The following is a 58,859-nucleotide window of genomic DNA, read 5'->3' on the forward strand; positions in this document are numbered from 1 at the left end:
CTCTCAAATAGGAGACGAAATTGTTGGATGTGCATTCCTGCATAACTTGAGATATCAGGCGAAGGGACAAGACTCTAATTAGACGGAAACAGGATATTACTCCAGCTAAGTGTCTTATTTTGTTAGATTCTGACCAGTTTCTTCATAAATTTTAGACAGGAGTTAGATATGATACAACCTAATCTCCAGTCAAATTGGTGAGTGATTTTAAGATATTTTCCTTCTGTTATGTATATGTGTATATATACAATCATTTATTATTTTTAATATACAGTCCACAAACTTATATATTTACCAGAATTCTTGTTGATGCATATTTCATTTGTAATTAATAGGTCTAGAGCAATTTGTGGATATGACAGTGGTAGGTATCGAAGGGGGACATTTTTGTGACCTAGGTGTCCCAAATTCCTACTTGTCTATGTAACTGATAAATAATAATTATCTTTGTTATCATTTACTGTTATGTACATAATGAGTTACATTCAGATAAATGCAATTTTCCACAATGAGAATTAATTCCTCAGTTTTCCTATTTAAACAGACATATTCTATTTTTACATTTAGAATTTTCTATAAATAAGATGAAACAGCGGAGGTGTCTCATAGTACATGTAAACATTGCCAGAGTTGTGAATACTTTATTTTCCAAGCTGTGTCTTGCTAGCCAGGAGCTTTGTTAAATCTCAGTGTATGTAGCATTATATAACAATATATATAATACATAACACTACAGCTGTACAAGGAAAATTATAGATTTAATAATGGATTTCTACATAAATAGCAAGTATTAAGGGGTCGTGTTACTGGGGCCTCAATATAGTTCACGGAAACACTGGCAGTGTTGACACTGCCAGTGTTTTGGGTGACTGTTTCTACAGTGCTTCTCCAGCTGTCAAAATCTTTACCACTAGATGAAGATTTTGACAGACGTCGATTCCAATTAACAGTTGCCTGTGTATTCGACTAAAGAAGCCTACTGTGTAGGCGAAACGTTTCGGATTACAGATACCTAACTGCTATATATGTATACCATATTCACAACAGTTCATTCTGCCAAGGGAACGTAGTCCAGCAGAACGTAAGAACAGATGAACACTGTAGCAAGCTAACTGGCTCACACTAAGCATGTCTTTTTAACCCAGTTTTTACATCTACCCCGGCTGCTGCTTTCGACAACAGCCTGGCAGTACACTGTGCACTCATTCCAGCCCTCTCAGGGCAGTGGTCATCTGGGAACCTTCACTTTGCGTGTCGTAGAAGAGGAGTCTGGCTCGCCTGCCGGATAAAGCCTTGGGGAGGCTGGTCTGCCGGATGACCGCGCCCTGGTAGGCATACCACGAGTTCCTCTTCCTACAGTAGGCGCTAAAGCTGCCGTCCTGGTCACCACACGCAGCGTACAGCCTATAGGTGGAAATTCTGACGCGCGAGACGGGAAAAAGAAAAGTTAGAGACACACACACGCATATACAGTGTGTATATATATATATATATATATATATATATATATATATATATATATATATATATATATACATTCACTTCATTTAAACATTAAAATCTCCCATAAAAATCTTCAACTATGACATAAACTTCAACAAACACTAGATTACTGCACCTCAGTCTGTATTCTCTTAGTATTTAATGCCTAACTTTTAACCATTCGACTGATTCACAATCACCGTAAACACTCGACTGATTCAGTCATCCTAAATATATGACTGACTTGTTCTTCCTTAAAAAATCACACTTAGCCTAAACATTGGTAAATACATCAGTAAGCATTGAGTAGACTCACTCCTGGCCAGTATTCTTCATGAAGGGAGTCAGGTTGATGCTAGATGGAAAGGTCACTTCCTCCTGCGTAGTATCTGATCTCTTTCTGGTAGGCCTAGAGGGGAGAAGAAAGGTTACGAAAGGTATCGAGGTTAAGAATGGTGGTGGTGAGGTTGTGTATCGCGGTATTGATGCTAGGAATGGTGGTAGGGAGGTTAGGGATGGTGGTAGTGGAATAGCCAGCATAGGTAAGCCAGTGGTTGCTTAATCCTTAATAACAATCACAGGTGCAGTGGCTTATCGGTGTTGGAATTTCCATCCCATTTTGAAAACAATGGATTAAGACAGTGCTCTTGATGAAGTGTGAGGTGGTGTTTTATTCGTCAGGAAAGAGGACAAGAGTCGCCCGGACACCGTTCTTGTGAGATGACGGTTTATCATCCACTGGTCTACATCAGCTAGGTTCTAAACCCCATTTAAAACACAAAACATTAATTTTGTTTAGGATGACGTGAGGTCAAGAAGAATGAAAACTTCAGCATTGTATCTGAACAATTTATCTAGGTTAGGTAAGGTTCGTCAGGAAACAGGACAAGTGTTTCCTGACGCGGGTCTTAGTCATATGATGACCCGCCACTGAATGGTGGCGGGTCATAATGTCATAATGGTTATAATTATAACTATCAGATTCATAAAATGATATAACCATTGTAATTCATCAATAATCCACAATGAGGAGCTGAGTCTCGACCCCCCCCCCAAGAAAAAAAAACCCCAGCTCGATGAGCAGTTGAGAAAGAGAGGAAGTTTTCGAAAGGCGTTTCGGTCCTTCTGGGATCTAAACGTCTGGTAAATGCTACCCTGGAGAGTGTGAGTTCCTCGTCATGTGATGTCAGCTTACCATGAGAGCTTCACAACGAGGACCTGCGGGAGTTTGATAATGACACGAAAACGGGAACACTGGTGTTGCTTCCCACACTTCCAACACTCCCACAACACCATATGGGGACGGTACTGACGCTCCAGCAGCTCCTGTAGCAGGAAACAACAATTAATTATCTTAGACTAAGGGACGGTACTGACGCTCCATCATCTCCTGTAGCAGGGAACAATAATTCATGTTGGACTAAGGGACGGTACTGACGCCCCAGCAACAGGAAACAACAAACCATCCCATTGAACTATGGAACGGGTGGGGGTTTGTACCCATGGCGGTTGAATCCTAAAACTCACATTCTAGTTCGTTAACCACTTCGTGGTTTATTTATAATTGTGTTATTACGATTTCGTGAATCATTCTATTAGGTTAAAAAAAAAAAAAAACTAACCAACCTCTGTCAAGTCGAGTTGATGATTTTGACTCTAAATTACATGTAAAGTGTCAAGTGTTATAATCGTCTTTATTCAACTGAAGAATACACAAATAACCCACAAATAGGAGAGACTTTTGATAGTGTTTCAGTCCAACTTGGACCATTAATTATTCACGTGACTAGTTTATGGTCCAAGTCGGAGCGAAACGTCGTCATAAGTCTCTCCTGTGTGTCGGTTATTTGTGTATTGTTCCAGTGACAGTATTGTGGCTTTTTATTCTTTCTCGACTGAAGAAGCCTGCTGGGCAGGCGAAGCGTTTCGACAGTCAGGATAGCTAAATGTTGCGTATGTGTGTTGCCCATGAAACTGAATAACTTGAAGCTTTGACGGAGCGGAACATGATGGGATAAAGCTCAACAAGGGGTGAAATGTCGCTCCAGTGGAAAGCTTGCCCTGCAACTTCCCCCTCAGGGCCAAAATCTAATAAAAAAAACTATTATCTGTGTCAGTGACTCGATGGAATTTCATGAAGCATTGCTAATTTTTCATCCCGTTTCAGTTCGTGCATTTCTGAACGACCTAAGCCACACATTCCTAACTTTACACATATTATAGTTACTTTAAGTTGTTAATTAATAGCAAATAACATTTACTAGTTTATTATTATTATTCTTATTATTGCTATTATTACATTATTATTTGTAGATGAATGGTTCAGAGAACCGACATGTTGATAAATTAGACACATATGCAACTCTTGGGTATCTTTATTGAGGAAACGTTTCGCCACACAGTGGCTTCATCAGTATTAAGATCTTAATACTTAGGAATTCTTCGCTTGCCTAATTCTTGGGCACGACCTACTTCCACATTGAACAAATGTGACACGACCTATGACTGCTGCACCTCTCCTGCCATACGGTTTATAAGCTGCTTCTCCGCTGATATGCCGTATTCTATTCAAGATTGATGGACTGAACACATCGACTCAAGGTTGAGGGACTGATTACCTCATTCTCCTCCTGTTCTTCAAGTTTCTCCTACGTATGGACTGATGAAGCCACTGTGTGGCGAAACGTTTCCTCAATAAAGATACCCAAGAGTTGCATATGTGTCTAATTTATCTACATTATTATTATTATTATTGCGTGTGATAATTAGAGATTTGTGAAGTTCTATACTTTGAACCGAAGAGAAGCCTAGCTCCAATTACTCGGATCACGAGCTCGTCAGAGCCCTGAAGAATTTTAACCTGGAGGAGAATGTGTTAAGACCCACCTGAAGGTGCGAGTCTCCTGCAGGAGGGTTTGGCGAGACGCTGACGGCGCTGAAGGTGTCGGAGCTGGTGCTGAGGATGGTGTTGGTGGCCAGGCAAGTGACGAAGGAGCGATGAATGCCCTGGAAGACCTCGGAGATGACGGTAGAGTCATCAGCCTCCTCATCTTCTGAACTGCTGTTGTTGGATGACTGTTTCTGCAGGAGGAGCACCTAAGTGTATACAGGTTGGTTTATGTTTTAAACTGTTGTAACGTGATTAAGGTTAAGGCTAATTGTTTTTTAAAGACTGTTGAAAAGGTTATTAAGGCTTCATGCCACGTGGTTAAAGTTGGTTAATTGAGTTTTTAAAGCCTATTTACTACACGAGGGTCGTAAAAGTTGCATTTCACTATTGTCACAACCATCCACAACACACACACAAGATGTATACAGTCTTGGTGAATAGCTTAGGTAGTGTATATGTCTCGCGATTATCAGATGTAGGATCGAGACTTCGGCACTCGTCTGCAGAAATCTGTATATTATTATTCTTATTCTGGGGAACTGCTAAACCTGGCCGGGTCATACAGTGCCTGGGAGAACGAGAGGTAGTAAAGCTCGATAAGACGAATTTTTTTGGTTGTATGCCTGAAGTCTTGCACTGGTCTCAGCCCACTACATAGTTAACTTGCATCGTAAGAGACCAACATAAAAGTACAATAAACAGCGACAACTACAACCCCACATGGTACCAATGACTTCACATGGCACCTACGACTCCTCATGGAGCTGAAGATGGCCTCTGTCCTAGAAGGAAACAGGTATCTTTATTTCTTTTCCTTGTGCACGTGGATAGCTTGTACCACGGTCCCACGATGTGTGTTGTGTAAGGTTGTGACGTAATTGTTGCTATTTCAACGACCAAACTTCCTGAAGGCACGACAAGCCGACCTGCGCAGCCCCTATAACCTTCTGAATGATCTATAGCAGCTACGGATCTAGTTTCATCTCGAGAACTCCTTCTTCTGTTCTGGCAGTGTTACTGATATCTGTTGGTACTTGGCTGAGGAGCCTTGGAGAACAGATGCTGGCGTTTCAACCTATAAATGATCTAGGCGAGTAGAAATATAATGCGTGTCTGTCTCGCTTCACCAGACGGAGAATCAAGCCTCCATCATGCCTTGCGCTGAGTGGGTTTAGAGTTTAACATGAATTATATTATTATTCAACTTACAAACAGAAGACGTACTGCAGGTCTCATCTATTCTTGTGTTATTAAAATTAATCCAGTGACGATGTTCCTCATTCCTATTTGAGAGACTCCCGCAGAAGTGGGGAACATCCCACAGGAGTGAGGAACCGCCTGTCTAATTACCTGAAGAAGATCCAGGTGCAGAAGCTGCAGTAGGTCCTCCAACATTCCTTGGGCGTCCTCTTGACTCACATTGTCGAAGGAGGCGTTGTAGGACTCGAGCGTCGCCTGAAGGAGTATAAAGGAATGAAAGGGATATACTTCTGAAAATGAGAGAAATATTTCTCTCTCGGTGTATATGCATTGAAAGATCTCTTCGGTGTCTATATAATGAGAAATAGTCGTTTCTCGGAGTACATATATATACATGTACTGTGATATGCAGTCTAGTTTCTTGGATTATTAGGCTTAAAGCACGAGAGTCGGGCTGCATGTCACCTGTTCACCAGTCATGGACACTTTAATCTCTAAAATAGAGATTAAGGCAAACTTTCAGCGAATGTACACCCCCACTCCCCAAGTTTATATATACACTGCTACTCTCAGAGCACCATACTCGACAAATATCCACAAATCCCTTGCAGTACGCACCATTATAGTGACATGCAAGATTATATTAGATTCGTCAGGAAACAGGTTTATCAGGAAACGGAACAAGTGTTTCCTGACGAGGGTCTTAGTCATATGATGACACGCCGCTGCAACATTTAGTCATCTGACCGAGGCCTTCCGCTGAAGATGAGAAAGGCACAATATAGTGACTGAAACAATATACAAATAACCCAAACATAGGAAAGAGAAGCTTACCATGACGTTTCGGTCCCACTTCGATCCACCCCTTTAAAACTCAAGGTTATAATCGTTATAATCAGTAGCGTACCTACCTTTTTCCGGTCCCTGAAGCTTGAACTGTTATGGCAGCCCCTTCAGAACCCCTTCTTATACAGTAGACCCCAAATTTATAAGCAATATGGAATAAAGTCGCTTCTGCGGCCCTTCCGGAATTATGGGCTTTGTTTAAGTTTTATTATTTTCGTAGAAGATCCGCCCCTGGTTATAATTAACACCTCCATACACAATACGCACCATCATACTGAGGACAGCAGGTTGAACTTTCCTGCCGGAGTTGAGAGTCTCTATCACCCTGACGAAGTCTTCAGTGAGCCTGGCTGCCTCGTCACTCTGCTCCTGCCTGAGGGAGATAGTAAAATTTCTTTATTTTTTATCGTTGTTTTATTGGTATCTTTACTGAACATTATCAGTTTTAATGCCATTATTATTATTATTAGTTACCCAACGTTTGCCTTAAGGGGCACTTAAGTACCCTTGTCTTCTAAAAACGTTCATTTTCCACTATAATCTAACTTGTCCATAATTACTCTAGCATTTGTTTTATCTGTTTCGTAAGGTGAAGTCCAGGATCTTTCTTTAATTCAATTGTGTTGTAGGTCAGAGCAAAGTTCAGACCTCTACAACAAAGTTCAGACCTCTACAACACAATTATCATCAAAGATTTGTTAAGTTATACCATGAGTTAAGGAAAGATCCTGGACTTCATCTTACGAAACAGGCAAAACAAATGTGATAGTAATTATGGACAAGGTAGATTATAGGGGAAAAAAATGAACATATTAGAAAACCGGGGAACTTACGTGCCTTTTAACTTAGTTTCAAGAGTTATGAGGGAGTGAGGTGGGTCATGGTGGCTGGTTAATGAGAACTCACCTGTGTAAGGAATGGGAGAAGAACTGCCTGATTGGTCTAGTATGGTAGAGGCAGTTCACCATGGCTGTTACCATACTCACACACTGAGGAAAAGTTGGCTGATTAACAGTCTCAAAACCTATCGACTAACCTATATATATATATATATATATATATATATATATATATATATATATATATATATATATATATATATATATATATATATATATATAATTTTTTTTTTCAACAAGTCGGCCGTCTCCCACCGAGGCAGGGTGACCCCAAAAAAGAAAGAAAATCCCCAAAAAGAAAATACTTTCAGCATTCAACACTTTCACCACACTCACACATTATCACTGTTTTTGCAGAGGTGCTCAGAATACAAAAGTTTAGAAGCATATACATATAAAGATACACAACATATCCCTCGGGTGAGATATAAGCGACTATTGGCAGAAAGGTGGGCTAGTGCAGAGATGAGTAGTGGGGGGGAGGGGGTTGAAGAGGGTTGGAATAGTTTAAAAAATGCAGCATTAGAATGTGGGGCAGAAGTTTGTGGTTATAGGAGGGTGGGGGCAGGAGGAAAGAGGAGTAATTGGTGGAATGATGAAGTAAAGGGTGTGATAAAAGAGAAAAAGGTAGCTTATGAGAGGTTTTTACAAAGCAGAAGTGTTATAAGAAGAGCAGAGTATATGGAGAGTAAAAGAAAGGTGAAGAGAGTGGTGAGAGAGTGCAAAAGGAGAGCAGATGAGAGAGTGGGAGAGGCACTGTCAAGAAATTTTAATGAAAATAAGAAAAAAATTTGAAGTGAGTTAAACAAGTTAAGAAAGCCTAGGGAAAGTATAAATTAATCAGTTAAAAACAGAGTAGGGGAGTTAGCAGATGGTGAGATGGAGGTATTAGGTAGATGGCGAGAGTATTTTGAGGAACTTTTAAATGTTGAGGAAGAAGGAGAGGTGGTAATTTCATGCACTGGTCAGGGAGGTATACCATCTTTTAGGAGTGAAGAAGAGCAGAATGTAAGTGTGGGGGAGGTACGTGAGGCATTACGTAGAATGAAAGGGGGTAAAGCAGCTGGAACTGATGGGATCATGACAGAAATGTTAAAAGCAGGGGGGGGGATATAGTGTTGGAGTGGTTGGTACTTTTGTTTAATAAATGTATGAAAGAGGGGAAGGTACCTAGGGATTGGCGGATAGCATGTATAGTCCCTTTATATAAAGGGAAAGGGGACAAAAGAGATTGTAAAAATTATAGAGGAATAAGTTTACTGAGTATACCAGGAAAAGTGTATGGTAGGGTTATAATTGAAAGAATTAGAGGTAAGACAGAATGTAGGATTGCGGATGAGCAAGGGGGCTTCAGAGTGGGTAGGGGATGTGTAGATCAAGTGTTTACATTGAAGCATATATGTGAACAGTATTTAGATAAAGGTAGGGAAGTTTTTATTGCATTTATGGATTTAGAAAAGGCATATGATAGAGTGGATAGAGGAACAATGTGGCAGATGTTGCAAGTATATGGAATAGGTGGTAAGTTACTAAATGCTGTTAAGAGTTTTTATGAGGATATTGAGGCTCAGGTTAGGGTGTGTAGAAGAGAGGGAGAATACTTCCCGGTAAAAGTAGGTCTTAGACAGGGATGTGTAATGTCACCATGGTTGTTTAATATATTTATAGATGGGGTTGTAAAGGAAGTAAATGCTAGGGTGTTCGGGAGAGGGGTGGGATTAAATTATGGGGAATCAAATTCAAAATGGGAATTGACACAGTTACTTTTTGCTGATGATACTGTACTTATGGGAGATTCTAAAGAAAAATTGCGAAGGTTAGTGGATGAGTTTGGGAATGTGTGTAAAGGTAGAAAGTTGAAAGTGAACATAGAAAAGAGTAAGGTGATGAGGGTATCAAATGATTTAGATAAAGAAAAATTGGATATCAAATTGGGGTGGAAGAGTATGGAAGAAGTGAATGTTTTCAGATACTTGGGAGTTGACGTGTCGGCGGAAAGATTTATGAAGGATGAGGTTAATCATAGAATTGATGAGGGAAAAAGGTGAGTGGTGCGTTGAGGTATATGTGGAGTAAAAAAACATTATCTATGGAGGCAAAGAAGGGAATGTATGAAAGTATAGTAGTACCAACACTCTTATATGGGTGTGAAGCTTGGGTGGTAAATGCAGCAGCGAGGAGATGGTTGGAGGCAGTGGAGATGTCCTGTTTGAGGGCAATGTGTGGTGTAAATATTATGCAGAAAATTCGGAGTGTGGAAATTAGGAAAAGGTGTGGAGTTAATAAAAGTATTAGTCAGAGGGCAGAAGAGGGGTTGTTGAGGTGGTTTGGTCATTTAGAGAGAATGGATCAAAGTAGAGTGACATGGAAAGCATATAAATCTATAGGGGAAGGAAGGCGGGGTAGGGGTCGTCCTCGAAAGGGTTGGAGAGAGGGGGTAAAGGAGGTTTTGTGGGCGAGGGGCTTGGACTTCCAGCAAGCGTGCGTGAGCGTGTTAGATAGGAGTGAATGGAGACGAATGGTACTTGGGACCTGACGATCTGTTGGAGTGTGAGCAGGGTAATATATATATATATATATATATATATATATATATATATATATATATATATATATATATATGTCGTGCCGAATATGGAGAACTTGCGATCTTGGCTTAAATAGCAACGCTCATCTTGCCATATAGAACAAGTAAAAATTTGTGTATGTAATAATTTCGCCAAAATCATTCTGAACCAAACGAAAAAAATATATATCACAGGGTTTGTTTAGTATTAAATTATTGTAAACAAATCTAAAATATATTTAGTTGGGTAAAGCTAAAATAAATTGCTCTTGTTATAATAAGGTTAGGTAAGTTTTCTAAGATTCTTTTGGAGCAAAATTAAAAATTTTTACATTAACATTAATGAAAAAAATATATCTTTAGACGTATAAGAGAAAATTTTAGAAAGGGCTTAATTTTAAATGAGTTTTTGTTAATTAACCAGTTTTACATATTCGGCACGACATATATATATATATATATATATATATATATATATATATATATACATATATATATATATATATATATATATATATATATATATATATCCTCCGAGGAATTCCCAAAATTAATTTATTGTAGGAATAAAAATTAAGAATATATAACTACAACAAAATTATGCAAGAATAAAAATAAAAACACTGAAATTAACTACATTTGTGATTTACAAATTTAAATTTGTAATTTGTGACCATCATGGTACACTTGTACCATCATGGTACACTTGTACCATCATGGTACACTTGTACCACCATGGTACACTTGTACCACCATGGTACACTTGTACCACCATGGTACACTTGTACCACCATGGTACACTTGTACCACCATGGTACACTTGTACCATCATGGTACACTTGTACCATCATGGTACACTTGTACCATCATGGTACACTTGTACCATCATGGTACACTTGTACCATCATGGTACACTTGTACCACCATGGTACACTTGTACCACCATGGTACACTTGTACCATCATGGTACACTTGTACCACCATGGTACACTTGTACCATCATGGTACACTTGTACCATCATGGTACACTTGTACCATCATGGTACACTTGTACCATCATGGTACACTTGTACCATCATGGTACACTTGTACCATCATGGTACACTTGTACCACCATGGTACACTTGTACCATCATGGTACACTTGTACCACCATGGTACACTTGTACCATCATGGTACACTTGTACCATCATGGTACACTTGTACCATCATGGTACACTTGTACCATCATGGTACACTTGTACCACCATGGTACACTTGTACCATCATGGTACACTTGTACCATCATGGTACACTTGTACCACCATGGTACACTTGTACCATCATGGTACACTTGTACCACCATGGTACACTTGTACCACCGTGGTACACTTGTACCATCATGGTACACTTGTACCCTCATGGTACACTTGTGCCATCATGGTACACTTGTACCATCATGGTACACTTGTACCATCATGGTACACTTGTGCCATCATGGTACACTTGTACCACCATGGTACACTTGTACCATCATGGTACACTTGTACCACCATGGTACACTTGTACCATCATGGTACACTTGTACCACCATGGTACACTTGTACCATCATGGTACACTTGTACCACCATGGTACGCTTGTACCATCATGGTACACTTGTACCATCATGGTACACTTGTACCATCATGGTACACTTGTACCATCATGGTACACTTGTACCACCATGGTACACTTGTACCACCATGGTACACTTGTACCACCATGGTACATTTGTACCACCATGGTGCGCTTGTACCATCATGGTGCGCTTGTACCATCATGGTACGCTTGTACCATCATGGTACGTTTGTACCATCATGGTACACTTGTTCCATCATGGTACACTTGTACCATCATGGTACGCTTGTACCATCATGGTACACTTGTATCATGGTACACTTGTACCATCATGGTACGCTTGTACCATCATGGTACGCTTGTACCATCATGGTACGCTTGTACCATCATGGTACGCTTGTACCATCATGGTACACTTGTACCATCATGGTACACTTGTACCATCATGGTACACTTGTACCACCATGGTACACTTGTACCACCATGGTACACTTGTACCATCATGGTACACTTGTGCCATCATGGTACACTTGTACCACCATGGTACACTTGTACCACCATGGTACACTTGTACCACCATGGTACACTTGTACCACCATCGTACACTTGTACCACCATGGTACACTTGTACCATCATGGTACACTTGTACCATCATGGTACACTTGTACCATCATGGTACACTTGTACCATCATGGTACACTTGTACCATCATGGTACACTTGTACCACCATGGTACACTTGTACCATCATGGTACACTTGTACCATCATGGTACACTTGTACCATCATGGTACACTTGTACCATCATGGTACACTTGTACCATCATGGTACACTTGTACCATCATGGTACACTTGTACCATCATGGTACACTTGTACCACCATGGTACACTTGTACCATCATGGTACACTTGTACCACCATGGTACACTTGTACCATCATGGTACACTTGTACCATCATGGTACACTTGTACCATCATGGTACACTTGTACCACCATGGTACACTTGTACCATCATGGTACACTTGTACCATCATGGTACACTTGTACCACCATGGTACACTTGTACCATCATGGTACACTTGTACCACCATGGTACACTTGTACCACCATGGTACACTTGTACCACCGTGGTACACTTGTACCATCATGGTACACTTGTACCATCATGGTACACTTGTGCCATCATGGTACACTTGTACCACCATGGTACACTTGTACCATCATGGTACACTTGTACCACCATGGTACACTTGTACCATCATGGTACACTTGTACCACCATGGTACACTTGTACCATCATGGTACACTTGTACCACCATGGTACGCTTGTACCATCATGGTACACTTGTACCATCATGGTACACTTGTACCATCATGGTACACTTGTACCATCATGGTACACTTGTACCACCATTGTACACTTGTACCACCATGGTACACTTGTACCACCATGGTACATTTGTACCACCATGGTGCGCTTGTACCATCATGGTGCGCTTGTACCATCATGGTACGCTTGTACCATCATGGTACGTTTGTACCATCATGGTACACTTGTACCATCATGGTACACTTGTACCATCATGGTACGCTTGTACCATCATGGTACACTTGTATCATGGTACACTTGTACCATCATGGTACGCTTGTACCATCATGGTACGCTTGTACCATCATGGTACGCTTGTACCATCATGGTACACTTGTACCATCATGGTACACTTGTACCATCATGGTACACTTGTACCACCATGGTACACTTGTACCACCATGGTACACTTGTACCATCATGGTACACTTGTGCCATCATGGTACACTTGTACCACCATGGTACACTTGTACCACCATGGTACACTTGTACCACCATCGTACACTTGTACCACCATGGTACACTTGTACCATCATGGTACACTTGTACCATCATGGTACACTTGTACCACCATGGTACACTTGTACCACCATGGTACACTTGTACCACCATGGTACACTTGTACCATCATGGTACACTTGTACCACCATGGTACACTTGTACCACCATGGTACACTTGTACCATCATGGTACACTTGTGCCATCATGGTACACTTGTACCACCATGGTACACTTGTACCACCATGGTACACTTGTACCACCATGGTACACTTGTACCACCATCGTACACTTGTACCACCATGGTACACTTGTACCATCATGGTACACTTGTACCATCATGGTACACTTGTACCACCATGGTACACTTGTACCATCATGGTACACTTGTACCACCATGGTACACTTGTACCATCATGGTACACTTGTACCACCATGGTACACTTGTACCACCATGGTACACTTGTACCATCATGGTACACTTGTACCACCATGGTACACTTGTACCACCATGGTACACTTGTACCACCATGGTACACTTGTGCCACCATGGTACACTTGTACCATCATGGTACACTTGTACCACCATAGTACACTTGTGCCATCATGGTACACTTGTACCCCCATGGTACACTTCTACCACCATGGTACACTTGTACCATCATGGTACACTTGTACCATCATGGTACACTTGTACCATCATGGTACACTTGTACCACCATGGTACACTTGTACCATCATGGTACACTTGTACCATCATGTTATACTTGTACCATCATGGTACACTTGTACCACCATGGTACACTTGTACCATCATGGTACACTTGTACCATCATGTTATACTTGTACCATCATGGTACACTTGTACCACCATGGTACACTTGTACCATCATGGTACACTTGTACCACCATGGTACAAGTGTACCATCATGGTACACTTGTACCACCATGGTACAAGTGTACCATCATGGTACACTTGTATCATCAAGGTACACTTGTACCACCATGGTACAAGTGTACCATCATGGTACACTTGTACCACCATGGTACAAGTGTACCATCATGGTACACTTGTACCATCATGGTACACTTGTACCACCATGGTACACTTGTGCCATCATGGTACACTTGTACCCCCATGGTACACTTGTACCACCATGGTACACTTGTACCATCATGGTACACTTGTACCATCATGGTACACTTGTACCACCATGGTACACTTGTACCATCATGGTACACTTGTACCATCATGTTATACTTGTACCATCATGGTACACTTGTACCACCATGGTACACTTGTACCATCATGGTACACTTGTACCATCATGTTATACTTGTACCATCATGGTACACTTGTACCCCCATGGTACACTTGTACCACCATGGTACACTTGTGCCATCATGGTACACTTGTACCATCATGGTACACTTGTACCATCATGGTACACTTGTACCACCATGGTACACTTGTACCATCATGGTACACTTGTACCATCATGTTATACTTGTACCATCATGGTACACTTGTACCACCATGGTACACTTGTACCATCATGGTACACTTGTACCATCATGTTATACTTGTACCATCATGGTACACTTGTACCACCATGGTACACTTGCACCATCATGGTACACTTGTACCATCATGGTACACTTGTACCACCATGGTACAAGTGTACCATCATGGTACACTTGTACCACCATGGTACAAGTGTACCATCATGGTACACTTGTATCATCAAGGTACACTTGTACCACCATGGTACAAGTGTACCATCATGGTACACTTGTACCACCATGGTACAAGTGTACCATCATGGTACACTTGTACCATCATGGTACACTTGTACCACCATGGTACAAGTGTACCATCATGGTACACTTGTACCATCATGGTACACTTGTACCATCATGGTACACTTGTATCATCAAGGTACACTTGTACCACCATGGTACAAGTGTACCACCATGGTACAAGTGTACCACCATGGTACACTTGTACCACCATGGTACACTTGTACCACCATGGTACACTTGTACCACCATGGTACACTTGTACCACCATGGTACAAGTGTACCACCATGGTACACTTGTACCACCATGGTACACTTGTACCACCTACCTGTTCATGAGTTAGAGCCACAGATGTGTTTTGTTCCAGTGGGTCTTTGTTCAGTTGTTCTTGTTCATTCAAGTGTTCTTGTCTGTGCAGCTGTTCTTGTTCGAGAAACTGTTCTTGTTCATAAAGCTGTTCTTGTACAATCACCTGTTTCCGTTCTTCATACTGTTCTCGTTCTTTAACCTGTTCTTGTTCTTCATACTGTTCTCGTTCTTTAACCTGTTCTTGTTCTTCATACTGTTCTCGTTCTTTAACCTGTTCTTGTTCTTCATACTGTTCTCGTTCTTTAACCTGTTCTCGTTCTTCATACTGTTCTCGTTCTTTAACCTGTTCTTGTTCTTCATACTGTTCTCGTTCTTTAACCTGTTCTTGTTCTTCATACTGTTCTTGTTCTTCAAAATGTTCCTGTTCTTCATGCTGTTCTTGTTCTTCAAAGTGCTCATGTTCCTTAAACTGTTCTTGTTCAAACTGTTCTTCATAATGTCCTTGTTCTTTAAACTGTTCATGTTCATACTGTTCTTTAAACTGATAATCTTCATACTGTTCTTGTTCTTCAAACTGTTCAAAATCTTCATACTGTTCTTGTTCTTCAGACTGTTCAAAATCTTTATACTGTTCTTGTTCTTCAAACTGTTCAAAATCTTCATACTGTTCTTGTTCTTCAAACTGTTCAAAATCTTCATTCTGTTCTTGTTCTTCAAACTGTTCAAAATCTTCATACTGTTCTTGTTCTTCAAAGTGCTCATGTTCCTTAAACTGTTCTTGTTCATTCAGTTGTTCATATTTGTATATTTGTTCTTTATTTACCTCGTGCGTATTGAACTTTCTTTGTACAGTTGCACTTTCTCGTAAGTTCTGTTCTGTTCGCAATCGTTCTTCTAAAAGCAAATGTTCTTGTCTCTTCAACTGTTCTGGATTGACTGGCTGTTCTTCATGCAAATGTTCTGCGTGTAGCTGTCTGGGTGTGTTCAGTGGTTCCCGGCTGCGTGTGTGTTCTTCAGCGTTCACACGTTCATGCAGCTGCACCTCCTCCTGCACATGTTCTTCTAACACATGTCTTAAATTGGAGCTCGACTCACCTTGTTCTGTAGATGTTCTGTACATCTGTCAGTGAATAATTTTATTTATTATTATTATTATTATTATTATTATTATTATTATTATTATTATTATTATTATTATTATTATTATTATTATTATTTTTATTATTATTATTATTTATTATTATTATTATTATTATTATTATTATTATTATTATTATTATTATTATTATAAGTAATATTTATATTATACTATTATTATATTATTATTTATATTATTATTATTGTTATTATTATTATTATTAATTTTTATTGTGTCAGACACCTGCTGTCGTTCAATAGGCTTGTAAGTATTATGAACACCTGCCTGTATCAACAGCTGTTCAATATTGCAGATCTTGAGGGGTCTGCTCTCTGAGGTGTAGTTGTAAATCTTGAGTGACAAGAGTCTCAGCGGCCACCAGCCAAGCAGCCACCACATCTATCGGGAAACATGTGTGAGAAGCGTTATACCCGTGTGCTGGATGCTCAGGAGTGATGAAGGCTTGATACTCCGTCCTCTGGAGGAGAATCCAGCCTCTACCACTCCTGAAAGTGGTATTTTGGTGAAGGTATGACTACCAAATCCAGTGAAAAGCAGGGGTGCAGTGGTCACAATAAGGGAACACTGTATCAACATCCGTGGCCTCAGATTATTCAACATCTTACCAGAAGATGTCAGAAACATTTTTGGGCCAAGTGTAGAAGTCTTCAAGAGGAAACCGGACATCTTCACCAGGTGCCAGATCAGCCAGGCTGTGATAGATATGTGTAGCAGCGGGCCGCCACTAGCAACAGCCTGGTTGACCAGGCTAGCACCAGATAAGCCTGGCCCATGGCCGGGCTCCGTGAGCAGAAAAATTCTCGGAACTCATCAAAGGTAAAGGCATATACCACTACCCATCACTCACCATCAAACTACCATATCTGGTGGCACTGAGAGCCAGGAAGGCCGCCAGATCGGTCTTATCTCTGGCCTGGGCACACTGATGGGGCCTGACACCGTCACAGCTCCTGCGGGAGTTCTTCAGACCTTGCTGTACCAGCCACCTGGACGTCGCAGCCGTCCCATTGGCGGCGCTGTAGTGCAGGAGAGAAGACCCCCGTACGTCCCGACGGTGTAAGACCTCAGGATCGTGGCGGCCCAGTTCCTGCAGGACGGTAGTGTGGCCCAGGGCGGCGGCCAGCTGAGCTGCAGTCCAGCCTGCAGGTGGAAGGTCAGAATGTTGAACTAAGGTCAGGAGACACTGGTTGTCGTTCACTTAGTAGGTGGAATGGAGGTTAGATTGCTGAACTAAGGTCAGGAGACTGGTTGCCGTCGACCTAGTAAGTTTATTTAGGACAGGTATACATAAGCACAATTATTATACACAGAGCAAATTACCTAGGATAAGCCCCCCAAAAAGTCAGACTGACTAGTAGATAGAATGGCGGGTATACTGCTAAAACTAAAGTTAGGAAGCACTGGTTGAAGTCCGCTTCTTAAGAAAGGTACTAGAAGCATGTACGCAGGGGGCGTTTTGTGGTGTATGCAGTGTGTGGAACAAGGATTAGGAACGCTGAGCTGGAGTCAGGAGAGGCAGAAGTTGCTGACCATACTGTAGGAGAGGACAAGATTACAATGTTGTGCTCGAAGTATTTGTTACCCTTCACCCTGACGGGGCTCGTGATAGATGGAATAATCTATTGGGTAACTTTGGCTTGTTCGTAGTGCAGATGGATCGAAAACTAGGATCCTGAACTAAGCTCAGGAGTCACTAGGTGGCACCCACACTGCAGAGGAATTAAGAGAATGATGGGAAGTTGTGGTCTTAGTTCATCATTCTCATTATCGTTCTCACCATCACTCCTGTATCAGGGAGAAATGATGGTGGGAATGCTGTACTGAACGACGGTTCATGCCATTCATCCTACATGGGTTGTAAAAATATTGATCAATATGACGTCTATATTAAAAGAAAAAGAATTTGCTAACGAAAAAAAATAACCATTAAAGATTTACTATCAACGTTGCTACTCGCATGTTAGAAAATAATGGGGCCTAAATAATACCAAAATCTGTTCAGTAAAATATTAGGTTTGTACACACATATAAAACAAGATTTAGAGCCTAGAAATCACTAGAATTATAGTCATTATCCTGTATTATCTTTCTACTTAGAAATGAGTTTGAATTAACACACAAAATCATTTCTAGACTAACTTTTCAAAGGGAAGATTTTTTCTTTGGTTGCAAAGTAATTCTATTTTTATGATTTACTTTGATGACCATTTTAAAGGGAATGTCTAAATATTTCGTATGACAAAGAAACGACGTTTCTCTCTTACCCTGACGGTCTGTGATGGTGTGGTCAGCTTGGCACTCCAGTAGAGCTGCCACTGCCTCCGCCTGGCACTCCCTCGTAGCAATGTGTAGCGCAGTGTCCCCTGGATAAACAACACGGAATTAACAGCATTCTCACCCCCCTCATCACTGCATAACCCTTTCAAAAGTGTCTTCAAACATGTATATAAAACAGACGCAAACAGGCGATCTTAACAATGCAGAAAAAGCCACATGAGGATGGAAATATTTATCTCTAGATCTTTCGCACTCTCGTGCGTCGTCAGGAGCTATGTAATGTTGCAAGACGGCAACATATAGGAGAGAAAGTTCTCTGAGGCAAGGCAGAAGGTATCATTGTTAACCCACGTCACAGAGTGATATGAGAGGTGACTGAAGACTTACCATAGTAGTCTGTGGTGTTTGGATTGACACCTGTACAGGTGATCAGGTGTCTGACCACCCTGGGACGACCCACCTGGGAGGCCAGGTGGACTGACACGCCACCTGTGGGTATATGTGTATATAGTTCAGTATATAGGCTGAGAGTTCTTATCCTACCTAAGTTCATGGACATAGCTATCTTTCGTTCCCAGTATGTAAATATCACTTAGTATGGTGCAGCACACTGCTGGTGTTCCCACAATGTAACTATCACATAGTGTAGTGTAGCAGCACAATGTTGGTGTTCCCACAATGTAACTATCACATAGTGTAATGTAGCAGCACAATGTTGGTGTTCCCACAATGTAACTATCACATAGTGTAATGTAGCAGCACAATGTTGGTGTTCCCACAATGTAACTATCACATAGTGTAATGTAGCAGCACAATGTTGGTGTTCCCACAATGTAACTATCACATAGTGTAGTGTAGCAGCACAATGTTGGTGTTCCCACAATATAACTATTACATAGTGTAATGTAGCAGCACAATGTTGGTGTTCCCACAATGTAACTATCACATAGTGTAGTGTAGCAGCACAATGTTGGTGTTCCCACAATGTAACTATAACATAGTGTAGTGTAGCAGCACAATGTTGATGTTCCCACAATATAACTATTACATAGTGTAGTGTAGCAGCACAATGTTGATGTTCCCACAATATAACTATTACATAGTGTAGTGTAGCAGCACAATGTTGATGTTCCCACAATGTAACTATCACATAATTTAGCAACACACTGCTGGTGTTCCCAGTGTAAATATCACATAGTGTAGCAGTACACTGCAGTTGTTCCCACAATGTAACTCACACAGTGTAGCAGTACACTGCTGGTGTTCCCACAATGTAACTCACACAGTGTAGCAGTACACTGCTGGTGTTCCCACAATGTAACTCACACAGTGTAGCAGTACACTGCTGGTGTTCCCACAATGTAACTCACACAGTGTAGCAGTACACTGCTGATGTTCCCACAATGTAACTCACAAAGTGTAGCAGTACACTGCTGGTGTTCTCACAATGTAACTCACACAGTGTAGCAGTACACTGCTGGTGTTCCCACAGTGTAACTCACACAGTGTAGCAGTACACTGCTGGTGTTCTCACAATGTAACTCACACAGTGTAGCAGTACACTGCTGGTGTTCTCACAATTTAACTCACACAGTGTAGCAGTACACTGCTGGTGTTCCCACAGTGTAACTCACACAGTGTAGCAGTACACTGCTGGTGTTCTCACAATGTAACTCACACAGTGTAGCAGTGCACTGCTGGTGTTCCCACAGTGTAACTCACACAGTGTAGCAGTACACTGCTGGTGTTCCCACAATGCAACTCACACAGTGTAGTGTAGCAGTATACTGCTGGTGCATCAAAGTTCTCTGAAAAGAAAATTTCTGACCATTGTCACTGAGCAAGACGTCCTCAGCTAACTCCGGGTCCTCCTCCAGGAGCTGCTGCAGCGTCGGCAGGTCATCCAGCAGGATGGTTGAACGTACCTGAGGCCAGTACAATTATTAGGTTGGGTTTGGTTAGGTCAAGTTTGTCAGGAAACATCACATGGCTGTGACCCAAAGTGGGTCACAGTCATGTGATGACCCACAGCTGGAACTTTTGGTCATCTGACCGACACCTTCCACTTGTTAGTATATGCGATGACAATGGACGATATGTGAGGGAAATAATGCTTGTCGTAATAAAATACTAGGACGAGCAGTAACGTGAATTTATTAAATATTAAAAATAAGCCCCAAATATTTTTACCTTTTCTAGCCTCATCCGTCGAATTTCCAAAATAGCGGAAATCCTCCTGGTTTCTATCTCTTCGTTTTCTTCCTCTTCATCGTTTTCTATCTCCTTCCCAGCTTTCATCTCGTTATCTATTTCCTCCTTGTTTTCTAGCAGATCGTGTTCTAACTCATTTTTTCTATTTTCTAACTTCATCTCTGTTGATCTATTAATTTCCTCCTGAAAAGATAATCATATATATATATATATATATATATATATATATATATATATATATATATATATATATATATATATATATAGTATAAATATGTCGTGCCGAATATGTAAAACTGGTCAATTAGCAAGAACTCATTTAAAATTAAGTCCTTTCTAAAATGTTCTCTTATACGTTTAAAGATAGATTTTTTTCATTAATGTTAATGTAAAAATTTATAATTTTGCTCCAAAAGAATCTTAGAAAACTTACCTAACCTTATTATAACAAGAACAATTTATTTTAGCCTAACCCAACTAAATATATTTTAGATTTGTTTACAATAATTTAATACTAAACAAACACAGTGAAATATATTTTTTTCGTTAGGTTCAGAATGATTTTGGCGAAATTATTGCATACACAAATTTTCGCTTGACCTATATGGCAAGATGAGCGTTGCTATTTAAGCCTAGATCGCAAGTTCTCCATATTCGGCACGACATACATATAATGTGTGTGTGTGTGTGTGTGTGTGTGTGTGTGTGTGTGTGTGTGTGTGTGTGTGTGTGTGTGTGTGTGTGTGTGTGTGTGTGTGTGTGTGTGTGTACTCACCTATTTGTACTCACCTATTTGTGGTTACAGGGGTCGAGTCCTAGCTCCTGGCCCCGCCTCTTCACCGGTTGCTACTAGGCCCTCTCTCTCCCCGCTCCATGAGCTTTATCAAACCTCGTCTTAAAACTGTGTATGGTTCCTGCCTCCACTACGTCATTTTCTAGGCTATTCCACTGCCTTACAACTCTATGACTGAAGAAATACTTCCTACTATCTCTCTGACTCATTTGTGTCTTCAACTTCCAATTGTGGCCTCTTGTTTCTGTGTCCCCTCCCTGGAACATCCTGTCTTTGTCCACCTTGTCTATTCCACGCAGTATTTTATATGTCGTTATCATGTCTCCCCTGACCCTCCTGTCCTCCAGTGTGGTCAGGCCGATTTCCCTTAATCTTTCCTCATAGGACATTCCCCTTAGCTCTGGAACTAACCTTGTCGCAAACCTTTGTACTTTCTCTAGTTTCTTGACGTGCTTTATCAAGTGCGGGTTCCAAACAGGTGCTGCATACTCCAGTATGGGCCTGACATACACGGTGTACAGTGTCTTGAATGATTCCTTACTAAGGTATCGGAATGCTGTTCTCAGGTTTGCCAGGCGCCCATATGCTGCAGCAGTTATCTGATTGATGTGTGCTTCCGGAGACATGCTCGGTGTTATACTCACCCCAAGATCTTTCTCCTTGAGTGAGGTTTGCAGTCTTTGGCCACCTAGCCTATACTCTGTCTGTGGTCTTCTGTGCCCCTCCCCCATCTTCATGACTTTGCATTTGGCAGGATTAAATTCGAGAAGCCATTTGCTGGACCAGGTGTCCAGTCTGTCCAGGTCTCTTTGAAGTCCTGCCTGGTCCTCATCAGATTTAATTCTCCTCATTAACTTCACATCATCTGCAAACAGGGACACTTCTGAGTCTAACCCTTCCGTCATGTCGTTCACATATACCAAAAATAGCACTGGTCCTAGGACCGACCCCTGTGGGACCCCGCTCGTCACAGGTGCCCACTGTGATACATCATTACGTACCATGACTCGTTGTTGCCTCCCTGTCAGGTATTCTCTGATCCATTGCAGTGCCCTTCCTGTTATATGCACCTGATGCTCTAGCTTCTGCACTAATCTCTTGTGAGGAACTGTGTCAAAGGCCTTCTTGCAGTCCAAGAAGATGCAATCAACCCACCCCTCTCTCTCTTGTCTTACTTCTGTTATTTTATCATAAAACTCCAGAAGGTTTGTGACACAGGATTTGCCTTCCGTGAATCTGTGCTGGTTGGCATTTATACTCCTGTTCCGTTCCAGGTGCTCCACCACTCTCCTCCTGATAATCTTCTCCATAATTTTGCATACTATACACGTCAATGACACAGGTCTATAGTTTAGTGCCTCTTTTCTGTCTCCTTTTTTAAAAATGGGAACTACATTTGCCGTCTTCCATACCTCAGGTAGTTGCCCAGTTTCCAGGGATGTGTTGAAGATTGTGGTATGTGGCACACACAACATATCTGCTCCCTCTCTAAGGACCCACGGGGAGATGTTGTCTGGTCCCATTGCCTTTGAGGTATCGATGTCCCTTAGCAGTTTCTTCACCTCCTCCTCATCTGTATGTATGTAGTCCAACACTTGTTGGTGTATTCCTTGCTGGTGTCCCCATCTGATCTGTCCCCCAAGAGTCCTTCCTGTCTCTACTGTAAATACTTCCTTAAATCTCGTGTTGAGCTCCTCACATACCTCTTGATCGTTTCTTGTGAGTTCTCCACCTTCTTTCCTCAGCCTTATCACCTGGTCCTTGACTGTTGTCTTCCTCCTAATGTGGCTATACAGCAGTTTCGGGTCAGATTTGACTTTCGATGCTATGTCGTTTTCATACTGTCGCTGGGCCTCCCTCCTTATCTGTGCATACTCGTTTCTGGCTCTTCTACTAATCTCCTTGTTTTCCTGGGTCCTATGCCTCCTGTACCTTTTCCATTCTCTGTTGCACTTAGTTTTTGCCTCCCTACACCTTCGGGTAAACCAAGGACTCGTTTTGGTCTTCCTATTATTTCCGTTTCCCTTGGGAACAAAACTTTCCTCTGCCTCCTTGCACTTTGTTGCCACATATTCCATCATCTCGTTTACTGATTTTCCTACCATTTCTCTGTCCCACTGAACCTCCTGCAGGAAGTTTCTCATACCTGTGTAGTCCCCCCTTTTATAGTTTGGCCTGTCCCCTTCAGTTCCTGTTACCTTCTCCACTTGTAACTCTACTATATAGTCAAAACTCAGAACCACATGATCGCTAGCTCCAAGGGGCCTCTCATAAGTGATGTCCTCAATGTCTGAACTGCTCAGGGTGAACACAAGATCCAGTCTTGCTGGCTCATCCTCCCCTCTCTCTCTGGTTGTGTCCCTGACATGTTGATGCATGAGGTTTTCAAGTACCACATCCATCATCTTGGCTCTCCATGTTTCGGGACCCCCATGTGGCTCCAGGTTTTCCCAGTCGATCTCCCTGTGGTTGAAATCGCCCATTACCAGTAACTTTGCTCTGCTCGAGTGAGCTCTTCTTGCCACCTCAGCCAGTGTGTCCACCATCACCCTGTTGTTTTCTTCGTACTCCTCTCTTGGCCTCCTGCAGTTCTGTGGTGGGTTATACATCACTCCAATGACTACTTTATGTTCTCCGGACTGAATTGTACATACAATGTAGTCTCTTTCTCCAATCATGTCCATGCCTTCCATTTCCTCAAATCCCCATCGGTGTTTTATGAGCAGTGCAACCCCTCCTCCCCCTCTACTCCTTCTATCTTTCCTCAGGATCTGATATCCTGTTGGGAAGATTGTGTCTGTTATTGTCTCAGTGAGTTTTGTTTCTGTGACTGCTATGATGTCTGGGGATTTTTCACTGATTCTTTCATTCCACTCCTCATGTTTATTCATTATTCCATCCGCGTTTGTGTACCAAACCTTTAGTTTCTTTTCTATCATTGTGGTCATGCAAGAATATTGGGGTTGGGGGAGCGAGAGCCTTGGTGGGGGCCTATATGGGGCTGTGGTGTAGGTGGGGTTTGTATTGATGGGGGTGGGGTCAGAATGCCCATAAGGGACAGCTGTTGGGGTGAGGTTTGTGATATGGGGATTGGTGGCAGAGGGAACAGTGAGTGGGTTGTAGTATAGGTTGCTCAGTTGCGTTGGGAATGTCGCGGGTGGAGTCTTTTGGTGGGAGATTCTGTGGGGTGTGTTTGCCCTTCCTCCTGTGTCTGGGTCCTGCTCATTTTCATTGCTTCTCGTTCCTCCTTGCGTCTCTGTACCCTCTCTTTCAGTGTAGTCCTTTCTTCTTGTGTTCTGTCGCGGTCGAGGTATACTCTCTGGTACCCCTCTTTGTCCCTCAGTCTTGCTTTCTCTTGCAGAATCCTGGTTCGAACTGATTCTTCCTTGAAAGTTACTCTGACAGGCCGTATCCTTCCACTCGCAAACCACCCAATTCTCTGAAAATTTGTCACCTGGGTCATATTGCCCTCCCCTATTGTTTTCATGATGCCTTCAATCATTTTTTTCTCCTCCTGTTTTATTTCTTCAAAGTTGGCCCCCTTGGCTTCTTGGAGCCCGTACACAAAAACTGACCTCGCCCTTTCCTCCTCCCACTGAGTCTCCATCTGCGTCCTCTGAGGCATTTTATTTTCTTCCATTGACATGTTCTTGCCTTCAGTCCCTGTCATATCTGAAACTTCTATTCTCAGTGGACTGTCTTTCCTGACCAGCTGTCCCTTGCTACTGCAGTTGGCTGTTAGAATCTCTGCATATAGCATACCTTCATTGTCTTCGGACCTGTCGTTTGATCTTAGTGTGCTCGTCGTCTTTTCCCTGGCCCCACGTGGGTCTGATAGGGCCTTCATGTTCGGCATGTCTCCGTTGTTGCTTACCATCCCCTTGTCTGCGCCTGACTTTGAATTTCCTGATGTCACACCTGAATTGTCATTTGTCTCTCTAATCTGTTTCAGGCTTTGCAGTTTCTCTTCTAAGCACTGTATCCTAGCTTCTGCTGCTAAGACCTGTACTTCCCACTTCCTGCACTCTTCAGCTATCCGCTCCTCCATTTTCTTACCAAGCTCTACTATCTTCCTTCCCCACTCTTCCTCCCTTTTTTGGAGCTCTAGCTCCCAGTCTTTCCTCCCTGGTTCGTCCACCAGATCTCTGGGTTTCCGTCCTCTAAGGCCACCCATTTTTTTTTTTTTTTTTTTTTACTTTTTATTACCACAGACAGAAGGCTAGAGGAGGGAGAGGGTGTGGGGGAGAGAGAGAGAGGGTAGAAAGAGGGAGAGAGAGGAGAGAGAAAGGGTAGAAAGAGGGAGAGAGAGGAGAGAGTATGGGGGTGAGGGATAAGACCAAGGGGGAGGGAGAGAAATGTGAGGGGGGAGAGAAAGGGTAGAGAGAGGGAGAAAGAGAGGGAGAGGGAGAGGGAGAGAAAGAGAGAGAGGGAGAAAGGAGGGAAGAAGGCTATGAGAGAGAGAAACGCGAGGGAGGGAAAAGGTAAGAGGTCTGTGGGGGAGGCAGTCAAATTCCAAGGATCAGCTGTGTGTACTCACCTAGTTGTGGTTTCGGGGTCGAGACCCAGCTCCTGGCCCCGAGTGTGTATGTGTGTGCGCGCGTGTGTGTGTGTGTGAGCACGTCAGTTGTTTATATGTCCCAGAAATACAATTCACTTCTGTGTATCCGTAATACTAATGAGATACCACTAACACTGAGAGTAGTTCTAATAATTATAATACTAGCATGTGTTAACAAGTCATTCTTTCACCCAGTTATGTACTACCTTTTACTACATGTGTAGAGGAGGGAGAGGGTGTGGGGGAGAGAGAGAAAGGGTAGAAAGAGGGAGAGAGAGGAGAGAGAAAGGGTAGAAAGAGGGAGAGAGAGGAGAGAGTATGGGGGTGAGGGATAAGACCAAGGGGGAGAGAGAGAAATGTGAGGGGGAGAGAAAGGGTAGAGAGAGGGAGAAAGAGAGGGAGAGGGAGAGAAAGAGAGAGAGAGGGAGAAAGGAGGGAAAGAGGGTATTGAGAGGGAGAAACGCGAGGGAGGGGAAAGGTAAGAGGTCTGTGGGGGAGGCGGTCAAATTCCAAGGATCAGCTGTGTGTACTCACCTAGTTGTGGTTTCAGGGGTCGAGACCCAGCTCCTGGCCCCGAGTGTGTATGTGTGTGCGCGCGTGTGTGTGTGTGTGAGCACGTCAGTTGTTTACATGTCCCAGAAATACAATTCACTTCTGTGTATCCGTAATACTAATGAGATACCATTAACACTGTAAGTAGTTCTAATAATTATAATACTAGCGTGTGTTAACAAGTCATTCTTTCACCTAGTTATGTACTACCTTTTACTACATGTGTACCCAGTACTTGCTTCTCAGATTGTACTGTCTTTGTGTCCTAGACCATTATCTCTCGAAACTGTTGTCAGGGCTGTAGTCCCATTAGCCACGACTTAATCCTCCTGTTTAATCCTTACCCCTACAAAGTTTATCTTCCTACTACTGCTAGGTGTTGTGTGTAATGATAATCGCTCTGGAGCAGGGTTTAGATATCGAGTTACCAGTGACCGCTGGGCCGGCTCTATCACTCAGACTTCCCGCCAACCACAAAACAGGTGATTTGTACGTTACTGGTCAGAGGGGACGTCCATCCAGATGCCTGATGTACGATGCTCACTGTACGATGCTTGCTGTACGATGACTCGTGCACCTCGCCCTTCCGCCGCTGGCTTCTTCGCTATTCTTATCTCGTTGCCCTTTTGAGTCCTCATTTACCACACTTATCACTTGTATACTGCTACTTTTATAATTTACACTTCACTTTGGGTAAGTACACTACTTATTTGTGATGACACCCAGCCTGTTATGGCGGCGCTACTCCCTCAGGCCTACTGCTGCCACCACCTCTGCTTATATATATTTATGTATATGTATGTATATATATATATATATATATATATATATATATATATATATATATATATATATATATATATATCCCCTTTCTGGCTAGCTTGTTCACTCTGTGTGCTACATCACATTTTGTCGTTAGCCACCCTCTCTTAATTCTATTTGGTCTTTTCTCTTTAGTCACTCGATTTGTACTTTGTATATGTGTAACAATGTGGCAACAGGTGCCAACTAGGCCTCAACGACTGGCGCTTTGAAATTTTCTTGTATAATTTCAGGCTTTCTCTCGCCTTCACTTTATTTATGTTTGCTAATACACTGGTTATCACTTTATGCCTCTCTTAATTCTATTTGGTCTTTTCTCTTTAGTCACTCGATTTGTACTTTGTATATGTGTAACAATGTGGCAACAGGTGCCAACTAGGCCTCAACGACTGGCGCTTTGAAATTTTGTTGTATAATTTCAGGCTTTCTCTCGCCTTCACTTTATTTATGTTTGCTAATACACTGGTTATCACTTTATGTGTGTGTGTGTGTGTGTGTGTGTGTGTGTGTGTGTATTCACATCGACACCATGCCCAGCCCTTTTATGGCAGGGTAGGTGCCTGTCCCAGAGCTTGCATCTCACAAGACTGTCATTCCCATTAGCCCCCTTGGGGCGGGGATGGCAGACCAGAGAGGTCTAGCTTCTCCCTACGAGCCCCGTGAGGGCGGGGAATGTGGCTAGGCCTGGGGACAGTTGGTCCCAAAGATGAGGGGGTACTTGTGCCTCCTCCCATGGGAGACTTAAGTCTCAGACACTCCCTACACAGGGAGCTAAGGCCGGGCCACCACTTGGAAAAGGCCCTGGCCGGGAGAATACTGGCAAATCTTCAATAATAATAAAATATATTTAAGGAAAGCTCCTGGACTTCACCTTACGAAAGCAGACAAAGCAAATGCAATAGTAATTATGGACAAGGTAGATTATAGGGAAAAAATAATACATTATTAGCAGAGAGGGGAAGTGACGTACCCCTTAAGATGTCTCTCTGTAACTGGTTCCGTACCCCTTAAGATGTCTCTCTGTAACTGGTTCGCTCTAAGGCAAGTTTGTGCAAGACTTCGGTCGTGGGATGGAAAATTCCAGTGGTGTGTCAGGAGGCATTTTCCCTGACTCCTGACGAATCTTAATCAATTTTCAAGAAATCACATTCTCGTCCTTATCAATGCCACTATTAACTGATAACACTTATCGACTGTTCTTGCCATTCTCTGTATCACCGTAAAACAGTAACATTAAACTCAGGAGAGGTTGCCTAATAATATGACTGGAATAATTAATATTTAATTTATTAAGGGATGGACGGGTAAGCCAGTGGAAGGCCTCGGTCAGATGACCAAAAGCTCCAGTGGCGTGTCTTCATATGACTTCGCGTCAGGACACACTTGTGTCCTGTCTTTCGAATCTTACCTAACCTAATCTAAGCCTAATAATACATTTATTTTCATATTTATGATCTATTTACATGATTCCATGTCAATTTAACCGTCTTCTGACGGATCTATCTCTTTTTCCTACCTACTCATGTGGTCACTTAGCTTCCTTCCTACCAGGCCCTGTGGCCTGGTGGCAAAAGCTCTCGTCTTCACACGGTGAGGGTCCGGGTTCGATTTCCGGCAAAGGTTGGAAACATTGGGTGTGTTTCCTTACACTGGTCCATGTTCACCCATCAGTAATAATGGGTACCTGGGTGTTAATCAACTGGTGTGAGTCGCATCCTGAGACAAAACTGACCTAATTTGCCCGAAATGCTCTGCCTAATAAGCGGCTTTCTATATAGTAATATGTCGTTGATGTCAGCTATGGTATGTATACCTTGAACATGTAGAAATAAAGATATTAAATTCCTCCTTTTTTACCTATGCGCCAACGCTCTTCCCTCCATTGGTAAATACCTCTGGTACTTCTCTCTTACCTGCCAACCTTACTTCTCGCTCCACAATCAATTTACTTAATTTATCTTCCCCAATCTTACAGTGTCTCCATTTGTAGTGTGAATACTCTGACAAGTCTTCACTCTCTCACTGTGTTGGAGGGAATGATGGCTGTGGTGGGGGTGTTGTTGGAGGTGGCGGTGCCGGAGGGATGTCTGAGAACCTGGGTGGAGGATGAGCGTCTCTTGTTGGTGTAGGATGTGAAGAAAGTCGTGTTTCTGTTGTTGAAGAGGACCCTGTCTTGTGTGTTGTATCTGAGAGCTGTGTGCCTGACACTCGTCATATTCTGTCTGTTCTTGATACACTTGGTGTTGCTGATACACTTCTTGGTGTTGCTGTTGTTTGTGTTGCCTCAGGTTTTCCCTCGTCAGTGTTTGTCTCCATGTTCTTATTCTATTATAAAATGCAAGAGTGTGAATAATGAGTTTAAAATACTTCACCTGCTGCCATCACTATTTATGAAGGATGCAGGGAAACCGGTTAGCTGGACTTGAGTCCTGGAGGTGGAAAGGACGTTGTCTGCACTATAAAGGAGGGGTGGGGGACATTACAGTTCAGAGGGTCATCTGAACTGTGAAGTCAGAACGCTTCAGGCAAGACAGCGATTAGATGAATGATGGTGAATGTGTTTCTTCTTTCATGGGTTACTCTGCATCAGCGGCGAAATCCGGTGTGCCAAAAATATTAAGCACAAAGACCATCTCCCACCGAGACAGACTTACCCATAAAGGAAATATTAATTATTATTTAATGCAGTAGTTGTCCTACCAGAAATACTCTGACGTCTCAATTCAAATTAACTTCTAAAGTAGAACATTCCTAACTCTAGGACTCGAGTCCGGTTACCTGGTATTCCTGAATCCCTTCATAAACGTTACCTTGCTCATACTACAACAGATTGTGAAATATTTAAAGCCACTTGTCTATACTCTCAAAACATCTCTTAAAGCCACTTGTCTAACATTCTCAAGACAACCCTTAAAGCCACTTGTCTACACTCTCAAAACATCTCTTAAAGCCACTTGTCTAACATTCTCAAGACAACCCTTAAAGCCACTTGTCTACACTCTCAAAACATCTCTTAAAGCCACTTGTCTAACACTCTCAAAACAGCCCTTAAAGCCACTTGTCTAACTCTCAAAACAGCCCTGCTGGGTGCTTCAGCTCTTGTCACTTAAAACCTTATTCACACCCTACTTGCAACTCTTCCTGGGATGATCCCTGCCCCTCCATCCATCCAGCATTTATACACCCTCTTGGTCATCACATTCTGCTCCATCCTCTCTAAATGACACAATACATCAACAAAAACACATTTACTCACTAAACTTTCATAGTCCCACAACACCTAATTTCTACGCTCTGAATTATTTGCATAATAATCACACCACACTTTGCTCTGTAACAAGACACCTTCACTGCTCTCCACCTCCTCCTAGCAACGTTCAAGGCTCATGGTTCATGCATATATGAAACTACCTGGAGGGTGTTCCGGGGGTCAACGTCCCCCGCGGTCTGGTCCATGATCCCGGAAGGAGTGAGGTTTCGAACCCCTGGCGAGTGAATCGTAAAACTCCGGGCATTTGTAGTCACAGTGGTGGCCCATGTTAACCTCCCTATGGTGTATATAAATCTACCTAATGCATCTTATTGTAGCCAGCTGGCCCAGTTGTTAACGCAGCGGCAGTGACACCATCATCATCAAGAAGAAGAACAACAACAGCAAAACAAAAATAAAAGCAACACAAAATATAATGCCAGTAACAGAAACAACATCAACAACAGCAACACCATCAACAACAGCAACAACATCAACAACAGCAAGAACATCAACAACATCAACAACATCAACAACATCAACAACAGCAACAACATCAACAACAGCAACAACAGCAACAACATCAACAACATCAACAACAGCAACAACATCAACAACATCAACAACAGCAACAACATCAACAACATCAACAACAGCAACAACATCAACAACATCAACAACATCAACAACATCAACAACAGCAACAACATCAACAACAGCAACAACATCAACAACAGCAACAACATCAACAACATCAACAACAGCAACAACATCAACAACATCAACAACAGCAACAACATCAACAACATCAACAACAGCAACAACATCAACAACAGCAACAACATCAACAACAGCAACAACATCAACAACAGCAACAACATCAACAACAGCAACAACATCAACAACAGCAACAACATCAACAACAGCAACAACATCAACAACAGCAACAACATCAACAACATCAACAACAGCAACAACATCAACAACAGCAACAACAACAACAACATCAACAACAGCAACAACATCAACAACAGCAACAACATCAACAACAGCAACAACATCAACAACATCAACAACAGCAACAACATCAACAACAGCAACAACATCAACAACAGCAACAACATCAACAACAGCAACAACATCAACAACAGCAACAACATCAACAACAGCAACAACATCAACAACATCAACAACATCAACAACAGCAACAACAGCAACAACATCAACAACATCAACAACAGCAACAACATCAACAACAGCAACAACATCAACAACAGCAACAACATCAACAACAGCAACAACAGCAACAACATCAACAACAGCAACAACATCAACAACAGCAACAACATCAACAACATCAACAACATCAACAACATCAACAACATCAACAACATCAACAACATCAACAACATCAACAACATCAACAACATCAACAACATCAACAACATCAACAACATCAACAACATCAACAACATCAACAACAACAATAACAACAATATCAAACAACAACATACATAAAGATAAGGATCGACTTACGTACCTAAGATATCAGATTAAAAAGATTTAGATACGTACAGATTACGTGTAAGATAATATTATACTGTTGTTACCAGTGAATATCACCAGTACTAACACACTACCACCACTACAACAACTACCACCACCACTATAACAACTACTACCACTACCACCATCAGAACCACCACCACTGTTATCACCACCACAGTACACCACACACACACATTCACACAAGACTAGTCCCGGAGCTAAGGGGTAAATCTTACGAGGAGAGGTTAAGGGAACTCAACTTGACTCTGGAGAACAGGAGGGATAGGGGGGACATGATAACGACATATAAAATACTGAGAGGAATTGACAAGGTGGATAGGGACAGAATATTTTAGAGATGGAACACAGCAACAAGGCGTCACAACTGGAAGTTGAAGACTCAGATGAGTCACAGGGATGTTAGGAAGTTTTTCTTCAGTAACAGAGTTGCCAGGAAGTGGAACAATGTGGAGGGTGATGTAGTGGAAGCAGGATCCATACATAGCTTTAAGATGATGCACGATAAAGATCATGGAGCAAGGAGAGAGTGGACCTAGTAGAGACACCAATGAAGAGGCGGGGCCAGGAGCTGAGACTCGACCCCTACAACCACAGATGAGTACAATTAAGTCAGGTGAGTACACTGACATACCTTCTGAAGAGTACCACAAGTCACCTGTTCTGACGCCCACGACGCAAACACTAAGGTAACTCCACAGACTGACAGCAATTTAACTTAAGACACTGAGATACTGAATGATAATTCCGATAAAGAGATAATGTTTATTCTTAAATTATATATATATATATATATATATATATATATATATATATATATATATATATATATATATATATATATATATATATATATATATATATATATATATATACGTATATGCAAGGAATTCGCGAGAGCATGCGAAATATACACAAACACTGATCTCTGGCTGAAGGAGACTCGAACCTACGAACCTTAGGACAAGGTACGCAGTGCTTTACCAATCTACCCACACTGGACCAATACCTTGGCGTGTAGCATGCGCTACACGTTTTGATCCAAGGCAGCCAGCTTTCAGGGAGAAGGCTCCAGTGTGGGTAGATTGGTAAAGCACTGCGTACCTTGTCCTAAGGTTCGTAGGTTCGAGTCTCCTTCAGCCAGAGATCAGTGTTTGTGTATATTTCGCATGCTCTCGCGAATTCCTTGCATTGTTCAAATCTCTAGTAAGGCTGATGCATGCAGGGGATGAGATGAAAAGCTGTAAGCCTTCTCCCTGAAAGCTGGCTGCCTTGGATCAAAACGTGTAGCGCATGCTACACGCCAAGGTATTGGTCCAGTGTGGGTAGATTGGTAAAGCACTGCGTACCTTGTCCTAAGGTTCGTAGGTTCGAGTCTCCTTCAGCCAGAGATCAGTGTTTGTGTATATTTCGCATGCTCTCGCGAATTCCTTGCATTTTTCAAATCTCTAGTAAGGCTGATGCATGCAGGGGATGAGATGAAAAGCTGTAAGCCTTCTCCCTGAAAGCTGGCTGCCTTGGATCAAAACGTGTAGCGCATGCTACACGCCAAGGTATTGGTCCAGTGTGGGTAGATTGGTAAAGCACTGCGTACCTTGTCCTAAGGTTCGTAGGTTCGAGTCTCCTTCAGCCAGAGATCAGTGTTTGTGTATATTTCGCATGCTCTCGCGAATTCCTTGCATTGTTCAAATCTCTAGTAAGGCTGATGCATGCAGGGGATGAGATGAAAAGCTGTAAGCCTTCTCCCTGAAAGCTGGCTGCCTTGGATCAAAACGTGTAGCGCATGCTACACGCCAAGGTATTGGTCCAGTGTGGGTAGATTGGTAAAGCACTGCGTACCTTGTCCTAAGGTTCGTAGGTTCGAGTCTCCTTCAGCCAGAGATCAGTGTTTATATATATATATATATATATATATATATATATATATATATATATATATATATATATATATATATGTTGGTAGACAGCAACCACCCAGGGAAGTACTACCGTCCTGCCAGATGACTGTGAAACAGAAACCTGTAACTGTTTTGCATGATGGTAGGATTGCTGGTTTCTTTTTCTGTCTCATAAACACGCTAGATAACAGGGATATCTTGCTACTCCTACTTACACTTTGGTCACACTTCACAGACACGCACATGCATATATATATATATATATATACATACATCTAGGTTTTTCTCCTTTTTCTAAATAGCTCTTGTTCTTCTTTATTTCTTCTATTGTCCATGGGGAAGTGGAAAAGAATCTTTCCTCCGTAAGCCATGCGTGTCGTATGAGGCGACTAAAATGCCGGGAGCAATGGGCTAGTAACCCCTTCTCCTGTAGACACTTACTAAAAAAGAGAAGAAGAAAAACTTTATAAAACTGGGATGCTTAAATGTGCGTGGATGTAGTGCGGATGACAAGAAACAGATGATTGCTGATGTTATGAATGAAAAGAAGTTGGATGTCCTGGCCCTAAGCGAAACAAAGCTGAAGGGGGTAGGAGAGTTTTAGTGGGGGGAAATAAATGGGATTAAATCTGGAGTATCTGAGAGAGTTAGAGCAAAGGAAGGGGTAGCAGTAATGTTAAATGATCAGTTATGGAAGGAGAAAAGAGAATATGAATGTGTAAATTCAAGAATTATGTGGATTAAAGTAAAGGTTGGATGCGAGAAGTGGGTCATAATAAGCGTGTATGCACCTGGAGAAGAGAGGAATGCAGAGGAGAGAGAGAGAGATTTTGGGAGATGTTAAGTGAATGTATAGGAGCCTTTGAATCAAGTGAGAGAGTAATTGTGGTAGGGGACCTGAATGCTAAAGTAGGAGAAACTTTTAGAGAGGGTGTGGTAGGTAAGTTTGGGGTGCCAGGTGTAAATGATAATGGGAGCCCTTTGATTGAACTTTGTATAGAAAGGGGTTTAGTTATAGGTAATACATATTTTAAGAAAAAGAGGATAAATAAGTATACAAGATATGATGTAGGGCGAAATGACAGTAGTTTGTTGGATTATGTATTGGTAGATAAAAGACTGTTGAGTAGACTTCAGGATGTACATGTTTATAGAGGGGCCACAGATATATCAGATCACTTTCTAGTTGTAGCTACACTGAGAGTAAAAGGTAGATGGGATACAAGAAGAATAGAAGCATCAGGGAAGAGAGAGGTGAAGGTTTATAAACTAAAAGAGGAGGCAGTTAGGGTAAGATATAAACAGCTATTGGAGGATAGATGGGCTAATGAGAGCATAGGCAATGGGGTCGAAGAGGTATGGGGTAGGTTTAAAAATGTAGTGTTAGAGTGTTCAGCAGAAGTTTGTGGTTACAGGAAAGTGGGTGCGGGAGGGAAGATGAGCGATTGGTGGAATGATGATGTAAAGAGAGTAGTAAGGGAGAAAAAGTTAGCATATGAGAAGTTTTTACAAAGTAGAAGTGATGCAAGGAGGGAAGAGTATATGGAGAAAAAGAGAGAGGTTAAGAGAGTGGTGAAGCAATGTAAAAAGAGAGCAAATGAGAGAGTGGGTGAGATGTTATCAACAAATTTTGTTGAAAATAAGAAAAAGTTTTGGAGGGAGATTAACAAGTTAAGAAAGCCTAGAGAACAAATGGATTTGTCAGTTAAAAATAGGAGAGGAGAGTTATTAAATGGAGAGTTAGAGGTATTGGGAAGATGGAGGGAATATTTTGAGGAATTGTTAAATGTTGATGAAGATAGGGAAGCTGTGATTTCGTGTATAGGGTAAGGAGGAATAACATCTTGTAGGAGTGAGGAAGAGCCAGTTGTGAGTGTGGGGGAAGTTCGTGAGGCAGTAGGTAAAATGAAAGGGGGTAAGGCAGCCGGGATTGATGGGATAAAGATAGAAATGTTAAAAGCAGGTGGGGATATAGTTTTGGAGTGGTTGGTGCAATTATTTAATAAATGTATGGAAGAGGGTAAGGTACCTAGGGATTGGCAGAGAGCATGCATAGTTCCTTTGTATAAAGGCAAAGGGGATAAAAGAGAGTGCAAAAATTATAGGGGGATAAGTCTGCTGAGTATACCTGGTAAAGTGTATGGTAGAGTTATTATTGAAAGAATTAAGAGTAAGACGGAGAATAGGATAGCAGATGAACAAGGAGGCTTTAGGAAAGGTAGGGGGTGTGTGGATCAGGTGTTTACAGTGAAACATATAAGTGAACAGTATTTAGATAAGGCTAAAGAGGTCTTTGTGGCATTTATGGATTTGGAAAAGGCGTATGACAGGGTGGATAGGGGGGCAATGTGGCAGATGTTGCAAGTGTATGGTGTAGGAGGTAGGTTACTGAAAGCAGTGAAGAGTTTTTACGAGGATAGTGAGGCTCAAGTTAGAGTATGTAGGAAAGAGGGAAATTATTTCCCAGTAAAAGTAGGCCTTAGACAAGGATGTGTGATGTCACCGTGGTTGTTTAATAATATATTTATAGATGGGGTTGTAAGAGAAGTAAGTGCGAGGGTCTTGACAAGAGGCGTGGAGTTAAAAGATAAAGAATCACACACAAAGTGGGAGTTGTCACAGCTGCTCTTTGCTGATGACACTGTGCTCTTTGGGAGATTCTGAAGAGAAGTTGCAGAGATTGGTGGATGAATTTGGTAGGGTGTGCAAAAGAAGAAAATTAAAGGTGAATACAGGAAAGAGTAAGGTTATGAGGATAACAAAAAGATTAGGTGATGAAAGATTGAATATCAGATTGGAGGGAGAGAGTATGGAGGAGGTGAATGCATTCAGATATTTGGGAGTGGACGTGTCAGCGGATGGGTCTATGAAAGATGAGGTGAATCATAGAATTGATGAGGGAAAAAGAGTGAGTGGTGCACTTAGGAGTCTGTGGAGACAAAGAACTTTGTCCTTGGAGGCAAAGAGGGGAATGTATGAGAGTATAGTTTTACCAACGCTCTTATATGGGTGTGAAGCATGGGTGATGAATGTTGCAGCGAGGAGAAGGCTGGAGGCAGTGGAGATGTCATGTCTGAGGGCAATGTGTGGTGTGAATATAATGCAGAGAATTCGTAGTTTGGAAGTTAGGAGGAGGTGCGGGATTACCAAAACTGTTGTCCAGAGGGCTGAGGAAGGGTTGTTGAGGTGGTTCGGACATGTAGAGAGAATGGAGCGAAACAGAATGACTTCAAGACTGTATCAGTCTGTAGTGGAAGGAAGGCGGGGTAGGGGTCAGCCTAGGAAAGGTTGGAGAGAGGGGGTAAAGGAGGTTTTGTGTGCGAGGGGCTTGGACTTCCAGCAGGTATGCATGAGCGTGTTTGATAGGAGTGAATGGAGACAAATGTTTTTTAATACTTGACGTGCTGTTGGAGTGTGAGCAAAGTAACATTTATGAAGGGGTTCAGGGAAACCGGCAGGCCGGACTTGAGTCCTGGAGATGGGAAGTACAGTGCCTGTACTCTGAAGGAGGGGTGTTAATGTTGCAGTTTAAAAACTGTAGTGTAAAGCACCCTTCTGGCAAGACAGTGATGGAGTGAATGATGGTGAAAGTTTTTCTTTTTCGGGCGACCCTGCCTTGGTGGGAATCGGCCAGTGTGATAAAAAAATATATATATATATATATATATATATATATATATATATATATATATATATATATATATATATATATATATATATATATATATATATATATATATATATATATATATATATATATATATATAGCGAACATCAAACTTTCGATAATAAATTCATTCCCTTGATCATGTTTGGAACACTCATAAATAAATATAAAAATTACAATACAATATTAACAAAACGTGAGAATTTTTTCAAAATCAAACACATTAGTAAGGTGATTATATGATATATTTTTTCATGAATCTGACAGTTACTCTCCAAGACAAATTTCGTGAGTGAATAAGATAAGAACGTGGCAGTAGACTAGGAAGATCTAGGTCAAACCCAGTCATCCTCACTTACCTACCCATTCACCCTGTATTATAAGCTACCCAAAGTTTCTGCTTTATTTACACTACCTGGGAGTTTGGTTCACTCGTCTACAACTCTATTGCCAACACAGGACTCGTCCTGGCAAATTTACCTGAACCTGAACCTACTGCCAAACCAATACTTCCAATATCATTTCTAAATCTAACTTTCTCCAACTTGAATCCGTTGCTGCGAGCTCTGTCTTGGTTAAATATTTTCAACACGTTATTTATCTCCTTTATTCATTCCTGTTTTCCATTTACACACATTATTTATATCTCCACTAATTCTACATCTTTCGAAAATATAAACAGAAAACCAAACTCACTAAAAGAGGGTAAACTGTAACTATTTCAGAGTATACATGTCCAGTACATATTGTCTTTCAGTCCAGATTTCAGCTGTTTAATAATAAGCTCTCAAGAATTCTCAAATCCAGAGTATTATTTGTGGTGGATTTTTTTTATCCATCCATCTCTCTCATCCCCCAGGGAAGGGCTACAGGTGGGTGAAATATTCCACCATATTATATGTTTTAGCTATCATTTTAAATTCATCTGGATTCAAAGAATAAAGAATCACAATACTTGGCTGGATCAGTACACAAATAACCAGCATTTAAGTAAACTTAAAATTTTGGAAGTTATTTCCTGCGTATCTAATATTTAATACCTCATTCAGCTGTCAGAATCCATTCTGAATTTACCAGTCGTATACCAAATCCAGATAATGTGAGAATTATAACTAAAGCAACTTGTTATTGATTTTTTTTTAACTTGCAGAGTTGCATTCGCTTACACTACTTCTTATACATAGTGGTGCTAGCAAGCATTTTTCAACTGACTTTTCGCTTGCATTATTTTGTATACAATACTCTTTAATAATCATGCCACTCCGGAGCTGGTATGGTGTTGCCAGTAAGGTGTAGGTAAAAAAAAAAAAACACGGTCCTTTCGTCACGAGTAGCGTCTTCGATCCTTCGGGAATGAAGGAGTCAGTTGTGACTTTGCCTACAATCCTGCCACTCTGCTTGTTTACACATCTCGAATCCCAGTCCTCTTCCTGGTTGTCGATACTTGTAGAGTCGTGTCCCATGTAGAATGGCAGGAAATTACCGATAAGCATGGTAGATATATAGGCCAAAACCTTTATTACAGAGTACATTTAGCTCTGGGTAAAGCGAAATATAGCTCTCCTCCACCCAAGAAGATGGAGGTCACCTGGAGGGTGCTTCCAGTTGTAAGGCCTAGCTCCTGTATGGTACATTGGTCATGCCTTGTGATGCCCTTGAAGATGATGCTCGTCTCTACAGGGTTACTGCCGTACCTGGCCTCGAGTCTCTTCTTCACGTCGCCGATTGTTTCCCCCAGAGAGATCTTAATGGAGCCCATGTGGCCCATCATGTCAATAATCTTCACCTGCAGTTCCTGCGGAAGGAGGACGCAGATCACAGTAAAAGGAGAGGAGTAACTGAAGTGTCTAAATTTCTGAAATCACGAGATCTCCGGCGCCTCACCAACCTTACTGATTCTGCCTCTGACGCAACATTATTATTATTACATGTATTATTATTATTATTCAACATTCACTTGAAGGGTGCTATTCATAAGATCACAAAATCATAATTAACGCAGGTAGGAAAAAAAAGGTTGTGTTTGTAGGTCCAACGTTCCTTCTAGGGAGGTACTCTTGACACAAGGAATCGAAGCTGCTTTTCTCTTCCTCGGATCAAACCTAATTAACGCCCATTCCCCAGGCACTATGTTACTCCTATGGGTGCAATGACCCTCTTGAATGAAATATAAATTATAATATAACTTATATTAAAATAAAAATTACAACAACAACAACAATAATAATAATAATAATAATAATAATAATAATAATAATAATAATAATAAAATTATATAATAAATACAAAGTAAAGTTTTTTATATTTTATTTAAAATTATATATGAAAACAGAGTTGTAGTTTGGCTAACCTGAGAGCGAGTGTAGAGTGTCTGAGGTGTAGAATGTGTGTCGCGGAGTATGTCGTAGATGATAGCGAGGTTGATCACTTTGAGTGTACAGTGGTGATTCCCGCAGGTGGGAGAAGGGCACAGTAAGCCCTCCGCCGTCTCGAGCTTCTCCAGGCACATCCTACAGAAGTCGTGACCGCAGGGAAGCAGAAGGGGATCATGCTTTCCTGGCGCATACTTCTGACAGCACACCCCACATGTGTTTTTGTTGCTTCTATCGGACATAGAACTAACTGAAAAGAATATCTAATAATAATGGGAGTACGTAGGACTGACAGAATACTTGGCAGTGGACTTCCAAGTGCTCTGTTATCTACCGAGAACTGTCTACTGTCTCGATTTTTATCTGTCGGTGTACTATCTAGCTGTATGAGTCAAGGAAACACAGTAGAAGGTTATCTCCCCACCCTCCACAAAAGAAGAGTACATTCATACACACTCCTCCTATTCAGGTAAACCTTCAGACAAGCAGCCACAGCAGTTCAACTCGGACATTCTTTAGCATACTCTTAAGAGATTCACCATCCTAAGCTTCACTATAATGCAGTATTCAGTTATTTTTATAATATAGTATGGAGCCTAGCTGGGGTAGGCCAGCGCATCCTTCACTACTGAATGGGTCATCTGATGCTTACGATCCTTGTTATGAGACACTGTGTTTTTCCTGGTGGACAAAACACTACTCCCCCTTCCTGTTCAGTGTCCTTCAAGCATGTGAGGTGTGTTCATGGACTTAAATCATCTAAGTGAGTTCGATTCGGTAGATCTGTCTTGTAATGTCAGTGCTAGTCAGTCCGGCAATACTAGTGTATGCTGGCGTTAGGACAACCAACAGTAATACAAAACAAATGAGATGGGTCAATTTAAATTGATCTATGTAACCATTTATTTATTTTCACGAATAAAATTAATTCCTTTCACTGTCTTACTTGCATTATCCAGTCCACACTTCACTCTGTGACTTCATCACAGAGCATTAATACACTTGATATTAATGCCATGCTTGGTGGGTACTGCTGCTGTCACCAGTGCTTGAGACTTCGCTGGTATAAAGTCATGCTAATGTACTACAACTAAAGATAAGTATATATATATATATATATATATATATATATATATATATATATATATATATATATATATATATATATATATATATATATATATATATATATATATATATATATATATATACACTTGAGAGACTACATACAAGGTTATATATACTCTGTGAGGGGGTATGTAGCTTAATATATATGAGAGTTTATTTTAATCTCTATTTTAGTAATCAAAATATCCTTGGCAGATGGTGAACAGGTGGCATGAGACATTATTAGTGACCTTTTGTTTAGTACGATAGGCTTTAAACCCCATTAACAAAGCTTAACCAAGCCTATATACAATAACCTTACCTCCAGAGCTTGATGATTGGTCCTCTCTTCCCACTGTCGTCTGGTAGTTCTCCATTTCAAGCCCTGGAAAGTAAACTAGGCTGTTGTGACTTAAATTCCAATTTTCGGCAGTCAAGGTAGGACCAATTGGCTTGTACGTTCCACGATATGTTTGGTACTTTGTATGTCTAGTGCAAGTGTGTATGGAAGTCAGTAATGCAGGGAAGGTCCTGTGGCAATGATATCTGCTCTCTCCTCGCTCCTGTGAATACAAATAAAGCTATTAGCCACTAGTAAATTATAGTCCTAGCAGTGGCGTGCAGACGGGAGGGCAGAGGCCCCGGGAATCCAAATGGGGAGGGGGCATACAATCAAGGAATTGGCCCCCGGCATCACCAGAACTCTGCACGCCACTCAGTCCTTATCTGCATCATCATATAGGTTAGGTAATATTCGTCAGGAAACAGGACAAGTGTTTCCTGACGCGGGTCTTAGTCATATGACCCGCAGCTGGAACTTTTGGTCATCTGACCGAGGCCTTCCACTGGCTTACCCCTCCACCCCTTCAAAAATTAAGGTTATGTTTCATGCAAATTCTTATTACATGTATACTTTAATTATGTTTCTTAATTCTTTTGTGTCTTGCTGTACAGGATGAAGATAGTTATGTATTTTGTAATAATAATTTATTGTATACGACAAATACAAAAAAAATCTAATATTGTTATTTGTGTGGAAAATACTGTATATATTTTCCGGAAATACGGTAATTTATAGGTAAATAGATGCCCTATATTGTATTTTTAAAAGAAGTATGTTATCGAAAAAAAGAAGAGACACTCGCCATCTTGGTTTTGAATTTGTATTAGAACGTTGGTGTAATGGGAAGAATTTTTCGTGCTCTAGAGGTTAAAATTGGGCTGACACCTCTTAAATAGGAGACGAAATTGTTGCATGTGCATTCCTGCATAATTTGAGTATCAGGCGACTGGACAAGACAGCTCCAGGAACCTCAGATAAGTCTGTTTATGTTTAATTCTGGCCAGTATTTTCATAAATTTAGACAGTGAGGTTTTCTGAGTATGATACACCATAATCTCCAGTCAAATTGGTGAGTGATATTAAGATATTCTCTTTCTGTTATGTAATTGTGTATATCTATAATTATTTTTTAATTTTAATATACAGTCCACAAAATTTAAATATTTACCAATATTCCTGGTTATACATATTTCATTGGTAATTAATAGGTCCAGAGCAACTTGTGGATATGACAGTGCTAGGTATCGAAGGGGGACATTTTTTGCGACCTAGGTGTCCCAAATTCCTACTTGTCTAACTGATAAATAATAATTATCTTTTCATTTACTGTTATGTATATAATGATACATTCAGATAAATGCAATTTTCCACAATTTGCAAAGTTGCAACAAAATCACATTAATTCGTTATATCTTGGATACTTTGAGGGTAACTTCATTTTGGGATACCCGTGTGAGGATATCAGCATCTTGGGATACCCGTGTGAGGATATCAACATCTTGGGATACCCGTGTGAGGATATCAGCACCTTGGGATACCCGTGTGAGGATATCAGCATCTTGGGATACCCGTGTGAGGATATCAGCATCTTGGGATACCCGTGTGAGGGGTATCAGCATCTTGGGATACCCGTGTGAGGATATCAACATCTTGGGATACCCGTGTGAGGATATCAGCATCTTGGGATACCCGTGTGAGGATATCAGTATCTTGGGATACCCGTGTGAGGATATCAGTATCTTGGGATACCCGTGTGAGGATATCAACATCTTGGGATACCCGTGTGAGGGTATCAGCATCTTGGGATACCCATGTATGGGTATCCTAAGATGTTGAAAATTTCCTATGATTTATATGTAACAACTGATAGAGATAATAATGTTTATTTAATAATTTTATTTTAACTTGAAAGGTGATATGCCACAGGGAAACTAAAATGTTTCCTATAATTTCCTTATATAATGTAATAAGTAAAGTGGAATTATTGTAATATTAAAGGAATTAATATTCTGATAAGGAAAATGTGTTACACATCCCCAGAAATAACACTAAATTTGAGTAAATATATGTGTACGAGATAGGAGAGGAGAAACAAAGATGGCGGTACGGGAAGGAGAACAACAAGTGCGTTGGCGAATGTTTCTCGTAAAAAAAAGTGTCCGTAAGTAATATTAGAGGACAGTTAAACGTTGCAATGTAAGTAACGAGGCCAGATGTCTGTAAATGTCCAGCTAGGTGAGGAAAAGGAAGAATTTAGTGATTGGACGAGAGAAAATGCAATGCGGAAATTGAATTACGCTGTATTATCAATAATTTAGTCTCGCCTCTCAGTTTATTATAATCCACACCACAGGTCAGGTTACTTGATTTTGGCCAGTTTTCTTGTAATCTTGCTAGAGGAGGCGTTAGAATATTTTTAACATAAAATAGTTAAATGAGTCAAGTCCACTTAAATTCCTTATAATTATACAGTCCACTTAGTCACTTTTACTAGCGTAAATTTTCATAAATGCATATACAGGAACCATATATTCCTAATCTAGGGTCCAGGAGCTAGTTGGGGAGCTGAGATGGTTGGTATTGCGACCTCAGTGTTCCTGAAGTCACACAAGTCTCCAGGATACACCAGTATATTACAATTTGTTTTTGTGTCAAGAGTTCTCCCCAGATTGTGGGTAGAAGGTTAATACGAGATTGTTCTCGTAAAAATCCACCACACTAAGCATTGTAAACACTCAAATTTTAACAATCAGGAATTACTCACTGAAGCAGAGACGACCCTCACATGTTGAGGATACAAGATTGACTTTCTTTGCTCACCACTGCTGTTCTATTATCAATCGTTATCTGTTACTTTTTTGTGCGATTGTGTGTTGTGCCTGTGTGGGGCCACCTTATCAAAGTAATTGCATAGGTATTTCCCTCTACTTGAGATCTAGCTGGTGACACTGTTTTATTTGTTAGTTATGTGTCAGTTGACACATTTCTGATTAAGCATCTGCTGGCTTACCACAGCTAAATTTTACTCAGCGCTGGAAACACTGACTCATTACCTACTAGTATCATGGCCGACATGTTGTCCGATAAAGGTCGTCAAGACCACACCAGACCTGCTTGTCACTACTATAGCAGATGTTGTAAAGTCCACAACCGTTCTAGTGAAGCCCACACCAGTTCTAGTGAGGATCACGCCAGTTCTAGTGAGGATCACACCAGTTCTAGTGAGGATCACACCAGTTCTAGTGAGGATCACACCAGTTCTAGTGAGGATCACACCAGTTCTAGTGAAGACCACACCAGTTCTAGTGAAGACCACACCAGTTCTAATGAAAACCACACCAGATCTGGCCAAAGCCGTACCAGGCATGGTCAGGACTAAATCAGGTCTGGTTATCAAGATTTTTTCAGCCCTGCTCATGAATACACCAAACCTGGCTACCTGGAGGGTATGTACCTGGAGGGTATTCCGGGGATCAACGTCCCCGCAACCCGGTCCACGACCAGGCCTCCCTAAGTAACACCACCCTGGTAGGTCAGCAATCATCTTGGCATATACTTACGATAAATATTCTCATACCTCTTTTTACTCCATCATGTGTATCCACATATAATAACTCAGAATAACCCGGTGCTGACCAGATATTTTTCGTTTCTCGCAAGAAATGTTAGAATTGTAAAAAAGTCAAATAATTTAGTTTTTATTTTAGTACTGTCTAAGGTTTCGAAAACCTTGTTCCCCACAACCATCTTGTCAGGAAAGAAGGATCCAAGACACCACTCTCACGAGCCCTCCTAGGGCAGGGATGGTGCCAGAGCCAGAGCTTGCTACCACATGCAGCTCACAAGACTGCCACTCCCACGAGCCCCCCTGGGGTGGGGCAGATGGCAGACAAGAGGCCTAGCTTCTCCCTACGAGCCCCGTGAGGGCGGGGAATGGGGCTAAGCCTGGGAACAGTTGGTCCCGAAACTGAGGAGGTACTTGTACCTCCTCCTCCCATGGGAGACATAGGTTTCAAGACACTCCCAAGACAGGGAGCCAAGACCGGGTCACCATCTGGAAAAGACACGGGCCGGGAGAGTACCGGCCCATCAAGAACAATAATAACAGTTGTCAGGAAGTGGACGTGGGGGATCTCACATCCACATAAATTTTCGTTTTAAAACTGATCAAGATTGGTTAGAAATATATATGATTTTGAAATCATTATTAAAAAAAAGCTTTAAAATGATGTGTCACTCGATGCAAAATGCCTTTCAGGGAGCGTCGTACCAAATAAAAAAAAATTGGAGTGCTGCATAGCCTAAAACCTGCTGCTGCGTATAGGAAGCCTACGACAGTTTCATGACACCGGTGTTCGTGAGGAATGAGTTACAGAAATGGCAACAAATCTGGATTTATATTAATACTTATAACTCTCCTTTCACAGCCCCACACAAAAAAAAACACTCAACCGCTGAGCTTATGTAAACGATACATGTAAATTGCATTCTGTTCATCTGGAACATTATTATATAACTGCTCTAGTGTGATGCAGTTCAGATGGGCTTGTGAGGTCTCTAGGGAGACCTAATTATATGGTTTAGATAAATGGGATGGTATGTAAGCAGTGAGACAGGGAACACAATCAACTTGACCAAAATGAATATAACTTACAATATAGTACAGAGGACAGTTCGCTACAGGAACTAAGCCACAGGTCCCAAGACCTACACAGCACGAGTACTGCGCCAAGCCAGTACTCTGCCCACTGCCTCCAACAGTCCTCCAGAGACTTCAGCAGCCTTCTCCCGAGCCCTGCACCCCAGCAGCAGCTCCGCTCGAAGTCTCTGCTCAGGAGCTCTGCACCCCAGCAGCAGCTCCGCTCGAATCTCTGCTCAGGAGCTCTGCACCCCAGCAGCAGCTCAGCTCGAATCTCCCTACTCAGCTCTTCCTTGGGCTTTTATGGTGGTCCAAGCACCCTCCACAACCACGTGTACGACCAAAGACCTCAGACGTGGGCGTGGCTACAGACGTTTGCCAAGGCAAGGTGTGACCATATAATTAGGTCTCCCTAGAGACCTCACAAGCCCATCTGAACTGCATCACACTAGAGGTCTAAAACAATAACTGTTCTTCCATTTATTCATAATGCCTCAGGCATACCAGAGCATCTTCAGCCTTACCGCAAGGCTGTACACCATTGCAGGCAATGAGTCGGTCCTCTCAATTCTTCGTCATTCATCATATTATATGTCGTCACAATGTGAAGGGATAAGGATAAGAATTGAAACAAAGACATAAAAAATAAGTTTAATTAGGTACAGGTACAAATAAATACAGTTACACAAATTATCATAAATAATAACTTGTGTGTAAATTACCTAGGATGACCCCCAAAAAATCGAAGTGACTTATTTCCATTGTGGGGTATAGAGGAATGGACATATGAAAGATGACATAATTTATTATTAAGGAGAGAAAAAACAATAACGACACGACTTAAAAGAGAGAGAATAGGGAGGAAAGCAGGTAACTAAATATAACAGCTGGTGATAGTGGCGACCAGGGAGGACCAGGAAGACCCGACTTAGTCAGCATTAACATCAGGACACCACTCTTTCGGAGACTGGTCAGACTTATTTCTCCCTACTATGTACACTTCTCATGGTTAATATACACTAAGATATTTGCATCTTTCAGTGTATTAATGGAATAATAATAATTATATTTAGATATAAACATCTCTTGGTGTAAATAGTACAAACTGTTATATACACATCTCTCAGAATATACAAATTAAGATGTAAAAATGCCATGTGCTTACACACACGTCTTCAGACAGCCATGTGTATAAGCACTTGAAAACGCTCAGGTTTTATTTCATATTTTCACTATGGTATTTTTAGAAACATTTGTAATCACGTGTTATATGATTTTTTTCGTACATTAAGTTGTACACTCATGTTGTTTATATATTGATATATACACAGTGATTATGCACTAATAATTTGTTTGTGATTCGCCGGTACTGTCCCGGTCCGGGTCTTTTCCAGACGGTAACCCGGTCTTGGCTCCCTGTCTTGGGAGTGTCTTGAGACCTATGTCTCCCATGGGAGGAGGTACAAGTACCTCCTCGTCTTCCGGGACCAACTGTCCCCAGGCATAGCTCCATTCCCCGCCCTCACGGGGCTCGTAGGGAGAAGCTAGGCCTCTGGTCAACCATCTTCCCCGCCCCAGGGGGCTCGTGGGAATGGCAGTCTTGTGAGCTGCAGGTGGTAGTCAGCTCTGGCTCTGGCACCGTCCCCTCCCTAGAAGGGTTCGTGGGAGTGGTGTCTGCCCGATCTCTTGAACACTAATAAATGCACACACTGCAATGTATATAAACTGGAATAATGATCTTTAAAACTATCATGTCATTTGAATTAATGACTTCATTATATATTATTTTATTGAGTAATTTACCTACCAGATTGCCACCACTAAGCCCTACTAATATAAAACGTCTGGAGTCATTCCTGTTATTAGAGTACATTTCGCTCTGGGTCGAGTGAAATGTAGTTTTTCTACGCCTCCCAGGTAGGATGTGGACACAGTGAGAGTGTATCCTTCTTTCATGCCGATCTGCGCCATGGTAGAATCATCCTTCACTAGTGTTCCCCGGAAGAGGATTCTCGTGCTTGCAGGAATGCTACCATATTTGGCCTCTAGTCTTTTCTTTAAGTCTGAAAGCGTTTCCTCCGGAGACGTTTTAATACCAACTGTGATACCGTCAAGGTCATTGATTTTCACCTGTGGAGGAAGCAAAGCAGATAAACAGAGGAGCTACAATGAAATTTGATTCGAGGAAGGAGAGGGGTAACTCCAATTTCAAGGATCGAGATCCCTTTACCAGCATCAATGCCTCTTCCTCGAAGGCTGCCGTTTATAAAATCGCAAATCCATCATTAACACTGAAAGAAAAATGGCTATATTTGAATGTCCCTTTTTCCTTGAAGGGAGGTGCTCTTGATAGGATCAAACCTGATTGCCTCCCATTCACAGGTACTGTATGAACTAAGTTCAGTGCTTTCCCTTGAATATAACAACAACTACAATAATAATAATAATTATTATTATTATTATAGTTAATAGAGAAATTATTATTATATACCTGAATTGAAGTGTCAGTGGTAGGTGAGACAATTCGAGGTACCGGTATCTTCGTTTTAGGGATCAACCCGAGGACCTTCGTGAGTTCACTCATATTGAGTTTCTCGTAGCGAGCCCTACAGGCGGGAAAAGGGCACGTCAAGCTCTCCTTCTTCACCAACTTCTGCAGGCACTGTCTACAGTAGTCGTGACCACACTTCATTACCAAGGGAACATGTTGCTCCGTGTCATATGTAAGACTGCACACACCACAGGTGCTATTCTCCATTATGTTGGACATACAACTGACTGAAAAGTATAATAATAATAATAATAATAATAATAATAACAACAACAGTAGAATGAGTTCCTTCGGACGTGAAGGTACATTATTAGGCCAAGTATATAGGGTAAGAAAAAATTATCAATTCCTATTACCATACTGGGTCAGACCATGGGAATTGCCAGCCAAGCGACCTACGTGTTTGTGGGTCGTTCATGACACTAACATCCTGGTTTACTTGCTGTTCTTGACTGTTAATCGTCTTCATCTGCCAAGTCTTCTTTTAGCATTTCCTGATGTCAAGAATCTTAAGATTTAAAAAAAAAAAAAAAACTAGCTACACATCTAGATACTTCCTGATATATAATTTCAGTATTTTTTGGCTATATAAACTTAATAAACTACATTATCTGTATCTCAGTAATCGTTGTTTATTTTCGAACACGCTCAGGACTCGTCCGATTCAGGTACACTTTCAGACGCACCATAACAGCTCAGCTCCCACATTTAAGATACTCTTTAAGAGATTCACCATCCTAAGCTTCACTGTTATGCAGTGATCCGTTATTTTTATAATATGGTATGGACCCTAGCTGGGGTAGGCCAGCGCATCCTTGTTCATTGAATGGGTCATCTGATGCTTACGACCAATATTAAGAGACACTTGTTTCTCGATGGACAAAACACTACTCCCCCTTCCTACTCACTGTCCTTCAAGCATATGACAAGGCGTGTTCATATTTAAATTACCTGTGTCAGGTAATGGTGGTGGAGACATGTTAATGTTAGGAGATATCTGTGCGTCCTGACTAAAAAATAATCACTAACGAAATCACGGATAGCGTGATTTTTTTTTTCACCAAGCAAATAGTTTATGTTCATGTTGAAATATAATTCACTTTACCTCAAAAACATAAGAAATGTCGAGCACTACAGAAGGTCTACTGGCCCATAATAGATCGATCAATTCACAATCTACACAATACCCCTCACAAACACGAATCACTCGCCAGAGGACTTGGACACCCCTCACCTGCTAGGGTTAAAATGTTGTCCTGCGCTGCTCACTGAGCTTTTATCAATGCTTATCTGATTTGTTATTTGCGATTATGTGTTGTGCCTATGTGGAGCTGCACTATCTGGGTAATTACACTGATATTTTCTCTGGTTAAGTTCCAGCTGGAGGTATTTTTTAGTCGTCAGGAAACAAAACAAGTGTGGCAGATGATGTGTTAAGTAGCCTACCACACTACATTTTGCACCCCAATTCTAAGAGTTAATTTGTTTGACAAAAAAAAGGAAAATACGACAGTAACATCAGTGACTATAGAACTATAGTTCTTGATTTGTTTAAACCCACATAATGGAGAGCCTAAAAATTCTTTTAAGAATAAGAAACACAACCAATCTTCATGCTGCTGTATTCTACACATGTAATTCGTTTATATGTTTAAATTCCAGAAATACATAGTGTCTTGCCACTCCCTGTAAGAGTAGTCATCAGGTAACTATCTGGCAGAGGCTTCAACTTACGACCAGAGCTTTGGTAAGAATACGTGTAAGGAAGAAGGATGGGTAAGGATAGAAATATGGAAAAAGGATGGGAGGGGGAACGAGGTAGGATATAAAAGGGAAGTGACCCAACCACTTTGGTGCAATTTAAAAAGTGTGTGTGTAATAACAGAAAATTATTGAAAGGAGTGTAACACTTACCCATCAGAGTCACACAGATATAACAGATATATAGGTACATGACTCTGAGTCGGTAATAGGTATACAAGTATCTTTATTTCGAAACGTTTCGCCTACACAGTAGGCTTCTTCAGTCGAGTACAGAAAAGTTGATAGAAGCAGAAGATACTTGACGATGTAATCAGTCCATCACCCTTAAAGTTTTGAGGTGGTCAGTCCCTCAGTCTGGAGAAGAGCATTGTTCCGTTGTCTGAAACAATATGAAGTTGAAGTGACAGGATGGAGCCTTAAATAGTGCCAGGAGGTGAGACGTAGGTTGCTTTGGGAGGGCAGGTCCCTCTCAAACCAAGCCGTTCTCACTAGTAGAGGTTGTCGAAGTTGATGGTCTGTACCAAGATACCCTTGTGTTGCAGTGTCTGACAGAATGAACATTAAAATGGTATAAAATACCGACAGATTGTTAGGTAAGACACATATGCAACAGTTAGGTATCTTTATTTCGAAACGTTTCGCCTACACAGTAGGCTTCTTCAGTCGAGTACAGAAAAGTTGATAGAAGCAGAAGATACTTGAAGACGATGTAATCAGTCCATCACCCTTAAAGTTTTGAGGTGGTCAGTCCCTCAGTCTGGAGAAGAGCATTGTTCCGTTGTCTGAAACAATATGAAGTTGAAGTGACAGGATGGAGCCTTAAACAGTGCCAGGAGGTGAGACGTAGGTTGCTTTGGGAGGGCAGGTCCCTCTCAAACCAAGCCGTTCTCACTAGTAGAGGTTGTCGAAGTTGATGGTCTGTACCAAGATACCCTTGTGTTGCAGTGTCTGACAGAATGAACATTAAAATGGTATAAAATACCGACAGATTGTTAGGTAAGACACATATGCAACAGTTAGGTATCTTTATTTCGAAACGTTTCGCCTACACAGTAGGCTTCTTCAGTCGAGTACAGAAAAGTTGATAGAAGCAGAAGATACTTGAAGACGATGTAATCAGTCCATCACCCTTAAAGTTTTGAGGTGGTCAGTCCCTCAGTCTGGAGAAGAGCATTGTTCCGTTGTCTGAAACAATATGAAGTTGAAGTGACAGGATGGAGCCTTAAATAGTGCCAGGAGGTGAGACGTAGGTTGCTTTGGGAGGGCAGGTCCCTCTCAAACCAAGCCGTTCTCACTAGTAGAGGTTGTCGAAGTTGATGGTCTGTACCAAGATACCCTTGTGTTGCAGTGTCTGACAGAATGAACATTAAAATGGTATAAAATACCGACAGATTGTTAGGTAAGACACATATGCAACAGTTAGGTATCTTTATTTCGAAACGTTTCGCCTACACAGTAGGCTTCTTCAGTCGAGTACAGAAAAGTTGATAGAAGCAGAAGATACTTGAAGACGATGTAATCAGTCCATCACCCTTAAAGTTTTGAGGTGGTCAGTCCCTCAGTCTGGAGAAGAGCATTGTTCCGTTGTCTGAAACAATATGAAGTTGAAGTGACAGGATGGAGCCTTAAATAGTGCCAGGAGGTGAGACGTAGGTTGCTTTGGGAGGGCAGGTCCCTCTCAAACCAAGCCGTTCTCACTAGTAGAGGTTGTCGAAGTTGATGGTCTGTACCAAGATACCCTTGTGTTGCAGTGTCTGACAGAATGAACATTAAAATGGTATAAAATACCGACAGATTGTTAGGTAAGACACATATGCAACAGTTAGGTTTCGAAATAAAGATACCTAACTGTTGCATATGTGTCTTACCTAACAATCTGTCGGTATTTTATACCATTTTAATGTTCAATAGGTATACAAGTTGCAATTGCTTTTTTTTGCGATTGCATAACGAATATTTCAACAACAAGGCAAAGCGATGATTTTATAGACAATTCATGTAAAAATCACTGGGCACGTTGGCTTCTTTCAAGGTGGTGTCCCGCCATAGTAAATACAGCGAATTTACAATAGTAGATGTGAAAGTAGAAAAATTATATAAGATATCTCCATAATTAGGGGCGATAATATACTTAGTAGACTTAGAAGGATTCTGGTGTTACCCAATCATCTTCGTCTGCAGGGAGGTTGCTCAAGATCATTGGTCATTGGCAATCGTCTGTATGAATGAAGCGACGCAGCCTCTGTGGAAGAGTCATTCTTTGGGTCCTGTGGGGAAGAGTGTTAATGATATAGTCGGTAGTATTTTCAACTTGGGGAGGATATTCTCTATCTGGTATGTAGAGTTCTTGCATTGCATAGAGTTGCCTCTTCAGCATATCAAGGCGTACGTTCAAGGCAGCAATATCCTGTTGGATGTGTAATTCTGCCATTCTGATTCTGTCTCTCCTCCTGGTACCTGTAATAAAGCGGAAAGCTCTATTCTGGACCCATTGTAACCGTAGTATGTTGGTCTTTGTTGTTAACGACATTGAGACACATGGGTGTTCGAGTATAGGTCTTATCATCATTTTATACATATTTTTTTGACGTATGAAGGGGCTTGATTAAACCTACAGAGACTGCTAAGACAGGCTTTGGCTATGTTGATCTTTTTACTGACGTGAGATGTTTAGTGGAGCAATCTGTCTATTTCATATCCCAAGATCTTGTTAGGGTTTCTAATGGCTACAGGTGTACCTCTGATGGAGAACCCCCCCTCCCCCTTGTCTTCAATGGTTGATGCAAAACATCCTATCGTACTAACAAGGACTTTGTCAGGGTTGGTCGTAATTCTCCATTTCTTTTCCCAAATAGATGTTCGGCGAAGTTCAATATTCGTTTTTTCTACGACCCGCTCATACTTATATTTCCCTGTTACAGGAGTTGACGAGACGACATAGATAACATCATCTGCAAATTGCGTTATAATTGTATCATTGAACTCCGGTTGAGGAAGATCATTAACATAAATGTTGAATAGTATTGGACTAAGACACGAGCCTTGTGGGACACCAGCTGTCGGTATAAAAGGCTCTGTTGGCAGAGGCTATGATCACAGAATTAGTGAAAAGATAAGATATCCTTGCGACACACGACACCCGGTCTGGACCATACCATCCTGGGTTTTATAGATTACATCAAACCTGGTCTAAGGACCGCACTAAACTTTAAGATCACATTAGACCTTGTTAAGACCACATTAGACCTTATTGATCACATTAGCCCTTGTCAAGACCACACCTCCCTTGACCGAGACCATACAAGACCTGCTCAAGGTCACAACTGCGCTGATCAAGACCACACCAGACCAAATCGAGGCCACACTAGACTTCCTCAAGACCTCCACACTTGGTCAAGGCTACACCTTGCACTGGCCAAGACCACACCAGACCTGATCAAGGCCACATCAAACCTCATCAAGAACACACCAGATATAGTTAAGACCACAAATTGGCCGTAAAAACTACATTGGTGATTAAGCTAGTAGCATAAGCTCCATTCAGTAAATATATCTACGTTTCTTCTCAACCCGTCATGTACATGGATATATATTTATCAGTACTGATAATTACAACTCTTCAAGTGAAGTGCCTTGAGGATGGTAAAGGTTCTTGGTGTCAGGAACTAAAGCTGCCTTTTCCTTCCTTGGAGTAAACCCGATTACCCTTCATTCCCCAAGCGTTTCTCCCTTAAAATCATAATTTGTTAAAATAATCTCCTGTACTAATATTATTGTAAATATCACCAGAAATTAAAACAGCACCAAAATGTCTCTCTCTATGCCAACCTGCCCTCGAATATTTGCCTCGGGTAGCGATATCTCATAAGATAAGATAAGATTTCGTTCGGATTTTTAACCCCGGAGAGTTAGCCACCCAGGATAACCCAAGAAAGTCAGTGCGTCATCGAGGACTGTCTAACTTATTTCCATTGGGGTCCTTAATCTTGTCCCCCAGGATGCGACCCACACCAGTCGACTAACACCCAGGTACCTATTTGCTGCTAGGTGAACAGGACAATAGGTGTAAGGAAACGTGTCGAAATGTTTCCACCCGCCGGGAATCGAACCCGGGCCCTCCGTGTGTGAAGCGGGAGCTTTAGCCACCAGGCCACCGGGCCACGTACATACATGTGGCAGATAGCAGATGGTAGGTTTATTAATTGACTTTAAAACCTATCGACTTCGCGAGGGTTATTAAGGCTGCATATAACCTGTTCACTACCAGCAAGTATACTATAGCCCAGAAAATAGGGATTAAGGTAAACTGTCTCTGAGAGATATACTCGTATACCTCTCGGTGTATATATCGTACTAGATATAAGACTGGACACCCCATACCAAGGATATTTGTAGAGGACCATCTATGTTGTAGAGCGAGGACAATCTTCTATTATGTTTATCAAATCAGGGAACGAGGGGGATTTGAACCCATGGCAAGTGAGTCACTTACCGTGGGTTCAAGACCCACCCACCCCCTGATTCGTTTGCTGTCGTGTTAATATGATTTCGTGAGTCACGCTACTATTGTGTAGATGGTTAAGTCAAGAGTCTCCACCAAGAAGGAACATAAGAATCGAGGACACTGTAACCACCTACTTATCTTAACACGGACAAGCTCTGCATAACCAGAAGCTTTCCATTAAGTCTGCAATACATGCCAATTATTTTTGTATTCATTATAACTTTATTTTATTTTTTTTTGGAAGTATTGGTTTCAATTTCATTTAAAGAGGGAGAATATCTTTACTAAAAAAAATATGGAAGTATTAGAAGGATAACTGGAGAGTTTATCTTTTTAAGAGTGTGTACATTGATGCTTGTGAACCTCTCTTGATGCACGGAATTGGAGTCACCCTCCCCTTCCTTGGATCACAACTCATTACCCCCATTCTCCAGGCTTTGTTGAATCCCTACTGGTTTAGCGCTTCTCTAACAATAATTTTGAATATTATAATGTAGCAGTGTCGAGGCATCTGATTGGCTGAGAGGTGATAACAACATCATTAAGTTGATTGGTCACTCAGTCTTATCACTGACGGTAGTCGTGGCAATATGGTACTTATATTTGTTAACAGAATCTTCTAAGATGGAACGTGTGTTATTAAATGCAACTCTGAAGGTTTGACTTTAATTTTAGCAGTGAAAATTGCAAGTGCAAGGTAATAGAATGAACACAACTCGCATTATGTCATCATTAGTTGATTAATTGAGTTGAATGAAGCCTATCAACTGTACCAGAAATATTAAGGCTGCTTGTAGCCTCTTCACCAGCAGTCAAGAAAATTTCATTCCGTAAAAGTGATTAATGTAAACTTCGAATATTTCTCAAGTGTATTTATACGAATACATTTCTGTGTACACAATCTTGAATACCAAATACAAGATACAGTGAAAAAGTGAACTGTGGATCTGGTCTTACATTATTTCATGTTGCTGGCTTAAGACTTACGGTCCTGAAATCTGGGTGACCACACCAATATTGAAAAGTTAAAAAAATTATAAAATATACGTCTGTATCAAAAATAACAGAAGCAACTCACACAGGAGAAAGAGGTGTACGTTTAGCATCTTATACATCGACAATATGGAATATTCTTTCGCTGCTACGGTGAGTGTAAGATACAGCACATAGTGGTGTAACTGGCTGGAGAGTATGAGTGTAAGGACCCAGTATTCAGACGAAGCTTTTATCCAGACTACTTTTCACTCGGAGTATAGTGACAGTATTCGTAATAGTAGTAGTATTTAAAAAAAAAGTATAATACAGGTGACCCAATTATTTTGAAGAACCTAAAACATGCACGTTATATTGATGAAGCTCAACCATGATCAAAACGTATTCCCAATAAAATTATATTTTGGTGATCGGTTCTTATTTTATGTTTATGCTTTATGCCGTGTTATAGTATGCTTTTCAGTAATATTATATTATATTACATGTAACTGCTTGCATTATTTTTTCTTTGTGTTTATTTGAAAAGTAAAATATCACATCATGGATTAGTTTTGTTGGATGTTTTTATTTTTGTGACTTATAGTGTTATCCTGTGCCTTCTTTGAATTGTAAATACCTGTTTATGTTAAAACCCCGTGATAGTCACCTAAATTAATGTTTGAGTATCGTGGTGCTCTGGTGGGCACCTGAGATCTTAGATTAAGTCTTGAATACGTGTGTGTTGACAGGCGGAAGCCATACCTAGTAATGTGCCAAATGTAGTGTCATGTTGTGTGTATGTGATTGCTTGTATATGTGCGTCATTATGTGTGTCTGTTTTTATCACAATGTTTTATTGTGCAATCTTTATAATTTCCAGTGTTTGATGTTGTTTGTTGGACACTCTTGTTCATACCCTTGTAATGTTGTGTTTTTATTATATATAACCTTGTTAGTGGTGTTTTTAAATAAAAAGAAAAATACTACTGTAATGTATGGTGTGTTGTGTGTGAGAGTAATATCATTGTAATATATAGTGTCGTTATTATGTGTTATGGTTATTGGGATTCTTGTGCATTAACCATTTTTCGTGTATCTTTTTAATATATTTCTGTCACCTTGTTTTGCATTGTTTTAAAAAAATATATAAAAAAATAAATTATATTTTGATTAAATTGTCGATACCTATACCTGTGGGCATTACATATGGCCATTCTGACTAGAGAGTGTAATTAGGTATCTCCTAAGAGGTCCCTTAAGGTGGTTAAATGATTTTGTTTGAGAACGCCTCAGTCGATCGACTTCAAATTTTCAAAATCTGTGAAATTTAACTTGGAAAAGGTTCATGAACCACATATTGGCATACCCAGGTGCCCTCTGGTCAATATTAAACAGGCAATTCCAGGATTTGGTTTCCTTGCGATAGTCTAAGAAAGAATTTTCTGATCAGCTTTCAGAGTTCAAGGCTGGCATATATTACCTAGAAGAAGGTTATGAGTGTTATTGGAGTGTGAGTGCGCATGACATTTCTTTAAATGGCTCAGCATTTTCATCTAGAAATTACACTAGTAAGCCTCTCATGAATATTATTATTATAATCAAGGGGGAAGCGCTAAACCCGTAGGATTATACAGCGCCCAGGGGAGGGGGGATGTGGAAGGCATTCAGGCTTAATTCGGGGAACTGGAGCACAGATCCAATTCCCTAAATCAAGAGCCCCTCACCAACATCAAGGAACCTTCCATGAGGGGCTCTCATGAATAGCTGAACCTTCATTGGCTGTTGCATCTTATATAGATGGGAGCCATTTTGAGTTCACGTTTGGTAGAGAAAAATTTGCTAAATTATTGACAGTTTATAAACTTGGAGTCGTTGAATTCCAAGAAATAATTGGAGAATGATTCTTCTATTCGATTTTGAACTTATAACAATGGTGAACTTTGCTCTTAGGAATGACTGTGTTTATTCTGAAATTCACGATGATTTTCGTGTCATTGGTGAAGTGCTCCAGATGCTACTCTCCACTTCCTTGGATCAAACATGTTTAACCTCTATTTTCGCCTCCACCCAGGCGTTTATGAGTTTTATGGGTTTAACGCTTCCCCGGAATTAATAACAACTATCATAATAGCAGCAATAATAATTTGTTTCCTGTGTTTCAGAACGACTGTGAAGTTCCCAAATCGACGACCAGGTTACGACTTGACTCGTTCAGCAATCTACCACCATCACAAGTTCACTTGACGCCAGCTGGTGGTGTACTACCATCACCAACAACAACAACCAAACCATCATCACCAACAACAGCAACAACACCATCAAGGGCAGAAACTGCGTCATCTACTGCAACAACTGCACCATCATTACCAACAACAACAATAAAAACACTATCAC

At 41.2% G+C, this 58,859-nt stretch overlaps 3 protein-coding genes across 10 annotated transcripts in view; 1 reads left to right on the plus strand and 2 right to left on the minus strand.

The window, feature by feature from the left end:
* Window positions 1-627: 627 nt before the first annotated feature.
* On the minus strand, window positions 628-33,315 carry LOC128686895 (uncharacterized). 4 transcript variants are annotated; one of them, XM_070082552.1, is made up of 16 exons: window positions 33,283-33,315; window positions 29,856-30,157; window positions 21,087-21,290; window positions 20,725-20,821; window positions 19,284-19,385; window positions 18,884-18,982; window positions 17,467-17,759; window positions 16,884-16,997; window positions 15,480-16,580; window positions 7,325-7,407; window positions 6,686-6,791; window positions 5,723-5,827; window positions 4,369-4,578; window positions 2,678-2,808; window positions 1,799-1,891; window positions 628-1,419 (listed from the first exon to the last, which is right to left on the minus strand). In XM_070082552.1, the coding sequence occupies exons 2-16, from the start codon at window positions 30,045-30,047 to the stop codon at window positions 1,203-1,205; spliced, it is 3,147 nt and encodes a 1,048-aa protein (XP_069938653.1). In that variant the 5' UTR covers window positions 30,048-30,157; window positions 33,283-33,315; the 3' UTR covers window positions 628-1,202. The 4 variants fall into 4 exon arrangements, with proteins under 4 accessions (XP_069938653.1, XP_069938654.1, XP_069938656.1 ...); XM_070082553.1 differs by having other exon boundaries at window positions 4,369-4,563; window positions 33,283-33,313; XM_070082555.1 differs by lacking the exons at window positions 29,856-30,157; window positions 33,283-33,315 and adding an exon at window positions 29,806-29,827.
* A 5,125-nt stretch (window positions 33,316-38,440) lies between these two features.
* LOC128686897 (uncharacterized) lies at window positions 38,441-56,592 on the minus strand. 4 transcript variants are annotated; one of them, XM_053774117.2, is made up of 5 exons: window positions 56,572-56,592; window positions 49,166-49,452; window positions 42,015-42,255; window positions 40,564-40,835; window positions 38,441-40,008 (listed from the first exon to the last, which is right to left on the minus strand). In XM_053774117.2, exons 2-5 carry the CDS (start codon window positions 49,442-49,444, stop codon window positions 39,733-39,735), a joined length of 1,068 nt encoding a protein of 355 aa, XP_053630092.2. In that variant the 5' UTR covers window positions 49,445-49,452; window positions 56,572-56,592; the 3' UTR covers window positions 38,441-39,732. The 4 variants fall into 4 exon arrangements, with proteins under 4 accessions (XP_053630092.2, XP_053630091.2, XP_053630090.2 ...); XM_053774116.2 differs by lacking the exon at window positions 56,572-56,592 and adding an exon at window positions 50,460-50,547; XM_053774115.2 differs by lacking the exon at window positions 56,572-56,592 and adding an exon at window positions 50,331-50,466.
* Window positions 56,081-58,859, plus strand: part of LOC128686896 (ubiquitin carboxyl-terminal hydrolase 2) — a 15,974-nt gene continuing 13,195 nt past the window's right edge. For both annotated transcript variants that reach the window (XM_053774113.2, XM_053774114.2), the window contains exons 1-2: window positions 56,081-56,639; window positions 58,628-58,859. The exon at window positions 58,628-58,859 is cut by the window's right edge and continues 365 nt beyond it. In XM_053774113.2, coding sequence (XP_053630088.1) covers window positions 56,616-56,639; window positions 58,628-58,859 — 256 coding nt within the window. In that variant the 5' untranslated portion in view covers window positions 56,081-56,615. The remainder of the gene's footprint in view (window positions 56,640-58,627) is intronic.

The sequence above is a fragment of the Cherax quadricarinatus genome, chromosome 7 (assembly GCF_038502225.1).
Source record: "Cherax quadricarinatus isolate ZL_2023a chromosome 7, ASM3850222v1, whole genome shotgun sequence".
NCBI lineage: Eukaryota > Metazoa > Arthropoda > Malacostraca > Decapoda > Parastacidae > Cherax > Cherax quadricarinatus.

Excerpts from the sequence above, each read along its gene's own strand:
- LOC128686895 (XM_070082552.1), bottom strand. The coding sequence starts at position 30,047 with ATGACGAGTGTCAGGCACACAGCTCTCAGATACAACACACAAGACAGG. Across the intron at positions 7,408-15,479 it reads TGGCTCTAACTCATGAACAG|TGTGTGAGTATGGTAACAGC; the intron begins GTAGGTGGTACA and ends ACTTTTCCTCAG. Across the intron at positions 5,828-6,685 it reads CTGCTGTCCTCAGTATGATG|GCGACGCTCGAGTCCTACAA; the intron begins GTGCGTATTGTG and ends ATACTCCTTCAG.
- LOC128686897 (XM_070082556.1), bottom strand. The coding sequence starts at position 49,694 with ATGAAGACGATTAACAGTCAAGAACAGCAAGTAAACCAGGATGTTAGT. Across the intron at positions 40,836-42,014 it reads CCAATCATCAAGCTCTGGAG|TTAGTTCTATGTCCGATAGA; the intron begins GTAAGGTTATTG and ends TATTCTTTTCAG. Across the intron at positions 40,009-40,563 it reads CACTCTACACTCGCTCTCAG|GAACTGCAGGTGAAGATTAT; the intron begins GTTAGCCAAACT and ends CTCCTTCCGCAG.